The following is a 57,496-nucleotide window of genomic DNA, read 5'->3' as shown; positions in this document are numbered from 1 at the left end:
TAAACAGAATAATATTTGAGCAGAAAAGTGAAGAATCTGGGAATTCCAAAGTTCTGAAACTCAAGCAGTAAACCCACAGTGTCACAGTGATCCAGAGGGAAACAACTGGGCAAAATTCATGCTGAAGTTTGATGACAAATATCATTTAACAGCTGTTTTTTGGGGAAAGTGGAGGTGAGGCCACTTTCCAGGTGTTTGGAATAGGAGAACATCTGTACAATGGACAGGTTAAGGGTGGGGAACCGTGTGCTCCAGAGCTGCACAAGAGTGTGAAGCACAAGGGAGCCATCTGCAGAGCTCCCTCTCTTTTGAGATACTAATTTATTCTGAAGTGGGGCCTTTCCTTGTCCTTTTCTCAGAGGGATGAGGGGGAAAAATAGGAAGCTAATTGCTGATTTCAGAACAATATGTCTGTGTGTCTGCCAGGCTCCAGCCTCTGTCAGGCAGCCACACAGCTGAGACATGGCAGCATTTGGGCTTTTTTTTGGGGGGGGGGGGGGGGGGGGGGGGCAGCATTTTCTCCCCTTATTAACTGGGAAGAACAAACCACCAAAGTCCTGACATGAGATCTTCCTACCCCAAATTCCAGCCTGTGTTTTGGGAGAGGGATAACATCCAGGGCTATAGACTGCCAAAACAGCAGCATAACAAGGATCTTTGTCCCCAGCTCACAGTTTGGGCTGTGGCAGCACCTTGCTGAGGTTGTACCTGTTGGTAAAAGCCCCATGGCTGTGGGAGAGCTGGGCCAGGAACCAGCAGGGATCAAGAGATTGTCCCTCATTGCACCCCTCACCTCCAGGTACTCGGGTGGGACAGGCACACACAGCTGAGCCAACACTAAAGGAAAAGAAGGAAAAAGAGGATTTCACCATTAACACAGGGAAAACAGGGAAAAGGATATTTGCATTTTTCTGACTCTCAGTTTCAGGAGTAAAAACTTTAGTTGTCCCACATGAGAATGGGGAAGAGCCCCAGCATCTCACTGAGGGTAAGGCTGGGAGAAGGGTGTTTGCACTGCACACTCGGAGCTCTCTGACTTTCAGGAACAACTGTGGTGAGTTTTAAAAAGTCACAGGAAATCCAAGAGGAAAAATCCCCCAGCAGTACTGCAAGGACAGAGAAATGGAATGTGGAGCTCTGGTGTCCGTGATGGCATGAGACTGGCAGCACCTCTTTTCAGTCCAAGGGGGGATGCAGTGCAACCCTGGGAACACCAGAGCTTCCTGCACAGCCACAAACCCATGGAGAGTTTCCATTCCACCAGCATCTTGCAAATAGGCATGGAAGCTTAAGCAACAGCCTTAATCTGAGTAAGCTCACACACTAAGAGCAGCAGCGTGGAGGATCCTGCACCGACTGGTTCCTTGGCTGGGCCTCAGGGAAGGACTTGGCTGCAGGGAAGAGCCCGGCACATCTGTGAGGGGGAGGATGGCCAGCCCCACCTTCCCAAACAGCCTTGTGGCCACAGATGGGGATAAACCCATCCTTGGGTCTTTATGTGGCCTCTGTCTGGCTGCAGTGACAGGGCTGGGTTAAAAAGTCTTTAATTCAGCACACCTCAGCTGCATCCCGTGGGGATCCCGCCTTTTCCAGGCATATCCCCCACCAAGAAACATCCCCAAATCCAGCTGTGTGATCCCACCCCTCATGATGTCTCTGCAGAAAAGGTGCTGGTGCTGCACTGGCTTGCTGGCAAAGAGATGGGATTTGGTGGTCCCCTCCTTTTCTTCCCCCTTCCAGGGTTAACCCAATAACTGCAAAAGGCCAAATGAATCCCTGCTGGGGCTCCATGGACTGACTTGGAATTCTATTACACCAAAAAAGCAAATTGGCTGTGAGTGTTCAGGTCTGCAGCAAACCAGCTGTGGTTACAAAGGCAGCTTCCTCTGAGACTTCTGTTTAAACATCAGCATTTGCTCATTTTTAGCTGGGTGAAATATTCCCCTTTTTTCCATTGGAAGAAGCCAGAAGGGATTCAGACTGGAGGAGAGGGCTCGCCAGCACAGAGCTGTCACACAGGATCTCATTACCTACCTGGAAAAATCCAGATTACTATATTGGTGTCTCAGGGAATCATCTGCAGCTTTTTGGTGCTGTTGTTGCTACAAAAGTTTAGTTTATAATTTATTTTATTTTAGTTTCAGAAAAATTCATGCTGTTTATATCAGATATTGTCTATGAAGCAACAGTGCCAAGGAAGTTCAGCAAATGAAAGGGGATTGCTGTGTTCTACTTCTTATTTCACCTCTAATTTTAACACTTTAGAGTGCTTTAGGAAGGAATATATAATATATATATATATATAATTTATTGATGGAGGGAAAAAACAGAGGGACTTTAACAATAGCTCCATGGGGACCAGAACAGTCAGGAAATGAGACTGGATTAAATTAAAACAGAAAATCACAGGACTAAGAGTTAAGAACATCCCTGAGTGTTACGGTGGATGGAGGTGAATGTGTGTACTTCAGTACATTGCAAAATCAGGATTAAAAGCAAGGACTGTGCTTTATGAGCTGGGCCATGGCAGGGAATGACAAACTCGCATGCACAGGAAGGATAAATGTCCTGCCTTGCGTTCCCAAGGTAGCCATTCTTTTATGAAGTGTGATTCACAAAACCAAGGAGGCTGAGGGGATCACAATGCAAAACACATGTCCCAGAAAGTCAGGATGGGAAAGCAAGTAGCAGTTATGGGACCATCTGTGCTGTGGGATGGGCTGTGGCAGAACCAGAACTGGTCCTTCATCCCTCTGTGGGTTGTTGGGCTGGGGCAAACACTTCAGCTGTGGTCTGCTTGGAAAAATCAGTGGGAAGAAACCCATGGCTGCCTGTACAACTCCTTGCACAGAATTAATACAGGAAAAACCTAATAAGAAATCCCAAAGGCACCACTTAGCCAATCTGCATTTCCAGAGAAACAGCTGCATCAGCAGGAAATCTTCATCTCTCTTTTGTGTCCCTCAGGTGGTTGGGAGCTCATGCCAGCACATGGACATGGGGACAGAGACATTCCTCAGACAGGGAGATGTGCCTGCTCCTTCACATCCCTGCCAGCTCAGGGACACAGGGTCACTCCTGATTTCCTATTGAAAAGGAAACGTCACTCCTGGATGCTTTATTGTTTTGTCATTCCCAAGCTCCCAGAGATGTCCAGCACCCTGAGGCTCACACAGAGCCCCATTCAGAGATGTTTTCAGCCCTGAGGGCTGTTTTCCATTCCTTACTTTCAGCAGCTGGAGGCAAGATCTTCACAAGGAGGAACTGATATCTCCGTGGGCTTTTTGTGGGGCATCAGGAAAAGCTCCAAAATCTTCATTAAAACAGTAACAACATCTCAGTGTTGGGAGGAAATACACACACACACACACACACACACACACACACACACACACACAAATATCTGTTAATCCTCTGCCTCTTCCCAGGGGCTGGGGCGTGAATTTGGGCTCCACGCTCACAGTTTGAAGATGCTACATTTCCATTCTTTGTTGGCTGTACATCAGGCACCTGGCGGGAAGGTTTGGAGCTCCCCTGTGCAGATCTCCCTCTTAGGGACATGGTTTAGTGGTGGCCTTGCAAGTGCCGGGGGAATGGTTGGACTTGATGGTCTTAAAGGTCTTTTCCAACCTAAACGATTCCATGATTCTATGATAATCCTATTAGCATTAACATGAGCTATGTGGCTAAATCCCCACATTCTGCACAGAAATTGAATCCCTGAGGGGCTGGCTTAAAATAACAAATACTCAGAAAGGGAGAGATGGGAGCAAAGGAGGGTTTGCCCAGTGATGGTGTCTCCTACGGGAAGTACGTCAGGCAGCGCTCAGGGATTTGGAGCAGCTGTGGGAAGTCATCTGGATTGGGGATGGATCTGGAGGATGTGCAATTGGCTGGGGAAAATGCTGTGCCCTGGGTGGGCAGCACCTCCTTAGTTTCCTTTCCTACGTCTTTCCTCACTGTTGTTTGATAGCAGTGAGAGAGAATAAAAAAAAGGAAAAAAGGAAGGGTCAGCACAAAATTTCCTCCAGATTTTGAAACACAGGATGGGTTTTAAGGGACAGGGTTGCACAGGGCTGTCAGGGGACACATTATGGAGCAAGTGCTGGTGCTGTGGGGAGAGCACAGAAAAACCCTGGTGCAGAGGCACCATAGCAGGGGAGGAACAGCCATGCTCAAAAAGCTGGAAAACAGGCAGAGCTACCACAGCTATCAATGTCGAGGTCCTGTTCACATATCCAATGGAAGGATCTTCCCATGGGATGGAGTGAGGGATGACAAGGGTGTCAGACAATGGGGAAGCTGCTGCAGAGGAGGATGTGGGCCCCATGGCTGTGGGTGGCCACAGCCCTGGGCTCAGCCACAGGCCTATCCCAGTGTCCTGGCTGCTGCAGCCCTTGCAAAAACAGTCGTTAACCCAAATATCCTCATTAGATCCTCAAGTGAGGACTTGTAGTCCACCAAAGTATTCCTGCAGTGTGAAGATTTCTGCTCTTTTGAGATACAAAGGTGCCTGGAGTAAAGGGAACTTTAATTCAGGAGACCCTGGATGATAGTGCTCACTCTTGTCCTCACATTTAATGATCAGTTTATTCCTCAGAAGTGTCAGTGAAGTGAATAGTGGCACAGCCTTGCTCATGTCCCAGCTGAGAAACCCCCCGTGGGTTCACACTCATCCTGGAAACCAACCAAACTTAAACAAAGTGGGTTGTTCATACTGTTTGGACAGAGCCTTGGATCAAAACCCATTTATTCTGCTATTACTATTCATTATTCCCTCCAGTGGTACCCTGGATGTTTGAGCTGGGATCTGCTTAAGCCTGTAAAGCCTGGCTTCTCCTTGTGCCAGAACAGGGAACAAAGTCATAATTCTCCATTCGCAGCCTCCCAGGCTGTTGCCATGGGAATGATGCAATGTTCCCAATTCCTGGGGCTGCTCTCCTGCCAGTTCAGGTAGGAGAAGCCACTTTCCCGAGGGAAGAGTGCCCTGGATTGAGTGCTGTGCTTTGACAATTAGCCAGGGAAGTTCCAGATCACTCCATCAAAGTGACAGCTCCGCACTCACAGGGACCTGGTTTCTGAATTGGAAACGAAACCCTGGGCAAGCCTGGCTCACTGGGGGTACATGGATGTGCTAGACCTGTACTTTGGGGTCCTCAGGTACTGTTTACAGCCTTCCCCAGTATTGCCCATCCCCATCTAGGTCCCATCCCGCTGTCCCCAGCTCCTTGCCCACAGTGACACCCCAAAACAGGTTTCCTGCCCAGGAACCCACATCCAGGGCTCCTTGCAGCCTCAAATCTGTGCCTGAGCTTAGGCAGGATTTAGTGGAGGCTTCTGAAGTACAAAAATCCCCAGGGGGTGCTGAAGATGCATTTGGGTGTGAGGGGCTGGTGTGGTAAAAACTTCCCAAACTTCACCTAAGAGTAGCAACCCTGATAAATCCTCCTTATTCCATCACTGTGGTCAGAAATTGCCCCAGCCCCACCTTATCCCCAAAACCAGGGAGAACTGAGGCACTGGTCTTTTCAGAATGCTGGTACAGGTTCCAGCCAGCCCCCACTCCACAGAAGCACCTTTCTGAGTTTATGGGAGGAAAAGTTTCTAAAAAGTGTAACTTAGTGTAAAGTTCAGTTTGCCCTGTGAGAATCCAGGGCTGTACAAATTTTCAAAGCTAAAATGGGGAACAAGGCAGGTCCTGATGGGAGCCTTGTCAAAAAAAAAAAAAAAACCTGTGGAGATAAAATTAGTTAAAAGTTACTCTCCCCCACTTGTTTTCCTTCCATAAACCCTATAAAACTGAAGCCCTAAACCCTTGGAGATAGCTCCTCCCTTCCTCCTATCCTTGTGACTTCAAAGTATAACCTGAAAATTCCATCAGAGCATGTTTACTCCTATGCCTTGCCCTACATTCAGGTCTGAGTGGATCATCTCTATACCAAATTGCGTCCTTGTGCTGTTCTCTGTCACATTAGAACCTGTGCAGCCCTGGACTGCCCAGATTGGTGCCTCTTCACCCAGCACTGAGGGATGGTAGTGTCCAGGCAAGTCCTGCTTGGTGCACAGGGACTGGATTTGGAGAGCTGACTGGTTCCTTTCTTTAAACCAGCACCCTTGATCCAAGGAGACTGAACACAGGGGACCAAACAGGAGGCTGGTGTGGAAGGAAGCCCCTCAGAGCCCTGCCAAGGCTGGAGCTTGGCTGTGCCTTTGGGAGAGAATTTCCTGGCAAGCCATGCTGCACAGTGGGTTTAAGTCCAGCCCAAACAGCCTTGTTTCCTTCCCAAAATGTCACACGAGGTCTAAAGCCTTCCTAAAATCAGGGTATGTCTCATTTCAGCTTCTTCATCCACACATGCAGTTTCCTCAGCAAAGAGGGAAATTCAAGGGTTTGATGTGATCTCTGTGTGACAAACCCACGCTGGCTCTTTTATCACCTGGTTATCTGCCAGGTGCTTCAGTAGATCTAAAACCTCCCATACTCCAGAAGCTTCCCAGGCATCAAAGCACAGTTGAGCACTAAATAAGCCCCTCGGTCTTCCTCTTAACACTTGGGAAGAGGAGTAGGAGTTGTCCTCCTCTGCGGGACAGGATGTCTGATGGCTCAGAAATTGCTGGATCCTGAAGCCTGTCAGCATCGTCAGCGCCAGATCCAGAGGCACCAGAGGTCTCTCAATTCCCTCTAACCTCCCCAGCCAGCCCCCTGCCCTCCCTCCTGCTCCTCTACGCCTCTGACCCAGCTCTGCACGACAATGGAAACTGGGTTAATAGATGAAAGAGGAATTGCTAAAGCAAATATTTTCTTTCCAAAGCTCTCTTCATTAGCTATAAACACAGGGAACTACTGCGGATAACCAATATGTTTTAGAGGGCTGTGGCTCTGTGGTGAAAGCAGGGACTGGGGACATGGATTTCTGACTTTTTCTTGAAACCAGCATTGCTCCAGCACCTCATCCCTACTCTGTGGCCCATCCCTAGGGCTGGAGAGGGAATTGTGGCATAGCTCCAGCATGGTTCTTTCTTCCCACAAGCAGAGCTGGGGTGGAGGATGTAATTAAATCCTGATAATCATAATTTGGTGGGCAAAGATGTCTTCAGGAACCTTGCAGGGGACATACCACCCTTCAAAAACAGAAAAATCTTGTGGCAGCAGCAGTGGAGCAACAAAATGCAAGAAGCAACAAGCACAAGATGCTCCCCTCACTTTAACATCCACCTGAGAGCAGTGGTGATGTAAAAATTCCCCCAACCTTTGGGAAAAGGGAATAAAAATGTGATTTTAACACCTGAGGGGCATTAAATCCCCAGGAGTTCTCCTGGCGTCTCTTGTCCTGAGCTGGAGCCGGCTCACCAACCCATCTTTGCCGTGATTATAATCCTTAATTTCTGATTTTGCCACCTGCACTATGTTTCATGAAATTTTAAAGCTAATGCTCTGCCAAACTCAAATGGTAGCGGAGCAGATGTTTAAAAGGAGCTGAGGATGAATAAATTATGGGGCTCATGGCTGTACAGTGAAGGAGGGAGAGGGTGGATGGCTCCAAATAGGGAGATAATTGATTTAAATGACATTGTCCATTGGAGTCACCTGGGATCAGCTCCTTGGGCTCAGGCAGAAAAGGTACAGCAATTAAAGATTCTGGTCTGAGCAGCAGTGATTTGCCTCTGTGCAGACTGTGCTCAGCATTTCCTTTTTGGCTGCTCTGTGGCTTTTCTACCTCGTTATCCCATCTCAATATCAGGCAGGGAGAGGAACATGAAGTTGATTTTGGTCCTGGCCTACCTGTAGTTGAGATGAGCCTGTTTGGGTTATCCTGGGGCTCTGGGAGGGAAAGGAATATGTTGAGCCTTTAAAACACATTTTAATTCCACAGAGAAAAGTGTAATAATCATTGATGGTTGGACACCAAATCCAGACCCAGAAGCACCAAACCGCAATTTTTAATCATGAGATGGGTCAAAAATGATGGATTTTTGCTCTTCTCTGCTACAGAGACCCCTGGCAACCTTGGGCAAGTTACTTAACCCTCTAGCATGGCCTAGTCCTTCCGGTGGAGAAGGTGCTCACTTGGCAGGGATAAATAAATTCCCCATGCAAACTCATAGCTGCCATGGAGGTAAGGATTCCCTGGAATCCCAAGATTTTGCTAATCCATGAGCCTTCTGTTCCCAAGGGATGCTGTGACTGGTTCTGCTCTGTGCCCTTCCAAAGACCTGAGTTTTGGGGGCTCAGTGCCATCCCTGCCCTCACAAACCACAGCCCAGGGGTTAGACCTGCCTGAGCTTGCAGCATTTTTTGCATCTCACCAAAACCAGATTTTTTCCAACTCAAACCAGCCCTGTTGGCTGGAATGTGTTGGCTTTTCAATCATCTGCCTGTCTGTGGATCCTGACGGCTTCCTGGCATGAGTTCCATGCCAGAGCACAGCCTCTCTCCAGGTGCACTCTGGCTTGGGAGCAAAGGCAAATCAAGCAAAAAGCAGGAGACAGAGCATTCCTGCCTCTGAGGATGCTCACCTCCAGCCAGACCCGGGACTGGAAGCAGAGGAAGGGGTACCCAGTGTGCTGCCAGCAGCAGTTTTTGGGCACTCAGGGGTGCTCAGGTTCTGACCTGTGTGGAAAGGACACCAGGCAAAAAGGGCTCAATCCTGCCTTTGGCTCCCAGGAGATGCTGCCACAGAGAAATAGAGATGAAGGAGGTTTTCTAAGAACAAAAGCAGCCTGTGGAAGCTGCAGGAAGACTTCCAATTTTCCAAGACATGCTGAGTAAGTGTACAGGAGGGTGGGTGCTCCTGCATGCTGTGACACAGAAACCAGGACCAAGTCCCAGGCAGATAGTGGCTATTCCTGTGGACACAGTGATCCCTTCAAAGGGAGTCTCATCTCAGCAGGGATGTGAGAGCCCTCAGAGCAGGAGATGGTCCCCACAAGATCCCGGAAAAACATTACCAGCCTCAAGTTCCACACACCATCATGGTCCCACGAGGGAGCTCCGCAGAGCTGTGTGTTGGAAATGCTGGCTCTTGGGAACACCAGTCCCAGGTGAGTGTTCAGTGCTGATGTGACGCCAGCTCCTTGGGGAAGTGGGGCCTAAGGGATCTGTGTGGAGGCTCCCAGTGCTGGAAGCTTCAGCTTTGCCCACAGAAAAAAAATCATCCCTGGGGATTTCCTGAGCATGTCTGGTTGGCAGGGATGGGGCCAGGCCATCCCCTCTCTGCAGCTCCCTCTCCTCATGCCAACAGGAGTATCCAGGTGCTAAATTACAGTAGGGACCCCACTAAGCTGCAATAACAACCATTTGTTTTTCTCTTCTGCATTGCATGAACCAGGCAGCTACCATCCTTTCCTTTCCTTTCCTTTCCTTTCCTTTCCTTTCCTTTCCTTTCCTTTCCTTTCCTTTCCTTTCCTTTCCTTTCCTTTCCTTTCCTTTCCTTTCCTTTCCTTTCCTTTCCTTTCCTTTCCTTTCCTTTCCTTTCCTTTCCTTTCCACCAACACTGGGCTTGTTGCCCCTCCAGAGAAGCTCCAAGCTCTGCAGCAAGGCACAGACACAGACTGTTTCCTAATGCCCCTGGCACAGGCTGGCTCACAGGAGGAAGATCAATCCAATACAGCCCCCTTCACCCTGTAAACACCCAGGGCATGTGGATTATTTTCATCTCACCAATAGCTGCAGGAATATCTGCTCACTCTGGCCCCTCTCTTCTGGGAGGCAGCTGCAGCAGAGGGCTGCAAAATCCTCCTTTGGCCAGTCCCAGTTCTGCCACAGACAGCCCCACACAGGAGGGAGCTGTACTTGTGCCCCTCAGCCCACAGAGACCCCTTCAGAAATTCACTGTTCTCTCTCTGCTGTGTCCCATATGGACAGTGCTGGGGACAGAAATGATGTTCCATGGATAAGCTGAACAGGGTGATCAAGTGCTCGTTGTAGAGCCCAGAGAGATCAAGGTGCCTCAGCACCTCTGGGTGACAATGCTGAGTGATCCAAGTGCCACTCTGATCCTCATGCTGCAGGGCACTGTCATTGTCCCTGCTAAAGCTGGGGCTGTGAGCAGAAACAGCAGATCAGAGAATCCCAGAATTATTCAGGTTGGAAAAGATGTCCAAGGTCATCCAGCTCAACCGGTGACTAGACCAGAGCATTGAGTTCCAGGTCCAGTTGTTCCTTGAACACCTCCAGGGATGGTGACTCCATCACTTCCAGGGGTAGCCCATTACAATAGTGGACAAGCCTTTCCATGAAGAAATTCTTCCTGAAAAGTACCTTCCCTCCTATCTGGGGAACAGCAGTGGCCCAGGGCAGGGTGCCCTGCAGCAGTGCTACTTCAGTTTCAGTTTTGGTGGGGACATTGTCTCCTGCCCACTGCGGCAGCTCAGCGCTGGAGCCAGCAGGGTGGTTTGGGGAGAGCTCGTGCTCTCAACCTGCTCAGCCTCTTCAGAGGTTCAGGATCACCCCCCTTCTCCTGGATGCCTTTGGAATGACAGATCCTCAGGCAGACACACACCTCCGGGTCTGCCCGGAGCTCCACGTGCCAAGGGGGAGCCGGCTGCCGTTCCCCCATTGCCGGCTCCCTCCTCCCTCGGGCACTGGGCCGCCTGCCATTTCCCTTTGGCGAGCACGCTGCTCCAGCCTTTTTTCCCCCATTCAGGCTGACAACTGGGCCTCAGCATCAGCTGCTTGTTGCTCAGCATCAGCCTTTCAGCAAACAGCAGGTGCAAGCGAGGCGACCCTGGGCTGCGCTACAGTAATCCCGCAGCCCCCCCGGGCCTCCCTCGCACAATATTGTGCCCTCGGCTCAAGAATGTTTTTGTCTCCCCTTCACAGTTGTGAATTCTTGTATAGATTGAAAAGAAATCTCTTTCTAATCTTCCTGCGGGGCCGTGGCTGGGAGGAGCGGGTGCCTCTCGCTGCGAAGGGAGCGTGGCCGGCACAGCTGTGCGGGAGGAGCGGGCAGCTGCCGGCCAGGACGCAGGGATCGCGTCCTCTCTGCCTGCATCCCTGACATATACATGCCGATACATGTGGCTCCGTGGGCTCTCACTCCAGCCTGGGAAAGAAACCGACTCATCACCCACATGAGCAACACGGAGCTGACACAGCAGCAGGTCCCTGCTCCGGCAGAGGCGTTGAACCGCAGCGAGTGCTGCCCGGAGCCCCGGGGAGGCTGAGGCGAGCGGGAATCTAAACACGCTGGGATTTTGAATAACACATCGTGCTGGGCTGCAGGAGGGAGGCAGAAGCAGGAGTGAGGCTCATAAAAAGGGCTGGAGCATCACCGTAGGGCTTGGCTTCAGCACGCCTCTGTACAGTGAAATCAGGACGCGATGACACTTTCGTTATGTGTCACCCTGTACTGAAATTGCTCAAAGCCCAGCACGGGAGGGGAAACATAATCCTTGCCATAGGTTACCAAAGCCTCCCTTCTGCTCATGGACCAGCTCCACGGGCAAGAAACCACATCCTGTGTCCCACATTTACACGAGCACACAAGCTCCCCACTGCCCTGAAAGCAGGAGGGAGAGGCAGTGGGACAGAGCAGGGGACAGAAGAGAGGAGCTCTCCAGGGAGCTGCTGAGAGGGAGCCGCTGAGAGGGAGCCAGTGATCCCACAGCAATGCAGTAGGCTGGCAATCCCACCTGGCAGCCCCAGTGGGACTCAGGACCTCTTTTTTGGGAGGTAAACCACTGCACCCAGTGGTGGTTTCAGACCTGTGGAGGATCGGGGAGAGCTACTGCCTTGCCTGAGATGCTGTGCAAACACGAGTTCCTCTCCCACATCCTGCACCTCCTGGTGTGGTTTGACCTCGCTTGACAAGGCAAGATTTGCTTTAACCACAGCCCAGCCCCATGACGGGGCTGTGGCTCCCTGGACAAATGGGCTGTAAGCCCAGCTGGCCCCACAGACCCTCTGCAGCAGTTTTACCTCACAAACAGATTTTTAACACCATGTCCCTGATGTGTTCATTAAGCAAACAGCTCCCTCACGCTGTGGGCAGCCCCACACACACAGCCTCTGTTTAAACTCAAGTTCTCTCCAAAACGGGAAGGAGACGTTGTCCCTTCTGCCCTGAGACTCAGGAGGCAGAACACTGGAGATGTCCAAGCCCATCTTCCCCACTGTATTTCCCACTTTTCCCCTGAGTTTCTGGAACAAACACTGTCAGTTCCTCAGCTCAGTGTGAACCTGACTTTTCTACCACAAGCTAATTGCTGAGTCCAACCTGTGCCTGACCCCCACTTTGTCACCCAGCCCAGAGCACTAAATGCCATGTCCATTCCTTGGACACCTCCAGGGATGGGGTCATCAACACCTTCCTGGAAAGCCCCTTTCAGTGCCACTCTTTCTGTAAAGAAATTCTTCTTTATATCCCACCCAAACTTCCCTGGTGCAACTTGTCACTAATTGAATCTCATTCCAAATCCCACACTGCTGAAATAAACTCTCTGCTACCTTGTACTGGGTTTGCATCACCAGGTTTTGGTAGCCACAGGGCTACAGAGGTAGCTTTTGTGAGAAACTTCCAGGAGGTTTTGCCACTGCCAGCAGAGCCCATTCCAGGCAGCTCCAAGACGGACGTGCTGCTGGCCAAGGCTGAGCCAATCGTGAATGGTGGTTACACCTCTAGGATAACATACAGAAGAAGAAAAAAAAAATATTGGGCAGCTAGAATTGGGTCCAGAGAAGAGTAGGGTGAGAATATGTGAGAGGAACAGCCCTGCAGACAGCAAGGTGTGGTGTGGTCAGTGCAGAAGGAGGGGCAGGTGAGAGCTGAGATTCCCCCACAACCTGTGGTACAGAGCATAGTGCAGCAGGTTGTTCCTCTGCAGGGCCATGGGTGTGTAGAGACCCACCTGCAGCCTGTGGAGAAACACACACTGGAGCAGGGGGATGCCTGAGAGGAGGCTCTGAACCTGGAGGAAGCCCGCGTGTCCAGGGACCTACAGACCCATGGAGAGAGGAGCCCACACTGGAGCAGGTTTCCTGGTAGGACTTGTGAACCCATGGGGGATCCACCTTGGAGCAGGCTGAGTCTGAAGGACTTACCCTGTGGAAGAATGTCCCACAATGCAGTAGTTCATGGAGAACTGTTGCCCATGGGATAGACTCACATTGGAGAAGTTCATGGAGAGCTGTCTCCTGTGGGAGGGACCCCGTGCTGGAGCATGGGAAGGATTCCCCTCCCCGAGCAGTAGCAGAAACAACTTGACAAAATGAGTGTAACCACCATTTCCGTCTCCCTGCGCATCTGTGGGGGGAGGAGTTAGAGCATGGAAGGAGGGAAGGGTGGGGGAAAGATGTTTTTAAAGTTTTTTTATGTCTCATTATCCTGCTCTGATTTTGTTAGCAACAAATTCAATTAACATCTGTAATTCAAGTCAGTTTTGTTTGACAGTTTTGGGTGAGGGATCTCTCCCAGTCCTTATCTCTGCCCATGAACCTTTGTTATATTTTTTCTCCCTGTCCAGCTGTGGAGGGCAATGATGGACAGGCCTTGGTGGGTGCCTGGCACCCAGCCAGGGTCAACCCACTGCATACCTTCATGAATAATTCCCCCCACTGCTCTCCATGCCTTCTCTGCTCAGTGGCCAGCCAGCTGCAAACAGGGCAAGGATCCTGAAAAACAGGGAAGATGCAGCACATCCAGCCCTGCCACCAGCTAAAGGCTGTCGAACCAGGACAATTTCCATCACATATCCATAGCAGAAACCATTCAGATGATAACCAGCAGCACAACCCCCTGTTTTCCCTGTTAGCTCTGCTGCTATCCAGAGGAGCTAAAGCACAGCCTGCATGACCTCTGTAAATGTATTTCTTTTAAATGAGAATTATAGGGAAAAGCTATGGTTGGGAACAGAGGGATATGCAGGGAAAGCAACACCGTAGCTGCTGCTGCTGTCAGACTGAATGTGCTTTGGTGGGTACCAGAGCCTGCACCTCCCCTTGGCTGGGCCGCCCCCCGCCAAGAGCACAGGCCACAGCAAAAGCTTATTTTATTAGTACAGTACAAAGATTAACCCTCTTTCCCAAAAAAAAGCTCTCCTATCCCTTTCCTAAGACAGCTGCTGTGGAAGGGAATGAGATTTGAATAACAGAACCCTGCTGAGGATTTATGAATCTGTCCCTGCCCCTGTCCAAAGATTTGTTGGATATTGATTCATTTTACCTTCAACTCCAAGGTGCTGATCAGGCTGGAAAGCGAAGGCATTATTTATTATGTGTATTAAAACCAGACCTCTCCAGTACTGAAGGACAGGTTTAAAAATCTCTGGGTTCCTTCCATCTTAGAAAACCTATTTTTAACAACCCAAATCTTGCACTATCCTGTCATGGCTCTGACACTCCCTAGAAAACTTCCTCTGGCAGGAATTGATGTTAACAGTGATCCAGGAATCATTTTGTGATAAAACATAAATGTCTGGTCACATAACTAAATTCTTACATCTGTGGTCAGCAATGCACCAACTATTTCACATATGAAGTGCACCTCAAGGTTCACTTCCACAGCAGTTTCAGATGCAGTGGAACAAAATATTCCTGACAAAGCACCTCTGTCCACCTTCTATCCAGAGGTTTAGGCCAAAAATTAAACCCTGGGATACTACCTGAGTGACAGCCACCCACTGAGGCTGAATAAATATGAAGGTTTGGAGGAAGGTGCTACCACCACAACTTCAGAAGCTCTTTCTGGCTCTTTTTGAATACATAAACCCTTGGTGACCTACCTGGCAATTCAAGAAAGTGAACTGTCTTCAATCTGTGGCATTTTAAAATTCTGTGTTAATCTACTGTCACCTGGTACAGACAGGAGTCAACTACAACCAAAAAAATACACACAATATTGAAGGTGAGTTTTGTTAACACTGCTGGGAGCTGCCTACGTGGCAACTGTTTAATTAACTGTTCAATCACATTTCCAGCAGCCCCTTTTGATTTGTGATTCACACTGAAAGGCTGGCAGGATGCTGTGTGATTTCCTTTAAAAAGCTGGAGAAGCCCTAATTTGCTGGATACAAGATGCACTGAGATCACTCACAAACACATTGCTCAGATGCCTGGAGTTGGGAGTGTGAGCACATGCTTGGTCAAAACAACAACCTTCAGAGGGAACCAAAACCCAAAGAAGTCAGCCCTTTCTGCCTGTTTCATTCACAGATGCCACAGCTTTGATGTGTTAAATGTCCCCAGAGTGATGGATGGCGACAATTCTGAGAGAATGACCTGGTGGGAGCAGTCAATCAGCGCAGCAAGGACTCGGGCCTGCACCCAAATAACTCCAGAAGCAGACAGAATATGAAAGGAATTCTGTAAATAGGAAAGGAATTCTCCAAAGAAACATACATGGGATTTAAGGAGGTTTTAGGAATAAGCACCTAAAACGCTGCTTGAGCACAGATGATTTTAAGTGTTCATGATAGCAACCCCACAATGTGGTTGGTGTCAAGTTCCCAAAATGGAAGATATTAATCCCACTGGAAGGTCACAGCAGGAAGTTTCACCTTCCAATGGCAATATGCTAAATTCTAACTATTTAATGGCACTCCAGGCTTTTTGGAAAGAACAAAGCTGTTCCCTCATTGTCCATTTTGGTGGGTTTGGGTCGACTTTCTGTGTGCAGGAATGGCTGCACACCCCTTGCCAGCCTGCCTGCTGAGGGGGACAAACCTCTGCCTTGCAAAGCTGAGAATCAGCATTTCATGCACACCATGATCAGGATTATCACAAAAGAGAAAAAACACTTTTCCTTCCATGAACCCTCTGATTAACTTTGTCTAAGCTCAGTCCAGCAGCATCTGCTCCCAGAGCAGACAGAGGGGACTCCACAAGTGACAATGCTGGAATGGTAGGCAGGAAGAAGCCGAGTTGTGCACTCCAGCCTTGCGATCAAGGCCTCGTGGTGGTCACTGTGTTGCCTCTGCACTGGCAGTGTTACTTGAAGGTGGCGTTGAAGGCCCTGCCAATGATGAGCCTGCGCACCTCGCTGGTGCCTGCCCCGATCTCGTAGAGCTTGGCGTCCCGCAGGAAGCGCCCCATGGGGTAGTCATTGATGTAACCGTTCCCACCTGCCACGCAAAAAAAGCCACAAGTCACTCCTTGTCCCCAGTTTCAGAGAAATGCTCTCACACTGTGCTTGGCTCTGCCCAGCTATCAGTGACTCACCCAGGCACTGGATCCCATCCAGGGCCACCTGTGTCGCACACTCTGCTGAGTACAGGATCACTCCGGCACAGTCCTACGGGACAGTCACAATAGGGTAGTCAGGAAAGGTGTCACCTGCCTGTCTCCAGTCCCTGTGCTGCCCTCACACTGTCATCACTCTGCAGACATCTGCTAAGACCCCTGAACTACTTGATCACAAAGCACAGGGACAGGGAGCTCCAGCAGTGTCCCTGTTACTATAGAACATTCACAGCAGGTGTGTAAAGGCCACATGAAGACAGAAGAAGGAAAAGAATAAAAAGTGCACCAGAAAAAGCTGTCTTTCTCACAAAGGCCCATCAATCCCCCAGGAGGTCAACATGAATTGCTTCGGGATGCAGAGCTCTGTGCTCCCACTGTCAAACACTCAACATCCTCCTCTAACAGAGGCATGGTGACAGGTGGAGGTGACAACACCTCAAACAACTGCTACAGCCCTTACAACAGCCAGGACATTTGTCTGGGCTTCCAATAAACACCTACTGATGCTGCTAAATCTCTTGCCTTGTAGAAGCAGGCTTGCTTTTAATTTGTGAGTGAAAAAAGATACTTCAGGTGTAAAAATAAGACCCTTTGGGCTGTGGGGACTCATTGTACAGAAGCTCCCCCCAGCTGAGGCTCTGGGACTGAAGAAATTGCTCCAAGACACACAGCCCAGGTAGGAGTTGAGCTCACCTTGGCGTTGAAGTGGCCCTGGTCACAGGCTTTGGCCACGTTGTAGACGTACTGCCGACATGCCATGAGCCGCGTGTACATATCTGCCATCTTGCCCTGCATGAGCTGCACGGCCCGAAGACAAGGGATGTTAATTAACATGAGAGAAGGGGACCACCCATTCCCCAAAACACCTCAGAGAAACTAGACGTGGGAGGAGACATGGACCCAGCAGATAGGAGGGAGCTGGAGGTTCTGTTAATCACAGATCCTTAGATATCAGTCACAGTCCCTCAAGCACCAACAGCAATCTCAGGGGAGCAGGCTCAGAGGTCTTTCAACTTTTTTACCACATCATAGAATCCCAGGACTCATTGAGTTGGAAGGGACCTTAAAGTTTATCCAGTTCCATCTCCTTGCCATGAGCAGGAACCTTTCACTAGCCCAGGCTGCTCCTTATCACATCATGCAGCCCCAGCATAAACAGCAAGTGACCTTCTCCATGCAAAGCCCCCACCACAACAAATCTCTCAGTCTTCTCAGTTTTAAAGAGAGAAGAGGACAAAAATTCCCAATTCCTTTTCTGCCTGACCTGGAAGTGACCGATTTTCTGTCCAAATGCTTCTCTGACATGCAGGTATGGAATTGCATGGTCAAGAACAGCTTGCATGAGCCTATGAAGAACAGAGGGAAAAGGGAAACAGCAGAACTATTAATTAATAGTGATTTAACTTTGGAAGTATAACCCAAGGCAAAAAAGTTCTCACAGCTAAAGTGATATGCAGCTGTCTTCCTACAGCTCCACTCAAACAAAGCCAAGAATAAAATCCAAAGGTTCCGTATTTGTCCTGGGTGCTCATTTGGGACATCCTATGGGAAGGTCTGATCTTTTAATTCAGGGGACTGAGACTTGAAGAGCTTTCTCACAACCACAGAGAGGATAGCTTGTGTTGCTAGAGCCCCTCAACTCAAGGAGTACCAGCTAATACCATAAAATAAAGCACAGGTGAAAACAAGGAGGGGGAAAAAATACTCCTCCTGCTTTGTGGAAGTTGGTCTTTCCACAAGAGGATTAGCCCAGAGAGACCACTTGGGAGGACAAAACGTGGGGTGCCAATAATTACTGGGGAGCTTAAGGACTGAATAAATGAAGAACAAGCCAGTTTGAAAGTCTCTGGGTAGTGTGTTAGATTCCAAGGAATTGATAACACAAATGAGCTGGTTATTCTCTGAGTAATAATGTAAGGATACACAAACCAGGAACTGGGGACTGAAGCAGATTTGTATCTCTGGGATTTTTTTTTTTAATCAAGAATGATCATTTCCAAAGCATGCACCAGAGGGTCAGTGGATAGTGGCAGGCAGACTTGCAAACATTCCTTCTGGCATTGCTTCTCCCATCCTTTGCCCCCCACTGGGGGCTCCACAAAGATGCTTTCAAATTGGAAAACCACTGCATGAGGAGCTGAGAGCTCAAGGATGAGGTGGAGCACATTTGAGTGAGTGGTGGCTGCTGAGAGAGCCTTAAGTATCTCCAGGAGAGTCCAGTCCAGCAGCTGTGCTGGTTTTGACTGGGACACCCTGTCGCCATAGGATCTCCTTGCACCTTGCTTCCTTCCCACATCTGACCCAGCCTCTCCTCTTCTGCTGCCCCAGTAACCCAGTTCTCCATCCAGGATCCATCCTACCAAGAGCTGCAGGCCCTAAAGGGACCCCCACCAGGCTTGGTGATTACCAAGGACCCTTCTGGCCTTACAACCTATAAAGGATGACAAACCCTTACCCCAGGGGGCCCCCAGAGAGGACAAGCCTCTCCAGGTCCAATCCGCTCATCAGAACGTAGACGCCTTTGCTCAGTGTCCCCAAGACATTCTCAGCTGCAAAGAGCAAAGGAAAAGTGATTTATTTATGTGCAAAACTCAGACAAGTTATGTGCTCACTGAGGGCCTGTGCTCACTGGGGAGAGGAGCAACCTGGGCCAGTGGAAGGTGTCTATGCCCACGGCAGGGGACAAGACTGGATGAGCTTAAGGTTCCTTCCAGCCCAAACCATTCTGTCATTCTATAAAAAGTGACTGAATAGCCTAAACGATTTCCTGGAAAAAAACTGTTTCAGCTTCCAAAGCCAAAGATCAGCAGGAGCATTAATGGCCAGAGTGCCAAGTGTGTTAACTTCCACCACTGCAGTGAGGTGCTACTCCATGTTACCATCTTTCCACGAGAACATGCTGTTCCCTGTGGATGACTTCTGGGACATGATCAGAGCACTGGGGCACCGGCTTTTATGATTTCAGGGTGGAGGGATCCAAGACAGAAATGTTAGATTTCAGCTGAAACTCTTCCACTTTAGCTTTTGAAGGTATATATATGGAGTAGGAAAGCTCCTTGCTCTGCAAATGTGCCATCAGGAATTTTTATGATTCTGGATAAGACATCATCTCCATTTGCACTAGAAAGGCTGGAAATTTTCTATCAACAAAAACTGCCACTGGAATAATGAATACTGCTATTACAGAGGCCTCTGCTGTACTAACAAGGGAACGGATGTCCGTTTTCAGGCCCTGGCCCCAAAAGAACTCAGACATGTTACAAAAGCCTGTTGGAAAGTCTCCAGTGGAAAAAAAACCTTCAGGACAAAACAGCTCACCTCCATACAAGACAGGAGCTCTAACAGAAACAAGTTTCTTGGGAAACCTCAGCAAGGCTTTGGAGAAGCAGCGGTTAAGAACTAGGTCCACGAGGGTGAAAGAGCAGTGACCTGACAAAGGATGTGCTCCCTCCTTGCAATCCAGCAGATTGCATTTTTCCAGCTCCACCAGCTCCCTCAGAGACTGCCAGAGAGCAGATAAGCATCTGCAAAGCCCTCCAGGTCATGGGCTGAACATGTGTGTAATTAGTGATCCAATTTATCTGATCAAGAATAGAGGAAACCACCATGATTTGAACCCAACTCACCGGGGACCTTGCAGTCTTCAAAGATCAATTCACAGGTATTAGACCCTCTCATTCCCAGCTTATCCAGCTTCTGGGCTGTCCTGAAACCCGGCATTCCCTGCAAAGTCAAGGCAGTAAAAGTACACTTCTCATCTTAGTTCCAACAGACTAAAGAAAATCATGAGAGATCTGTGAAATTCCCCTGACCACAGGAACATGCGTAGGGTGCCAGGAGGAAGATAAAGTGACCTAAGAACAAGACCAGGTCTCTAAGTGCAAGTGCAGAGAAAGCAAATGGACAGAGAAACACACATATATAAACCCTGTGCACCCATTTTCTAATGCACATAAACAGCAAATAAATAAATTATTTGGACAGCTGCCAACACAGGCTCTCCTACAGCAAGGGTTGGAAACTCTGCCTGTAACTGAACTATCCCAATAATGAAGTTATGTCCATCAGAAGGTTACTGATCTCAGATTTTATTTTATTAAAGGTTCCTTTCCTGCCTGAAAGGCAGAAAGTAGTTTGTCTTTGAGGAAGAGGCTGGCATTTATGGAAAGAAAACCAGCTGACTTCCAGACAAGGCAGTTAGGATGAAGGATTCTGCTTCAAATCCCTGTGGGAATGACTATACTTACCCTCTCCACAATGAAGGCAGTTATGCCTCGGGAGGCTGGGACAACGTTCATGTCAGTTTTAGCGTAGACGATGAGAACATCCGCATCTGGCCCATTGGTGATCCAGAATTTGTTCCCATTCAAAACAAAGTAATCTCCTGGAAACCAAGAGATTAAATCTGTTAGCTCATGACAGCAACACTGGTATTCCTGCTCCATTTATTCCCAACAGGCTTCCCAGAATCACTTATGTTGGAAAAGACCTCCAAGATTGTTGAGTCCAACTTTTGGCCCATCACCACTTTGTGAACCAGACCAGAGCACTGAGTGCCACGGCCAAATGTTCTTTGAACACCACCAGGGATGGGGCCTCCAGGACCTCCCTGGGCAGCACAGGAAAGGCTTTACCTTTCTTGTCTGCTTTCAGCTTCATGGACACAACATCAGAGCCAGAATTTGGCTCGCTCATGGCTAAGGCTCCAATGTGCTCCCCGCTGATTAGCTGGAAGAAAAGACAAATATTAGCAACAGATGAAGACCAGCAGCATTGTTTTTGTTACCTCTTTAGCCCTCCCACCTGTCTTCCTGCACTGAACCTCCACAGTTGTTGTTCTCTGCAAGAAGTCAAACAAGAGCTGCTGTTCGCAGCACAGCCTGAGCAAGGAGCTCGCCTGAGCTGCGCTGAGGGAACAGAACCAAATCCCAGTGGGATGAAAAGGGTGACTCAGCTGTCTGAGCTAGACAAGCACAGCCCTGCTTGCACAACACATGAGGAAGGTGCCAAGGAACCATGCAGGCAGCCATATGCCTGTCCCCAGCTCCCGCCTGGGCTTTCTGCTGCCCTTTTACACAAACAGGAGTTGGTGAACACAAAAGGCAAATGAAGGGGTGAAACGGGATGGGAAAGTTCTCTGCAATGTTCTCATAGCCCAGTCCCCCCACACTCACCTCACAGCAGCAGATGGACCCTCCTCCTGTGCCTGCTCACACCAGGCTCTGGCAGAGCTGTTGCTTCCGCTTCACTGTTATTTCATCCTGCCCTTTTCTCCTTGCCTTTTTTTTTTCCTCCCTGTGTACTTTTATCCATCTTCTTCTCCTTTTGACCTCTACTTCTTTTTTAAAAAACCAGACTCAATGCTTAAATATGTTCAACCAATTCAAACCATCAGTGCATTGCTACAGAAGTCCCCATGTACTGCTCAAATCTAGTTAAGCACCTTTTTGTGCTCTGTTAGGAGCCAAAACAAGTCAGAACTGAAGTGACTTCACATCTCATTGAAAGGCAGAGAATGAAGCATTAAAAATACACCTGAGGAAGGAGGACAATTTGGGGTTACACATTTGCAGGTTGCACAGTGCTTTGAGGAAGTGACACTGTACTTTGCACATAATTTAAATCAAGTTTTTTGTGCTGATAATTTCACTGATAATCTCAGTAGCTGGGATTCAATGTGCTCGTTGTTTTTACATGCATTTAAAAACTGAAATCTAATTAATATGCTTCTGAGTTACAACATCAATGCCCCAAGTGATGATGTAGTTAATTAACAGCCAAACAAAGCATTTGGGCAGAGAGAAATGGAGAATATAAAATACGAAAGCAGTGACTTTCATTCAGAGATCTCAAAATGATTTGGGAATTTGAAAGAATATTCTCCAGTGCCACCTCAAAGCCCTCCCTTAGTAACACAGCTCCAGAGAGCTGGGCTGTGCTGCCTGCAGACAAGGACTAGGGCATGGGATGAGGTCAACATGGATTAACAGGATAAAAATGGACAAGCTAGAGAAGGGCAAGTTTGGCAAGTTCAGTATTTCCTATTGGTCACTGAAATCTGCTGGTGTTTAAGATGTCATCCTTGCAGCCAGAAACCCAAATGCTTTCCAGCATTGCCCCTCCTCCAGCCACATACCTTGGGCAGGTACTTGTGCTTCTGGGCCTCGTTGCCGTTGCGCACGAGCTGGTTGATGCACAGGTTGGAGTGGGCCCCGTAACTGAGCCCCACGGACGCTGATGCACGAGAGATCTCCTCCATCACCAGCACGTGATCCAGGTATCCCAGGGCAGATCCACCGTATTCCACTAGGAAGAGAGGAAAAAGCTCATGTTACCCACCATGTGCACAAGATCCCAGGGCTGGCCTCAGTCTCCAATGAAATCCAAGACATTTGGAATGCTTCTGGATTTGACTGTTGTCAACCCTGAGCTGGGCACTCCGGGCTTTTCTCATCCTCTCTGAATTTTGTTTTTTTCATCTTAAAGTCACGAGGATATTTTGTCTCCAGCATAATCCACACTTGACTTGTACAGCATAGTTTATATGTAGAATATGCACAAGGACACATCTTGAACATGCTACTGCCATTGCACAGTAATGACTCCTTATCAACCTTAGTATTATCACAAAGATTAAATCACCAAGTTGCAGTGCTCTTAAGGTGAGAACAAAGGAACACAGGCAAGATTTGTAAAATCCATGTATAGCCCCAAAACAAGAGAAAGATCCTCAAACTGCTCAAAAATGTGGCACTAAGGACTTTTCTAAGCCCACAGAACTTTGATGAGTGGCCTATTGAGAAGGAGAATGATCCATGAAAGTAATTTATCACTGACAAGCATGTAGATTTCAAGAGAGGATGAAGTGAGACAGAGCAGCACTGGGAGCCCAGCTAATCACATGGAGTTGAGACTAAAACTAATAGTAAAGATTAAAGTCCCACAGTAGAACAGGGACAGAGAAGGCACGTAAAAAGAGAAGGCTGAGAAATGCGTAACGGCCTTGAGGAGCCAACAGCCTATATAAATATATACAAATGTATCTCTAAACACATTTATATACACATGTACTCTAAAGACATTTATGTACACACAAATACAGTCACCTCCCAACCTAAAAGCTTGGTTCTCCAGGTAGGAAGTGAGTGGTTATACTGCTAAGAGAAGCACTACAACAGGACATGAATGCTGAGAAGCAGCTGGGGAGATAAGCTGGGAGCACTTACTTGTCATCAATGTGGAGGCTGCAAGCAAGAGCAAGAAGGGTAAGAGTAAATCTGTGCATGCTCAGAGTGACCAAAGGGCACAGCTCTAGGGGGCTGCTGTCCCAAATTCCTCAAATTAACACCACAGCCACTGGCATCACATGCAGCCTTTCCTCCCATGTCCCTCATTTTGACTCCTGCCTTTATCTGTAGGGCCCCTTATCCTCTAAAATCTTCTTTCTCTACCACAAAACTAAGTTTAGGGGTTTGATATCAGTATCCTAAAAGATGGGCTTAACAATTTCTCATGTATACCAAAACAAGAGGGGTTTTTATTAATTCTTATATATTGGCTGGGTTTGGTGCTTTTGCCTCAAGAAAGGTGAGGTAACTGTGCAATCCTGCACAAATCCAGGATTGCTTTGCACCACAAGAGGAACAGGAAAACAATCCTGCCAGACAACTGGTGTGATTTCCAATGATGTTGCTCTTTCAAAGCTACTCTTTGTATATGACATGCCTGTATTATCATTCCATGATATGATATTCCATACATATTTACATTTCTTCACTTTGCACTTTATAAAACAAATGGAAAATTACAAACACCACGGTTATCTTAGTTTTAAGAAAAAAACAAACAGCACTGCTATTCAAAATGTTCCTTTAATAAACTTGATGCACCAGTGCCCAAACATGCCATTTAATTGTGTGTATCCTCCTAAGATTCCACAGGATCTTCACACCCAAAATCCCAGTCTCCTCCAACGAAACCACTGTCAATAAAGAAACATGCAATTCCACAATCCAAAATAAAGTGAAAAACCCTGGGCGTAGGAGAGTTTGAGAGGTAAACCTTTGAGAAAATCAAGAAGGACAGGACTTGTGAGGGGATGCCTTATTTATAGTGTGGGAAATTGCTGTAAGCCTCAGGCACAACATCAAAGAAGAAAGAAGGTAAGAGTGAGGAAAAACAGGAGCAGCACTAAATGGGGAAGAAGAGAGAGAGAGAGAGAAAGCAGAAATGCAGAGTCTTTCAGCACTGAAAGTGAGGCATTATTCCAATGCATTGCTATTCAGCTGGATTCTGCAGAGCCTTTGCCCAGTCACATCTAGAAAACACACTTTTCCATGGGGGAAGAAAGGCCCCATCAGCTGCTTTTCTCCACTAAGGGCTTCTCCTCATTACCCTGCCTTGGTGCATTCAGCACGTTCACACTTATCTGTAACACTCATCACAACACTTTTCAATAACCTGAGCAAGGCTGAATAAGATTTCCCCTGATTTTTTCCAACTGGTTGGCTGTGGTCAGCTCCCCATTAGTTATCACAGCTTTTCAGGGCACTACTTTAGACCCTTTAACTTCTCCCATTACAGATGGACGTTTGTTCTGGGATACTTTAATCTCTAGCTCGCCTTCTTCAAAATTGCCTCAAGTTAGAAAGGCACAAATAAGTTTGAGCTACATATGTTACCTCTGGAGAAACTGTTTCAGAGCAGCATTTTTAAATTGTGAAAGACATTCTGTCTATCGATGAAAAAGGATTCAAAGTCAGAGAAGAAGAAAAACAGTTGGAAAAGAGTTTTTAAAAACACAAATATAGGACAAAATGGATGCCACATCACAGAAAAGGCTGTTGTGAACTGGAAAGTGAGACTTTAAGTAATCTCTCTTTCATTTGAGGAATCACCTACCAGAAGGTAAAAGATCAGAAGAGACTTACCTGGGGCTGTGATCCCCAGAACTCCAAGTTCTCCAAGTTTCTTCCAAAAGTCCTACAAACACAGAACAAGCAATCAGCCCAAACTGGCAGTCTGGGCACCAGCTTAACAAGTTTCCCCAGGTAGTTCACTGGACACATCTGTTTATCTGCCAGATATCATGAGAATGAGGCAAATACATCCCTAATACCTGTTCCTCCCACAGTGCAGCTCCATCCTCAGAACTGAGAAACCACACAGATTTAAGGACGCTAGTTATGCTACAAACAGGAGGAGTTTGTGGAACTCAGTGAAAATTCACATGCCTAAACTTAATTCTGGAAGGACACTGCCTAAGATTAAACTCTTTGTCCACTCTAAGGAAAATCTTTGTGTAATGGTATAAACTATTCATAACCAAAAGCCTGGAAATATGAAGCGTTACTATGAGTTGGCACTTTAAAACTCTTCCAGTAAAATAGGAGCTGGCAACTAAAGCCAAGGAAGCCTCCTTGGGGGAGATTAAAATAAATGGGAATGTACAGCCATGACAGAATGCAGTAGCAAAGGAGGATGTCACCAGGGAGGTCCACATGTGTCCTGGTGGGGCCATGTCCCTGCTGCTCCTTTCCTCTGCTATGTGATGGACACATAAGTGAGTGCTTCTCACGTGGCCTTGGTGTCCAGCAATAATTATCAGGGAATATCTCCAGAGACTTCAAAACGTATCATACAATAGCTCCAGATGACATCTGGAATGCCAGGCTAAATTTATACACTTCACTTCAAAGCTGCACAAAGATCCCTGGAAATGTCAACATCAGAGCTCTGGGAAATCCTGGCAGATGTTTAGAGCTTTTTGAGTCTTGTGGAGCTTATAAAAACCAATAGTCAGATCTCTCATTTCCATCAATCAAAGCACCCCGTGGCACAGAATTTGTTTGGTTTATTAGAAAGGCAAGTTTCAGCTCAACAGTCAAACGCCACATTTCAGCTTTTGCACACAATATCTTCACAGCAAATCTGAGAGGAAATTCACATCCAAGAAAAGGAATGAGCCAGGAGTATACAAAGCACATGTTGGGGAAAGAGCCAGAACAGACAGGCAGAAATCCCATAATAAGAATCCAAACGAGACCATTATCAATCTTTATTATGACTATTATTGCTGGGTTCTGCCCCAGGTTGCTGAAAGTTGGTAACAAATGATAAAACAGGAAATAAAAAAAAAAAAAAAGGTTTTCCCTGTGGCTTTTAAGTTTGAAAAGTTAATGCACATGTTCCTGTGGTGTGGCTTGGGATTGTCTGGACTAATGCAGAGATCAAAGCCCAGAGAGGCTTTCAGAACCATACATGAAATACTTGCCCGCATGCCTTTGAATTCATTTTCCTGGTCAATCTGCTGGGCCTTTGGAGCCAAATGCTCTTGGCAGAACTTTGTCATGGTCTGTCTAAGCTGGGAAAAAAGGGGAGGAAAAACACATCCGTTATCATTAAAAAAAAACCAAAAAAACCAAAACATCAGTTACATCTCAGCAATATATTTCCATCTTCTATCCCTGGATCCTGTCAACATTCCCTCACCAGGCCACTCCAGCATTCCAAACCCAGAAGCACAAGACCATGAGGAAATACATGATTCAGGTTACTGGCCAAAATATGACATAAAAGGGTCATTTCTTTAGTCTTGTAAAAAGGAGCTGATGTACTTCAGTCCCTCTCAGCATTTAACATTAATTGTACCCTGACATGAGAGAATGTTCCTGAACTCCTGCCTCCACTGGGGTTCCAGGCATATTTTTGGGCAGGGAACTTTGGAAGCTGATGAACTGATTTTATAATGTGCTAACTCCATGCAGTAGCTGCTTACAGCATCATCTAATTATGTGCAGATGCCTATAATAAGCAGGGACACAAAATGTGTTTGCGCATCAAACTGGAACTACATTATCTACCTTACTACCTTCTACAGTGGGGAAATTTGATAGAGCCAGGAATGTTCATTGATCCAAGTGTTAAAAAGCCAAAATATTTTTTTCTAAATTTTAAACACAGAACACTTACATACATGCATGCTACAGAGTCTATATGCATGCTAACAAAATACATACAGCATCTTAAATGTTTTTAACAGAAAATTAAAAAAACTTGGTCTGGATCTCATGGTAGAGTTTAATAAGTTTTAGTATTTATTTTTCTTTTTGGTTCTTTATTCCAAAATATTAATTCTGGTGAAGCAACAGCTTTAGAGACTGAAACCCTGAGCTGTTAAACCAGAACCTCTATAAGGGTCAGAAGCAACAAACCAGAATACGCCCATGCTTGTCTGTCTTAGCCCCAAAACCTAAGCATCCTCCTTTTTACAACTGAAAAGGTATGTTAAATTTCCACAGTGACAGAGACCCTGGGTTCCAGTACTATCAAACAAGCTTTCTCCCCATTGCTAGATTTATAAACTTAAAAAGAATCCCAAAAGACATTAGATATCTTGCCACTGTGACAAAGCTGACTGCATTACATTTCAGCAAAGAACTTAAATTAAAACAAGCTTAAAACCATAATAAAAAAACACAACTTCATCAATTAGAGATTGAGGATGGACTCAGACAAGCAGCCCTGATACTCTAAGCCAGTTCATAACAGTTAGATTGCTTTTAATTCACAGTTTCACTAATATTACTGAAGATTATTTCTGATTATCTCTTCTCTTTAGCTTTTCCATCAGACAGATAGGAACAAGAGGAATATTTTACACCTTCTTTTACATCTTCTGAATAAGAAGTACAAAGAAACATCAGTTCAAGCTGGTAAAGCTATAAACATGAACACAAATGTGTCAAGGAATAATTCTGTAGCAAGAAAGAAGAACAAGTACATTTATTTTACACATCCATGTGCTTGCACCATCAGAATTATCTGGAAAGTGAGGCTGTAGCTGCAGTGTTTCACTGGCAAGAACCTGTGTGGAGCAGCCCTGGGAAGACACTGCCCTTCACCCCAAGCCCAAGGGGCAGAAGGGAATACATCTGGAATGGTCAGCACTTGGCTGCTGTTGCACACAGAAGAACATAGCAAAGCTAAGGATCGTAGAATCACAGAATATTCCAAGCTGGAAGGGACCCACAAGGATCATCAGTTTGCTGGAAATGATGTAACCTTCCTAACTAATTTTTCATTAGCTTCTTTAATTAATTATAAGCATGCTCACTTGTAGTCAGCACTCGTTAAGTTTCTTTTTGACAGACATTTATTGATACTTTGATCGTTAAATCACTGAAACCTTAAGTCTGGTAAAACTAATCCTGAGAAGCTCCAATAAATGAAGCCTGAGGGAGCTGAAGATTGGACACCTGGGATCTTAAATTTACGGCCTTTCAAAGTCGTGTTGGAGTGACCGGAAGACACAGAGGAGATTGCAGCTTTCTAGGCTTCAAACTCCCCATTGGAGAAAAAGTTATAAAAGGACTAAAGAAAGTGGGCCAGATTAGCACGAAGAGCAAGAAATCAATAACAAATAGAGGACAGAATACTAATTAATAAAGAGAATGATGCAGCCTAGAAAAAAAAAACATAATTTCTTTGTTTGCTAAAAATGTATAAGTGAAAAAGTTTTGTGTCTTGGGTTGGTGTGGAGGCCATAACTTTATCAGCCACACAAACACCTCTTGGTCAAGAACAAAGTAATGCCTTACCCACTAACACTAAAGACAGCGTTAGTCTTATTTTCCCCAGCGTTTTTGGAGGTTTTCAGTAACAAGTCCAACTCCCAGCCCTGCACAGGAAACCCCAAGAAGCTCACCCTGTGCCTGAGAGCGTTGTCCAAATGCTCCTTGAGCTCCGGCAGCCTCGGGGCCACGACCATTCCCTGGGAAGCTGTGCCAGCGCCCGACCACCCTCTGGAGGAAGATCCTTTTCCCAAGACCCAGCCTAAACCTCCCCTGACCCAGCTCTTGCCCTTCCCTGGGCTCCTAACACTGGCCACCAGAACAGAGATGCGTCGCCCCTTACAGGAAAGCCATAACCTGCACTGAGTTCCAAGAACGATCCTAAATCTTTAAACGCCCCATTGGGCAGAACGAACTGGGAGAACAAACACTTCCTTTGGAAGGATGCGACGCGACCCCACCAAAGCGTTCCTGTGGCGATCCCGTTTCTGACGGTCATCGCCGATCCAACAGGCCCGAGGCTGACGCGGGGGCCGCTCGCTCCCGCAGCGCGGGCCGGGCCGCTCCCCCGCCGAGCGCTCGGGGATTGGGCGGCCCGCCCCGGCCGCGACCAATGGGGGCCGGCCCGCCCCGCCACACCCCCCGCGGGCGGCGCGGCCCGGCCCGCCCCGGCCGTTACCTGGCGCTGCTCGGCGCTCAGCCCGTTCACCGTGTCGTCCACCGCCAGCCCCGCTCCGCCGCGCCGCGGCACCGCCAGCGCCCGCCACCGCCGCGCCGCGCCCGCCGCTCGCCCCAGCACCGCCGCCATGGTCGCTCCCCGACGCGGCCCCGCGCGCAGGCGCGGCCCGGCCCCGGAGCGCCCTCCCCGCCCCGCCCCGCCCCAGCGCCCGCCTCCCGGCGCGGCCGCGACTGAGCCCCGCGTCCTTGCAGCGCCTTTAATAAACTGAACGGCAGAAACCGGAACAGAGCGGCGAGCGCCCGACACAATCAGCGGCCATCGCTGCTGCCTCAGCCCACCCTCCGTCGCTGCCCCGCCGGGGAGTTTGGATCGCCAAACGCAGGAACTAGGCTTGGCAGATAGGGACCGCTGAACTAGGGGTGAAACGGCAAAAATCCCAGTCCATCCTCGTGCTTCACATTGCCAGGAGCTTCTCCAGCCCTTCCAGCATGGCTGTCCATTCCTTAATTTGAGCTTGGAAGTAGGAGTGCTTCTCCAGGGCACGCTGGTTCTCCTCTTGTGCTGATTTCCACTTGGCCATCGCTGTCTGTGGAGAAGTCAGTGGTGTGCACTGGTCACTGAGTGACCAGAGTAAGGAACGCAAAAGCCAAGTCCTAAAGCATCTGAGCTCTTCCTCCCAAACTAAGATAAGTTTGACATTTCTTTTACTTTGGTTTTCTGGAAAATTTAAATTTATTTATGACCGAAATTTAGGAAGTATCCTATAAGTTATATTTTAGCTCCTGGGCTTCTTATCAAGAACTACAGAACTGTAATTACTATTTTAGGTCATTAAGTATATAGGTAATCATAGAAGCCACTTGCACTTGCACACTTCTCAGTTCCCCCAGAGATTACCCAGAGTCACTGCTCTGCAACAATTTCCAATTGAAATCAAAGTATCTGACTTCCAGAATAACAACCAGGTGGTGGATCCCTCTATTTAAAAGAGGAACAACAGTTTATTCAACATGTGTATTTATGTTAAAAGATGAATACTGCAGGTTTTCATCTAGTTCACACGGAGAAGGATTGGGAGGAGCGAAATAACCTCCCTGAGGGCCTGGTTCGAGTCAGTCTTACCTCAAGCATCTCCTTCTCTTTTTCAACTGTGTGACAAAATACCATCAACTCTTCTGTAACCTTCTTAGTCAGCATCTGAAGAGTCAAAAGGAAAATTACTTTTGATATGATGCAAATAAATGTGAGTCTCAGCTGTTTCAGCATCAGGAGAGAAGGGTAGACCCCTCAAAGCCCATTGAAAGCTTTTCTTACTGTTGTTTTCTCCCGGCAAGCGCGAGTCTCTTTTTCCTCCTCTATGTTGCTATCTGTAAGTAATTCAGGGGGTGCATTAGTGAATCCCTAATACACACGTTACTCTGAGAACAAACAGCTTTCCAAAGTAACTTTCTACAGCAAGAAATACTAAGTCAGTTTATCCGGTAGGCCAGGGCCTACTACAGGAAACAGCTCTTTCTCTGAAGCCACAAAAAACTCCCCCAAACCCTGGAATTCCAGCAGTATTCCCTAAAAAAGGAACTACAGTCCAAATTTCTTATGAATAATCAGAACGGAAGAAAAAAAAAAGGCAAACCAAAATATTCTGAAGGAGTATCAGGATGAAAGCAAAGTGCAAACTCCTTACCAGGACTGATGTTTCTGCTTTCCAAAATAGTCATGCAAGTCTCCTGAATTTTCTTGAGCTTCTCAACTTCATGGACAAGCCTCTCGTTCTCCTTCTTTAACTCCCTTAACTTAATAGTGCCCTGCCATAAACACAGGTTGTATGTGAGGCAAGTTTCCAAGGAGATTTTCTTCTCCTTAGTAATACTAACAACTTCACAAGTGCTGCACTTGGCACCAAGAATCAGACCTTGCATTCTGACTCTACCACCACAGCAAATTAGGATGTTTCAGGTCCTTGCTCCTGCTTCTTGACAGGATTAATACATTTATTACATCCACATATCAGAGCAATTATTAGAAAAATTTGATCATGGAGGAATTCCTTTTAGGCAACTCTATCTTATCTTGTGCTCCCTCTCATTTATATAAATAATGCATATAAACACTGTGAAGAAAAGGTTGTCTTATGTTTTTAAGCCACAGCACTATTCCCTACACAATCCACATACTACCAGGCAATTGGATAAAGCTGATCAACCTCCCAAGTTGAATGCAATTCTCCAAGAGGATCAATAAAGATGTGGATTAGGGTGATCTGCCTGATCATGTCAGAAGCTTTGGGAACATTTCATAGGAAGTCTCAGAGGCTCTTAAGAAAATCAAGCTGTTAGATAAGAGGAATGATCATCCCACAGATTGAGAACTGGAAAATAAAGTGAGATTTTACAGATGTAAGTTACCAGGAGGGCCTCCTGTGCATGACACAGGTGGTACTAAGCACATCCTAGAGTTATCTCTGAGAGCCAGGGAATAATCAGTCAAGTGCTAATTCTGCATCTAAACCTGATTCCACAAAATCAGGTCTGTTTGAAACAGAAGTCCTTGAACAGTCCCAGCTCTCTCAGCCTTTCCTCCATCTCTTGTGGCCCTTCCTTGGACTCTGTCCAGTACACCCATATCTCTTTTGTACCAGGAGCCCAGAAACAGACAAAATATTCCCAGTTTGGCCTCCCCAGAGCTGAGGAGATGGGAAAACAACTTGCAGAAGAATACAAAGACATTCTGATGAAGACAAGAAAACGAGTAAGACAATCCTTAACATGGACCAGAATACAGAAATTACTCAACAATTTATTTATTTTTCTCTCCTATCCTTACCTCTCCTCTTGCTAATTGTTGTTTGAGTGTTTCCACCAACTGATTCTTGTTTTTCAGCTCTGCTTCTAGTTGGAATCTGCTGACAGGGCTGCAGAGTTAAAGAGCAAAGACTCAGGGGAAAAAACACCAGTGTTGCACACCTCCTAATTTCACAAATATGCCCTTTTTTAAGCGTTTGATTTTGTTTCTGACCAACAGATGTAACTAGCAAACTTGGCAGGAAAGCTGCACATGGGTGAGAGCTCATCATGACCCTCCACAGGGGAACACCACAGCACAAGGGTGACTAACAGAAATGGGAAGGAAATACCGTCTTGCCACTGTCTTCTTTGAAACTGGCTCCACTTTCTTGACAGACTTAGACAACCTTAAAAGAGAGATAAAATACAATTACCAGAAGACTAAAATCTTCTTGCAGATCACCAAACCTGTTAGTTTGACAAAATGAGCAAACTGAGCCATCTTTAGGACATGTGCCAGATAAATCCATCGATATTTTGCTCTGATTTACCCTTGGTTTGCAGCCTTGAAGACACTGTCTGCTGGAACATTTGAGGCAAAGTTAAGATTGGGAACTCCACTGAACTCTGGGCCTGATGTTTTGCTGACACATTTTCTCTTTGAAGGAAAGGCAGTTGGCAATTCTGCGAGAAAAAGACAACTGTGAAAACACCACAGCCTAGAAGTAACCTCCCTTAATGTCTCTTAAGCATTTAATTTGAGATAGAGCAGATACATCTGACTAGAATGGAGACTTTAAGGTAGAAGTCACTAAGAGCAGTCCTAAAGTTTACCCAGAGTAAAGGGTCCAGAGTAAGCCACAAATAGGTCAGAGGTAGACAGTGTTAAAATACAACTACCGGGCTAGCACTAATGAGAGTTTAAAATTATAATATACAATAAAGAAAGTCTCCACATCAAGCAGACATCGTGCCACAAGGTTGTTGTTCAATACTGGAAGCAAAACAAACACAGCCCACACGAAACTCTGTTAAGAGACCTCCATATTTTACTATGAGTGAATAGATACGAAAATAATAATTTATGTAGAGTTTGTTTCTCTTAAATCACAACTGTTTGAATCTATAAAGCTTTGTTTACTCAGTGTTTTTAGGAAGCGTCTTTTTGTCCATCAAGTTAAGTACTTTTCAAATGACATATCCATAAGCATATTCACATTAGAGCAACGCGGAATTTCCATCGATACAGCCCAGCTCCCATGTTTTTAACGCTAATCCTGCGTGCCTCCCACTTATACTACAAAGTGCTGTAAAGAGCACTAAAAGATTCAGAAAAGTATTAGACTGCGAATGAAGCATCTTTCATATCAGTGGGCCGCTGCCTTCAGCCGGTGGAGGATACATACAGCAGGCTGAGCGTTAACCTAAGCCCTTAATAGGGACAAAACAGTGGAATAAAGCTTCTAATCAGATTTTGGAACAGCCACCACGTAGCCAGGCAGGGATGGAGGCCGTGCCCCCCGGATGTCCCTCCGTGTCCCGCACTCACCTGCGGACGGCTCGGGGCGGTGGAACCGGCCGTGCACAGGGATGCGGGAGAGCCGTCCCTCCATGGCGGCCGCGCTCCCCTCAGGCGTTCAAACCGGGCCGCGCCGGGACGGTTGGGCGGGTCTGCGCATGCGCGGCGGCGCGGCGCAGGCAGCGAGAGCGCGGGGCGGGCGCGAGCGGGGATTGAGGGCGTGGGCGCTCGTGCCCCGTCCGTGAGGGAAGGCGTTGGCCGCCATGACGGGGGAGCCCGCGGCGGGCGAGGCTCCTACACTCAGGGTAAGGCGGAGCGCAGTCCTCTCCCTCTCCCTCTCCCTCTCCCTCTGGTTTGGGCACTCGAAGCCCGAAGATCAAAGGGTGTGTGGCCGTCTGTGCGGAGTTGTAGGAGTCAAAAGCTGTGAGGGTGCCGGTGCTGCTGATGTGTGAGGTACTAAAATTGCCCTCTAATGCCGCAAGGTGAAATGAAGCATCTGTAAAAAATGTTTTCTGACTGAAAGACATTTTTGGAATGTTTGCTAATGTGGTTTTCTTAATGGGTGGGTAATCTGTCCCAACAGCTCCTTGAGGAGGATGCTGCAGTTCCAGCCTGAGGGTGACTTTGGCTGCCTAAACACCCACCTGAACATTCACTATCACAATTTCAGAATAGAACCCTGAAACTGAAACGTGGAAAATACAGAACCACGCAACTGACATGTTTGACACGTTTCAAACTCTGGTATTGGCTTTAAAAGCCCATGTCCCTAATGGATATCAGGGAGTTGCTGTCTGGCTCCCACAGTGCAGGGACAACTCATGGATGTTGGGAGAATAAGTATTTTAAAGATGTATACTTTCCTTTGAAAAATATATTAGGCACTTGAAAGATTAATTACCACAGTGCTCTTGGTGAAAATGAAGCATCACACAGATTTTAGGAAAAGTTATAAGCATTTATTGTATGTCAACTTGTAGAGAGAATGTTTGATTTTTCAACAAATAAGGGCAAATAAATGTTTGTTTTCCTGTTTGTTTCTGGTAGAGGGGGAAAAGACCCTAAAATTCCAGATTCACCAGATATGTGAATTTTAAAAAGTGACATGTTTGAGGGGAATGCCTTGTGTGGAAACACACTGTAAAGAGGACACAACAAGGCACCTGAGTCCAGGGAGGACAAGGACTCTTTTCTCAAGGGGGAAATTCACACTGAAAAATCTTTGGCAGTATTGGAATTTGTTCAGATAAAGCAAACTGAACATCAGTAACAAACTGTTACTGGTAATAGATTTGGGCTGGATTCTGCAGCCTCTTCCATGGTCAGGAAGAGGTTGTGTCAACTCAGGAGCCTTGACAGGACTTTTCATAATATCTGAGTTATTTTGATGGGGTCTGTGGATCTGGGCTTTGCATAAAGTAGAAAATGAAATACTTTATGTTTTTATTATTCACAATACACTTCACTTAATACCTAGATTTTCAGTAATTCAGTTTTGGAAATTTTTGATTTTTTTTTTTTATTATTTATTTATTTATTTATTTATTTTTACATGAGCTCTCTTTCTCTGCCATTAAATACCTGGAGAGCTTCACCTCATTATTTCTCTCAAGCAAACAAAACCTAATCACCTTGTAGGAAATGACAAACCAGGTTTACTCAGTAAGTCCTGTGAACAGCTGTGAACATGGCACCAGACACTGGAAGTCAAAGGGCTTGGTAGTCCATCACGATGGCTCTCACATCCTCTCACTGGCATCAGATCTGCTGATCCCTGTGAAAACACACGTTTTGCACAGCTGAAATACTAAGAAATAGTCTCAGTCTCAGCTCTAGGAGAGGTGGGAGGAAAAAAATGATATTTACAGCTCTAAGGACATTCAGGCTTCCCCTTTCCCTAGCAGCATCTTTGCTTTCTGCAAGGTCTCAGCTGTTGTAACCGGAACTTTGTGCACTAGATCGTTTGATCCAAACATCAGGCATGTCTGGCTGGCTGTTGGGCAGCACGACCGGCCCTTCGTTCCCCAATCCAAACCGATTTTTCCATGAAGAGCTGTTCTGCTGCGATGCAGCTGGAGAGACATCAAAGACAGTCTCCCTCAGGTCCAGCCGCAGGGTATCTCTCTTCCCGTTCAGGTAACCTCGCTCCGTGTTCCCGTAGGAGTCAGACAGCTCTAAGGCATCGGGACAGGAACTGGCTGATTCAGCGAGCTTCAGGCCTTGCTCAAAATCACTGATCGATGTCTCACTGGAGATGTTGAGCATATCAAAAGAGCTGCCAAGAGAACAAAGGCATCTGTGAATTTTGTAGATGTCAGCAGCAGGGAGGGGGCTGTGGTCTGAGGTATAATCTGACTGCTGCTGGGCAGTGTCACTGGAGCACTGGGATTTATTGAGCTGCCCTTCTTTCATGCCAGCTGGCTGGATGTGGTCCAGCCCAGACCCATCCCATGCTTTCAGACCATACTTTCGACAGCGACAATCTCGGCAGAGTCTCTCCCTGTGAATTTCTGTTTCTGAGGTGCTGTGCTTGTAAGGAGAGGAAGTTTGCAAGGCGGGACACTGGCACAGGCTGACCTGCTGGTCTCCGAGGGTGTTCTGCAGACTCTGTCTCTGTCTTTCCAGGGAGGGGTGCGTTCCCACTCGAGGGCTTCTGTTGTCTTCAACTTGTATGTCTTCAGAGAGCACAGAGGGCCGGTTGGACAGCTTGCTTGTGGAAGTGCTGTTGTCAAAACTGTCGCTGAGTTTCCTGGACAAGGGTTGGAGCTCGTATTGCTCGTTTGCAGTGTTGGACTCTTGGACCTTCCGCAACCGGTTTTGCTTCTCGCTGCCCCCACAGGCAAAGTTTCCATTCGGCCCCGAGTCGTCAGAGTAGTCTTTCATGGTGTGGGCACAAGGCCAAAGGATCTGCCCGCAATTCTTCTCCGGGCCAAAGAAGCAGCAGAGCGACTGGAAGAAGAGGCTGGCAAACCCACAGCTGATACAATTGATCATCATGATGAATATGCCCAGCTTCCTGTACGCCAGGACCGTGGCAGGCAACATAATGACCCCTGCAGAGAAGAGAGTGGATGCTGCCATGGCTGTGGCACAGCTCATCTGTTTCAGGGAAAAGGCCACTCGGCTCAGGCGGTCAGAATGGGGGCACAGGTGGTAGGAGATGCAGTAGTTGACAGTGAAGTCAACAGAGAGACCTACTGCAGCTGAAATGAAGAGAGACTCCACTGCATTGAGCTGCCACTCCAAGAGGACCAAAAGGCCAATGGTTACCAGGACAGTACCAGCAATGGCAGTAACGGAGAAAACGCTAAGGAGAACGTTCCAGGTTGTGAGCAGCAGCACCACGAAGGAGATGGCTATGGAGAGCCCCATGACCACCATGGTTTCTGTGCTGAGACTGTGCTGGAGGTTGTACAGCTCTAGTTTACTGGTAAACCATCCATTCTGAAGCCCCACAGGGGCAGTTTCCATTTCCTCTGTTATCCAGAGGCTGATTTCATCATAGAATTGTTTGGCTTTGCTGTAGTTGAAGGTATAGTAATAAATAGTTTGAAACTGTAGCACTAAAGCAGCAACATTTCCCTCCCCATCAAACCTGAGGCCCAGGTCATATGTTTCTGCCCCTTCCCTGCCCTCTTCCAGGAGCATCATTTTGATGCAGTGCAGGAAGACTTCGCTTCTGTAAGGGAATGAGAACTGGTTACAGCAAAGGTTGAAACTGTGGTCTTGCTGGGAACACTGGCGACTGTCCATCCACCTGAGGAATTCCTCCATGAAGCAAACAGTAGATTTCTGTTCTGCATCAGGGTAATAGAAAGTTTTGTTCTTCACTTTTTGGCAGAATTCGAGGAGCCACTTCTGGGCATCAGGGTTTTGGATGGTGAAGGTGGTGTCTGTCACTAGGGTGCCATTGCTTTTTGGATTGAAATGGTCCCCATTATCCACGGGCAGAATGCCCCAGACTATGGTGACGGGCATACGCTGCCCTTCTCCGTGCTCCAGCCTCTCAAACATGAACTGGTGGCAGTACTCGGAATCATACCTCTCAAAAGGGTGGCTCAGCCTGAACACTTGGACGGACGATGTCTCCAGAGTCGGGAGTTTGAGTTTGGGGTTGGAACAGGAAATGTAGGCACCTCCTATGGCTAAGGCAGCAAACCAGCAGATCCAGATGTACCGAAACTTGATGACCCCACAAGGCAGAAGCTTTTCAAAGAGCAGCTTGGAGGTTTCAGACAGCGTGTTCTGGAGAGCCCGGAGGACATAATGGACAGAGAGAGCAACTCTCTTGTGGCTGCTGTTGTTCCAGTAGGCTTCTGGCTTGTAAACGCAGGTCGTTGCGATGTAGCGCTCGTACAGCACGGCCGAAGAGGGCAACCAGGTCATCATGAAAACCAGGTTCACCAGCACTGAGGTGCCCATGTAGACAGCAAAGCAGCGGATGGCTGTGATGTTGCTGATGTAGCTGGCGTAGAAGGCAGCGCCGGTTGTGAAGCACGAGGCCACCATGAGATAGGCAAAATGGTGCATGGTTTGACTTACCCACTGAGCAAGCCCAGCGGAAGGGTTCTGGCTCTTGCTGAGGTTCCACAGGTCGAAGAAGACAAAACTGTGGTTGGCACAAATGCTGCTGAGAATGATGACTGCGGTCAGGTTTACAAAAGGGAAATAGGTGAATCTGAAGGCCACCTTGTACAAGAAGTAGGAGATCATCAAAGAACTGACAACAGCGAGCAGGACCATCAAGGTAATAAACACTGAGCGTAAATAAAAAGCAATGCTTAGAAAAATAGCTAATATTGCCAGGACTGGATACTTAGTATCCAGTAAAAGGTAGTGCTGGAATAGTTTCTGTTTAAGGCCCAAGTCCATTCCAGTGATAGACGTATAGTTATCAAACAGATCCCAAGTTTCAAGGTTGTCTAAGTAGATCCCCATCATAGATGCACCTTTTCTTGTAGGCAGGAAAAGCAGGCTGTATTTGAGAGAGGGCACTTGGTACTCCATCGTCTGGGGACTGAGAAAGTCCCTGTCAACCAAGAAGTGAAGCAGCTGGTAGATGGCATTGAAGCGGGTACATTTTTCTGGGACTTGGGCACACTGAGAGTGTTTCTGTCTGACAGCCTCGGGACCTATGCAGGACGGAGTGAGGACACCTCGGTGGTAGTCTGGAGCACAGGCACGGAGCAGGGCCAGGGTGTGGGAGATGTCTCCTTGGGTTATCTCCAGACACGAAGACCTGTTGTACAGGACAGCAATGTAATTCCCCAGAGACCAGCTCGGGCAGCATTCGTTGGTTTCAGTGCGCTGACAGAGGTCTCTAAAATGCACATGTGAGCGTATCTGAAAGACATGAGGGGGCATCAGGTCAGACCCTCTATTGCAGCCCCAGTGTTCCTTCCTTGCTGCAGTAATCCTCTCCTCTCCTCCCCTTCCCTTTCCCCAAGGTGTACCACCCAACCCTGACCATCCTCCTAGTGACAAACCCCAAACACCAAAGCTGTGGAAAGTTGCCAGCCTTCTGCAAAAATTAAACCCTGTCTATTATTTATATTTTACAACTGCAGATTTGAAAATTTGGTTCCTGTGGCAAATGCAGTTCATCCAATTTGACTTCTCACTTGTAAAACTTGCCACTAGTCTCCAAGCTGGTAGCTCCATTTCCATAATTATGTTCTGTTGCCCAAAATCCTCAGCAGCTTCTGATGGACACCTTTAGCTTCTAGACCAGCTCCTGTTCAGTCTCAATTTATTCTTGCTCAATTTGCAACTGGCAGGTGGGATCATTCCTATATTGCCAAATAGGTGAAATGTTTTGGATTCCTCCAGGTCAAATCTGTTGCGTAGCTTACATTGTTTTTTGTCTGGCATCCTCTCAGCAAGACATCAAAGATTGCAGCAGACAGAAAAGAGACAGCCTGTACATGTGTTCCTCCTGCCATCACTGACCTTGTCTTGTTCCATTTGACACATAGACTGAATTGCTTGCAAGTTCCATAAGCTCCCAGCAGTTGTGGACATAAATACCAGCTGGGAATAGCTCTTTTCTGTAATAAATAATAAGAAAAAAAAATCATAAAAAGATTAGGTAATGAAGATGAATCAGCCAGGCTGTATGGAGTAGACTCTCTCTTCACAGAAAAAAAGAAATATATATCTCTGTCCATAGGGTTGCTCTGGAGGGCTCCCTGGAGGGAAGCAGGACACAAGACAGTAGTGAGCATGTGCCTTGTGTGACCTCACCCCTGCCCCTTGAAATTGGTCAGCAGCATCAGGGCATTTTCAAAATCAAATGTCAGCTTGCCTTTTGTGGCTGCTGGCATCTGGTTCTGCATCTCTGGAACAAAGGAGGAGCTTGAGCTCAGCCAAAAGCCCCCAAGGACCTGTGGGTTTGGTGTGTGACTTGTTTCAGAGGTGGATAGAAGGCAAGGAAGAGAATAAAAATATCTGCATGCTGATCCTCTTCTTTCTACTTACTAGTGCCCATTTGGGGACAGATTTGGGGGGTGTTGGGAGTTTTCTGTTTTTCCCCTCCAGATTTTAGATCATTTACATTTTTCAAGAAGAAAAGAAGGAACAGAGAGGGAGAGGGAGCAGACAGCAAGCAGGGCATATGCTGTTTTTTCAGAGTATTCACTTTTGATATGGGTAAATTATGAAAACGTTAGTCCTTTAATGTATGCTTTCAAGGTGTATTTCTAAGGGGGAAACAAGAAATATGGCAGAGAGTTAAGGAGGAGAAACAACTCTTCAGAATTTCTGAACCAGCCTTTTCTGACCACTGAGGTATGAAGTGCTGGGAAGGCACTGTCAGAGTTCTCACAGGTGGAGTTGTACTCACTGCTTGCTTAGAGCAAATTCAGAGTATTCCCTGTGTCCTGAACTCTGACAGTTCTGTCACTCGAGTTCTGGCAATATTTACTGCCCCATCAAGATTTCAGTCACCTGGGGGACCACAGAAGAATCCATCTGCTCCATAGATGGTTTCCACCATTCTCCGAGTCCTCGCTGTGTTTTCTCCCTGAGCAGCCTTCTGTCCTCTACCAATGCCAAGGTCATCATAGCTAGAAGGCAGATTATTATTAATAACTATTATTATTAACAAGAGAGTGTCTGGCTGGGAGTTACAATCACTGACAATGGTGCCACAAACAGCAGTAGGGAGCCCAAACCCATTGCAGGCACACAGACTTCAAACTCTCCAATGCCTCGGTTGTTTTTAAGCATAGGGTGTATGGAATTTTTATAGATTTTTTTGAATATTGAATATTTGACTTTAGAACAAACCCAAACCATCCTCAAACCCCCAAACCAAGCTGAAATACCTTTTCTTCTTGGCATAGGGAGAAAGGGAAAGGGTCTTCTTGTAGCCTGTATGGCTCTTGATATTCCTCCACACAATGAGCTTCCTGCCAATGTCAGTGTCACGTGGCTCGAAACCCTGCACCAAGGAAAAGGGCACCAGGGTCACAGCTCCACTTCAGCTCAGCTGTCCTTAGGCCTCCTCCAACACATGGAAACTCTATGAGACTATTACTGCATCTTGGAGGGATACCTGAATTGAACTTTCCGTGGAAATACTGCATCCCAGAGATAAGAGAAAAAATATTAGCCTTTTCCCTTTCCCTTTCCCCTTTCCCCTTTCCCCTTTCCCTTTCCATCCACAATGGCTACAATTATCTCTCCCTGATCTCCTAAGAATTTCTCCTCCTTTTCAAGCGTAGTAGTCCCTTACAGAAATTACATTAATTTTCCTTTTTTTGTATTCTTCTTTCTCCTAGTGTATTCTTATTTTCTAAAGATTCCTCCATGAACCAGAGGTAGGGATGATTTTAGGGAATGTGGCATTCCACATGGGAAACATTCCACGTGCATAGTGCTTAGAACAGGGCTCTCCAAATCAAAAGCTTCATGCAGACTGTTGGAGGCAAAGCCAGCTCCTCTATCCAGTCTGCCAAACCTAGCTGTTCACTGTAGGCAATCCCAACCTTCTAGCCTTGGAAGGGGAGCAAAGGGAGCAATCCCAGTTTGTGTTGGCAGTGTGTCCACACTGGAGTGAAGGCACTGGTGGGAGCGCACAGCACGGCTGAGGGATGGGCTGGTGGCTGCCACTGGCACGGGCTGTGTTCTTCCTGTGTTTTAAGGACTGGCACATTCTGCTCTTCTTGGAGGGATGATACCACTGGTTGGGTGTGGATTTTCCTTCCGTTCCTACTGATACCTCAGCTGTAGGGACTCACCATGAGGGGTTCTGAAAAGTCAGGCAGATTCCCAACCAGCAGCCCAGTCACGGTGCAGATCGCCGCCGCCACGGAGCACAGCGCCAGCACGGCCAGAGGCCACTCTGCGATCAGCTGCGAGTAACTGCAGTCAACAGGAGGAGAAAAAATGCAGCTGGTAAGAAGCTTCTGCTCTCAGCACAAAACCTGCTGTTGAGCCAATGAGGTGTGAGTAACAGGAAGGGAAAAATCAGGGTCTCTGGTTTGCACAGTTATTTATTGTGAAGCTTGGAGGCTCTAGTGCAGCTATTAATGAACATATTACACCTCTAACTGGATATTTGTAGACAGCTCTAATTAACTCGGGTAATTACATTTTGCCTTCCTGCATTTTCCAGCTTTTTCAGTCAGAAATAATAAAAACCCAACTCTTGTGTCCTCTAGCAAAATGAAGCTTTAAACATTTAAGTTCAAAGATTTCATTTAGAAAGAGCTTCTTAATTTCCCCCATGTTGTGCAACGTCAGCTGACGGCTACAACAGTTTAGGGTACAGATTTCCAAACTGGATCCTGAAAAATCTTTGGGTTTATTCTGAAGAGTCCCTGAAGATAACTGACCCGAGCAAGCCAACTGTTATTGGTCTAAATTTGTGTATTTAGACACTGCTCTAAATTCATATTAATTCACTAGAACACGTACAAGTTTAATGATGTACCACAACATTTTGATGATATCAGAACCCTTTCAGGGAAGCAGCTTACTCTGGCCAAAATATTATTTACCAGTTACTTTTGTTCTTAAAGAGCTGGTGTAACATTTTCTATCCAAAGTCTTGTTTTTCCTTTGGGACAAGCTGTCTCCTATATAGGATGATCTATGAAAGTTACTGTCCCACATTTTTTACCAGTGCAGGTTTTACTGTGTCAAGATTTTTGTCTTCCTCAGAAATATCAATTGAGATATAAGATAGCAGAATGGGCTCCTGCTCTGGCTTGGCAGGTTAGTTCTTTTGTGTTCTGATATACTTCTGAAATATAAAAAATTCTTTGTTCAAAAATAGTTGACAAGTATTTGTGAAGGGAAGCGAAATACTTACGGATTTTATTTGAGGTGGAACGTTTCTCCTTGCCCACTCTTTTGCCCCTTTTGCCTGGGACTCCACCACAGCTATTTCATCATTAGAACTCACTACAAGCACTTCAAACACCTTTTCACATGTCTTTGGATTTTTTTTAATTTTGGCTTTTTTTTTTTTTCAATTTACAATTGCCTTATCAAGTTTGTTTTCATAGACAAAGTCTTTACTATGAAAATGAACAAAACTGCTCTTTACTCATTAGAGTACCTAATTTCTGAAGGCTGTTTTGGGTATTTCTGTGTCCAATAACCAGAAAAAAAAATCAGCTGAAGTCACTGATGATGGAAGGTGCTTATCCAAACCATCCAGAAGCAATAGTTTACAAAAGTCAGATTTTAAACAGAAGTAGAAAGCAATTCAGTTATTTTAATTTTGATCAATGTATTCAAAATTTTCTGTCTTTTTAAAAGATGAGTTTATTTCATGGATGGCCTCTTTTCCTTATTGTTCCTCTGATAGGTCAAGCTGGATTCATCTTACATATACATATACATATATATATACACATACACACACAGAGACACATATAGAATTATTATATATATAAAGCTACTGTATAGGTTAGAGCCAGGCACCTGCCCAAGAGCAGCTACTGAGACAGTGTTAGTATTCATTAATGCAGGTTAAGTTGATCTCACAAACAAATGAAGATTTTTCCAAGGAGTGGAAAGTCCCAGGAGTGCTGACCTCGCCTCTGGAGCTGGGCCTGCTGGGATGTCACCAGCAGTAGCTCTCTGCTTCTCCCAATAGCAGGACAGGAGAGCACTGATCACAGGGTACAAGAACAGGAAGCTTTGGCTGTTAAACATACCTTTTTGGCATCCTGAAAGCTTTGTCATGTCTGCGGACAGAAGGGAAAAAAGATGTGTTAATTTATTATTTTCCTGGGAAGCCCAGTGCTGGGCTGATCCCTGAGCAGGTTAACCCTTGCAGGGCTGTAAGCACCAAGGTGAGCCAGTACAGACACAGACAGAGAGTGAATTAGTTTAATGAACAATAGAGCCTTTTCCTCTCCTATTTTAACCAAACAGGATAGGAAGCCGTGTAGTCACTCTTCATTTTGCCCCTCTCAGAAGACCCTGGAGTGTACTGGACATTAGCAATGCAGCTCCTATAGAAATCCCACTGCACATCTCAATCATTAAAATCTATCTGGTTTAAGTCCTTTTCCTGAACTTCTTAAAATGTTTCTTGACAAAACCAAACCTCTTTATGAAATCTCATGGGTTGGGCTAGCAACAACTGTAGATAGTTTTTATTTCCTGTTTAGCTCAGTGAGGATTTTCCCAAAAAGGTGACTCTCATTTGTTTCCTGGGTCCCTCCAAAGACAGTGTCTTTTCAGGCTGTAAGAGCAGAAAGCCAGTGGAGCTGCTAAAAATATTTATCTGGATTTTCTTCACAGAGGAGCATTTGTCACTCCTACTTGGAGGGCTCTGAAGGGGGAAATAAAGAAGCCTTCCCCAGGGGATCCAAAGTTTGTTAATGAATCCCTGAGGACAAGCCTTCTACCCGGATTCTGTCAGAAAAGCTGCATCTTAGAGGGTCAGATATCTACAGAACCTTTTGTTCTGCTCTGTCTCTCTGCACTGAAACATCCCCTTGAAACATGCCCCACTCTGGCACAGCCTTGGCTTGGTCACAGCTTCCAGAGAACGGCTCCCACCTTCTTCCACAGCTGTGCCAAGCTCTGCTCAGCCAGTGCTCCCTCCTCCTCTCACCCTCCTACACTCCTGCTTAAAATGGGAGAAGGTCCTGCTGCACTCCAATATCTGTGTTGGGCAGATGCCCCCCCCCCCCCCTCCATGCAGCACCCAACGGGGGGCCTTGAGGCAGTTCATCCTTCCTAGCCTTGTTATGAGTGGGAGAAATGGAAAAGCAGTGGAGGAGAGCTCCCTATGGCAGAGTCACTCCGGGTGGCTCACGTAATAAATGATTCTGTGTTTTGCTCATCACACGAATGCTCTGTAGATTCTGGACAGAGAGGAAGAGAGCAAAAGCCTCCCCAGATTATCAAAGTGAGGTCTCTCTCCAGCAGTACACTGCCCATCCTGTGCTAATTCCCTCACAATAGCTCTTCAAGCAGATTTGCTTGGATTAAAAACCTCATTCTGGCATTATTATGTTATCACTTTTCTGACTGCTGGTGCTGCACACTCTGCCAGGGATTTACAATTCAGCTGTGCTTCCTGCTTAAATAACCTGTTACAGAGGATGCGGTTGGCAATTTTTTGTTGATAGCATATGATTGATAAAGGATCCAGAAAAAGGATCCAGGAAAATTATTCAGAAAAAGGCACACTTGGGAGAAAGGATGGTGTTGGCTGGAAGGAGCAGAGGTTGTAGCTCAGGCTGTTGTTACCCAGGCACTGCACACAAATGCATTCTGTCATGGACAACAATGAATTCACACACTGATTGCTGCCCAACCTGGAAAGCCAAATAATGTTCCCCCTTTTTGTATCTCTCACTGCTCAGCTGTAGCCAGCGCTTACCGTCTGCTGCCACTCCCTTCCAGCACTGGCTGAAGCTTCTGTGGGGGGCAGGAAAAGAATGAACTCTGTTCCCTTCACTGAGAACTCTGCCAAGATAAAGGACTGCAGCTGGGTGGCTTGAAGTGCAAAGGGAGAAAATACAAACGTAAAGGAAGATGGGCAGGTGAATGACCTAGGAGTGGCTGAGTCACCTTGGCTTTAGCTAGCCACTCCCTTGAGAAGGAAATCCCATCTCTCCCTGGCATGGGAATGGCAACTCTCTGTCCACACAGGTAGAGAGCAAACTGGATCCTTCTGTGTGTTTTGGAACAGCTGCTGCCCCGAGCTGAAGAGCAAACCCATGTTTTATCCATCCATCCCAGCTGAGACCCTGTTCATGCCCCCACCAAGTCTGGAAGATGCTCTTTTGAGCCATCCTCCACATGCCTCTTACCTGACTGTGACAACATGGTGTTGCACCGGCTGCTGCTTCCCGGGGGACCACTGCTTCCAGGGCGTTTCTGAGGCCTCGTGGTGGGAAACTGGTGCAAGATCACCACTGGAAAGGTGGGAACACAGCACAGGCTTCTCTCCGTGCCCAGGGAGCGAGGGCAGGCCGTAGCTGCCTCGGGACTCCTCCTGGTTGCAGGGGTCATATGGATGGTGCTGCTGTGAGTCCTGTGAGCTTGATGGCACCTGGCCATTGGACTGGGTGGAGACTGGCCCAAGTGTGTGGCTGGAGGAGGGCAAGTTGTCTTCCCCCAGCCCAGGGGATGCGGGAATGGGGCAGTGATGGACTGGGCAGATCTTTTCCCAGGAAGTGCCGCTGTAGCTGAGTTCAGCGTTCCCGATCTCTGGCATGGCAAGGCAGGTCTGGCAAGGTCCTGCATTTTGTTTTTCCCTATGAGAGAAATGAAGGGAAAGATAAAATGGAAGAGGTTGAAAGGCTGCACTGGGGAGTTGTATCCCAAGAGCTGGAGATGCTCACAGACCTCCCACATAATACAAATGTCAAACCTCACCCACTGTATCCTGTACCAGAAGTCAGCCTAAGGGCTGAACTGGATTATGCTTTTTATAAAGACATCCATGACTCATTCAGGAATCCCAAGTGATGGAGAATCCTGTAATCCATCCTTTGTGTGTGTTTTGCTCCAAAAGTTTGAAAAACTGGGTAATATCCCACCCAAAAATTCTCCAGGATATTTCACTGTGGAGGAGGGGAGTCCTAACTCGGGACCCAGAGAGATTACAGAGGCCTGGACAAACAGAAACCAAAGGAATCTGCATGTGAAGAAGTCACTCAATTATCTGCACTCCTTGGGAGGATTAATTAGTGTGATTGCTCTGCAGGAGGATTGGCACTGCTCCATGTTGTATCAGCAGGAGAGTGAGTCATCCCTGGCACTTACACAGCTGAGCAGCGAACCTGAGGGCTATTACATCTCACAGGGCCTTCAGCCTCCAGCCTGGCACATTCCTTAATGGATCCCATGTCCTGCATGCTCCACTGGGCTCTTCAGGAACTTTTTAGACACATATCTCCCAAGGATGACAGGAACAAATTTTATTGGTCTTACCTTGTAGGAAGGGGATGGACTGGGATCTCTATAGATCCTTTGGAACTTGACTGTCCTCTGGCTGCTGAATTTACTTAGACAAAACATTTGCAGACCTCAGTTCCCAAGTAATGAGGTGTCTGCAGGATACACTTTCTTCTCTCCAAGGAATTGAAAACATTATTTCATTCCTGTAGTTCTTGATTTATGGAGCCTGAGAGGTTTTGCTAGCTTAGAGAAAGTTTGAATAATACTTTGAGGGACTTCTTACTCTGTGTAACACCAAAAACCCCTTTACACAGAATGGGCTGACCCCAAAAATGCTTTAGGAGTTGCTGTCCCAAGAGATGCAAACACCAGCAGTTTCTGGTCCTTGTTCAGAGCACGTGCCATGGTCTCTTACAGCTGAATTATGTGTCTTGCTGCAGTGCCTGGCGTCCAGGATTAAAAAGGACGAACAGTTCAGGCCAGCCAGAATCATAAAGTGTCTCAAGTCATCAAAGAATTATGAGTGTTGGAGCAAGACTGCAGTGAGATGAACTTTAGCCTGAGGCACCTGGTGTGATGTGGGGAAAAATGAAGTTAAAAACTTGAGGAAAGGATGTTTTTTATATTTTGTTGAGTCCCTCTCATTTATTTTTCTCACAGCCATTGAAAAAGGGCAGAATTTTAGTGATTACCCATCTCTGGAATTGCACCCAAACTTCACTGGCATGAGATGATCAAAGACAAAAGAATGTGGAGAATACTATTAGCTCAGCATTGCTTGAAAATTGCTATTTTTTCCAGAAATCAGGACATATTGGCCTTGGCAGTCTGTGCTGTGTACTTTCCAACATCAGCTGAGTTTATCAACACTGATAAATTGCATTTCATGATTGTACAAAATGGGCTTATTTCATTAAAATTATTACAGCAGAGTCGTGTTGGTGGTAGCAGTTATACATGTGGACACTCATGGCACAGGCAGCACACTTAGCTTCACTTGCACACTGTACCAGTCCAGGGACCAGTAACAGAGGAATCTTGACTGATTAAGCTCCATCCAATGCTACATTTAGTTTCTAAACCTAAAGAAAGCTGCAGCAGTTACAGACACAGCACATTCCTGGGTTCCTGACTTCAGAAGCCATAATTGATGTGCAGATGCAAAGTAGCTGGAAAAAAGTCAGTGTCTGTTCTGAAGCAGGTGCCAGAAAACCAGCAGACAGGTGTGTGCACACACCTTATCTCACCTCAGTGAGATAACGCTGAGATAAGGTTGTTTCCAGCAGTTCCATTGCTCCTTTGCCTCTGAGCTGCAAGGCAAGGTACTGGTAAGACTTGAGCTGGTTCAGTGCAGCAAGAGGGAGAGCAGCTAGCAAAGCAGGAGCTCCTGAACTGTGACAATGATATCCCAGTCACCCACAGAACTTGTCAAATAATATCAACAATAGGCTTGAAGTACTTGCTGTCCTGTCCCAGGTGGATTAGTGACAGGATTACCTGGCCTTTCAAGCATGTGATTTGTGTTAGAGCTCTGTATAAAGGTAGTTCACAACAGGAGACTCCACACTTGTCATATACAAGATTACAAATGCAATGCCAGCAAAGCTTCTCAGGAGATGCAATCTGAGCTCTTGTCTGAGCTCTTACAGCCTCATCAGAGCTGTCTCTGCACAGGGAGGGGTTCAGGTGCAGCACAGGGCTGCAGACAAACCAGGGAAAGATAAGGGTCTGTGGCAGTCAACACATAAAATTACATCTTTAATTAGTCGTTGCACTTCTCTACTAATTACAGAGGCAGCCTGATGGGAGGATGCTAAACCACCACATCCCCTACAGTACTGGTGAGCCACAGGGGCAGATTTGTTTGGGACAGTTGACCTAGAGGGTCCCTCAAGCCACGCTCTCAGTCTTGAAGTGTAAAATCATCCCACTCCTCCCATGTGTCCAGTGACTTGTTTGTAGTTTGTAGTTTTGTACTTCAGGGGATTTTCATCAGCGAACTGAAGTCATGGTAGTGTTATGCTTTGAGAAGATCTAGATCATTTCTGACTTCCTTTTTGTTGCCTCTAAGTTACTTTTTTTTCCCTTGACCTTGATCCCGTTATTTTCCCTAGTTTTTGCACACTTTAAATAGGTGATGCTCTCCTACAGTGCATAATAATTTATTAAGACGCTGCCGCACTGACACCTTGTGTTTTGGTGTTCTGATCTTTTTTTTTCTTTTTTTTTCAAAGGAAAAATAAAATTCTTATCCCTTTAAACTACTGTATCTGCACAGTAATTTGGGACCAGAGGTTTTTCATTATTTAACTAGCCTGTCTGCCTCATCTGAGGGTGTGTATGTGACACTGGACAGAACAAATATATTTTGAACATGGTCAGGGAGAGGCAGAAGACCATGCAATGAAAAATTCTTCCTCCAAAAATCCCTGGGCTGCAAAACCTCCCAGTGAGGAAAGCAGATGCCAAACTCTTGGATATTGCAGATTGCCTCCGGGTTTTCTGCACACACGTTGGTAACGTTGAGTCTAATATTTCACACAAAATCACACTCTGCTTGTTTACCATCTTAGCTGTGAAATGCTGTCAAGTTCTGCTGTTCCCCCATGTGTCATTTCCTAACTCAGTCCTTGGCTGCTCAGTGACTTCAAATTCCGGAATAACTTTGACAAGTTTGGATCATTCACTTGTGACTTCTCTCCATTATCTCTTTCTCAGACTAAACAATTACAGCTCTGTAAATTGCCCTCCGGATATGAAGTTCCCTTATGCTCATCCCTCTCCAACTCCATGATGATGTGACCTTGGCTGTCCAAAATCTCCAGGGAAACCTGGAGCTTGCAAATAATGATCAGTTCAGATAATCACTGCTGGCAGCTCAGCAGAGTTCAAGTCTGCACTTGCTGCTCTTCCAATTAGCTGTAGTGCTGGTGAGCTTAACCTTTGCTCTGCTGAGGTCTGCACCAGACACGTAGGCTGCTCCTTCTTTGCCTGTAACCATGTTGCCATTACTTTTCTGGGCCCTCAGGACCCTGAACAATACTAGAAAAATGTTTCTGGGGATTTCTGATGTCTGTTTGCTGTCAAGCATGAGGAGAAGAGGGCAGAGCACCACACTGGACCCTGCTTGCCACGCTGACACTGACCAAGACTTTTATTTTTAACATTCATTCCCACTTTGGGCTGTGTTAAATATTTGATATCTTTGGGATTAAATGGGCAGAAATGGTGTCTCGGCTGCAGAAAAGCCTACCGGGGCAGCTGACAGCCACCATTTTCTCTTTCAGGCTCAGCTGGATACAACCAAAGAGATGCTGGGAAAGGAGAAAAGAAGGGGTCTAAGGGAAGGGATGGACTAGGGTTAACTGCTCCCATTACCCACAGCAGTGAGCTGTGTTGTTCTCTTTGTTTGCTTCCCCATCTCTTTCCCTGAGATGTCTAGACAGAAACATAATCCAATTTATGGACCTGCCCGAGCCACTCTGAGTGCAGCAGTGCTTCTCTGAGCCAAGTACCAGGGCACAAACACCCTACCTTGTGTGGGCCACCCAGCAAAAGGATTGGAGCTTCTTCCCACAAGGAAACAGGAAAGAGAAGGTCAGGATTTCTAAGGAGGCAGCTTTCTGCCATTCCAGGTCTGCAGGGATGTGGAGCAGTGGTGGGATACAGGGTCTGTGGCAGGAACCAAGGACTGTATGCTGTCAGTCCACACCCCTGGCAGGGATCATCTCCTTCTTCCGGAGACCAGCATCCTTCTGCCCCACAGAGAATGGCTGCAGAACCTGGCTTTAGGCTTTACCTGCTCATTTGGCCCCAGCAGGGTGGTTTACTGGAAACATGCCGTGTTGGCTTCTTGCTCCCAGCAGGATGGGTTTCGTTCTGCAGCACACAGAGCAGAGCTGGGATGGAAGAAGCTTTGCGGGCAGGGAAATCGTAGCATACGGTCACCTTCCTTTTCCTAAGCCACTCCAGTTTTTGGCATTCCCTGGTCTTGCTGTTCCCCCCAAGCCATGCAGCAGGACAGCACATGTTCTGAGAGGGTAATGGGCCAAAAATATTCAGCCTTTTGCAGGAGTGGCTCTTTTCTCTGTCTGCCTAATTCCACCCTCATCTCCAAACCCATTTCTATAAGCGCTGCTTTTTTTTTTTTTAATAGATCATTTCCCCCTTTGCATACTAAAGAGAGTATCAAGAAAGAAGCACTTTGCATATGAAAGATGGGAAACACCTTCTGAGTGAATGGAGCTGTCTGATGCCTGACTCAAGCTACAACTTCTCCTGTTGCCAGAGGAATCTCAAAGAGGAATAAAAACAAGGAGAAAAATGGCAGAAGTCTATCTTGCCTACAACCAGAGCCCTTTTTCATCAAGAACCTTTGCTCAATTAGACATTAAGTGCCACAAAATTTCATTCATTTAAAAAAATAAGTTAGTTTGATTATCTTTCCTCTTTTTTTCTTCCTCTAGCAAAGTTTTCTTTTCGTATCAGCTGTACAAGTGTTCCCAAATGAAAAAGAAATATTCTTTCTGGATTAAATCCATGTGCTATAGGTCAGCTTCCATCTAGACTAATAGCTTTTTCCTGGAGAGCTGTAAATGTCTTTTTAAGAATGTGCTTTTATAATGGAATTTAAATCTCTCTTTGAACATACCACCAGCAAAACTGCAGTGGAGCTCTTGAGAAAAAGAGCTTTATTCCTTGTATTTTCTAAGGAGATAAGAATGCCCTTTCTGTGGGATTAGGGGAGGGTTCATTGCCTTTCACTGTCACCTTGTTATCTAGCTCCCTGTCTCCCTGACAGGGAGAGACAGGCACTCCTGAGCACTCCATCTCCTCCTTCGGCTGCGGCAAATCCTTGTGCACTGAACAGTTCCTGCAGAGTTCTTTTGTTTTGCTTTTTCACTCTAGCAGCAGGATCGTGCATACCCTTGAGAAGACCTACAGTCTTTTTGTTAGTGAGACTCCCGAGTATGTTAAATCATCATGAAAAATTAATGAGACTGCAAAACTCTGCTTCCCACGTAGTCTGCCAGGAAAAGTTTAGTTTTATAATCTTTTCCATTGACTCATGCAAGCAGCCTTACCTTTATACCAGGCAGCTGCTGCTGCTGCCGTGGGTACAGGTGTGTGTGCTGGGATAGAGCCAGACATGGAGGGCTCAAGGTTCCCACCCAGCCTTCAGTGCCAGAACAGTTCTGTCTGCACTGGGAAAATCGTGTTTGCTAAGCTTTGTTTTGAAGAAAAAAAAAATAAATAAAAAAGGAGTGAAATGGAAAGGGAAAGGAAAAGAAAATCCCCATCTTGGTGTCCCAGGTTGAAAGAGGCCAGGAAGAAGATGGTGTTTCCTGACATCTGTGTTTTTCTGCTGATCAGGTGAGCATTGATGATGGAGAGAGTGGAGAGGGTGGAGACCACAGAGCGAAGACTGAGTGAGCAGCATGGTGAAGTTCGAAATACCCCTGCCAGGTGGCTTTACTCTCTGTAACTTACTTCTTGCAGGTTGCAGCATTCAAGACTGAATGGCCAAGGAGTACTCAGACAAGCAAAGAAAATGGCTCCAGCGACAGCTCGACCCCCATTGAATGCACGAGGTCTAAACCAGTGCTGGACTGTGTGAGAGTCGCTGAAGACTGAGATCCACAGGCACGACAGCCTCTGCCCAAGGACATCAGAGCTGTCTGATGAATAGTGAGTGCCCTGTCAGTGCCGCTGGGCGGGTGGGGCTCTCTCAGCATGAATATCCTGTACCAGACAGAAATGGAACCCTTGGGCTTTCAGAAAGGATTTGTGTTCTGCTGACCTCGGGGTGTGCTCTGGTCAAGCAAAATCTCAAGATCTTAGGTCTGTTGCCCGGGTCTAACAAATGCCAATGTGCTTGTGAATATGGGATAGCTGCTTGCCCATGATTATGGGCTTGTTGATGTTTCCAGAAAATGTTGATGACTCTGGCTGCTAAGCTGGTTTAAGACACCAGGTAAGGGAGCATATGGCACAGGGGGATGAGGGATGTGGGGGTTTATGGAGGAGATCTTTGGTCTGAAACACATTTGCCCACAGCTGAGTGCAGTAAGTCTGTGCCTGAAACACACTGAGCTTCCCAACAATAGCTCTCCCGTTGCTGCAGAAGGGAGAGCACACCATGTTGCAGGATCGAAACCTGCCCGGGAGGCCAAATCAGGAAGCCCCCCCCCCCCCCCCCGGCACGACTGGCTCTGCATGGTGTTCCTAACCCCACGGCAGGAGCAGCCAGGGCCCCGGTTGGGCAGCGCACATCGCCAGAGCCCGAATCGCGGGTGGGCAGCTGGGCAGGCAGCGAGGGACTCTGTCTGCACACCCGGTGCCAGGACGGGACACACCTCGGCGGGACTGGGGGCCCTGGTCCCAGGAAAACCCGGTGACACCGACCACTTCCACACACGGAGCCGGGGGTGGCGGCAGGGCGGTGGTTCCCACCCGCCAGGGCACCGGCTTCGCGCCCCTGTCCCGATCCCACAGCTCCTACCTGGGCGAGGCGGGGTCGCGACCACGGCGCGTCCCCTCGGGCCCCGGCTCCCGGGGCGGCGGGGAGGGCGCGGTTTCCATGACCGGCGGCGGCGGGCGCTGTCCGTGCCCGCGGTGCTGAACGCTCCGAAGAGGCGGCGGCGGGAGTGACCCGGCTCTGCCCGGCTCGGCTGGACTCGGCGCGAGGCGGCTCTGCCCGATTCGGCACCGCCCGGCCCGGCCCGGCCCGGCCCGGCCCGGTTCGGCTCGGCTCGGCTCGGCTCTTCCCGATTCGGTGTAGCACGGCACGGCGCGGTGCGGCGCGGCTCAACTCGGCTCTGCCCGGCTGGGCTCTGCGCGGCTCGGCGCGGCGCTTGCGCGGCCGCGGAGGCGGGCCCGGCGTGGGGGCGCAGCCGCCGGCACCAGGAGAGCGGCGGGGGGAACTGTGAGCCCCGGGGCCAGCCTGGCTGTCGGGGATGGGGCTGAGCCTGTGGGTGCGGAACAGGAGTTCGGGGCACCGGGCATCCTTTGGGTGGCAAGTCCCTCATCCCCGCATTCGTGCTTCTGCTTGGCCCGGGCTGGGAATACTCCCAGAAGCACCCCTCGCCTTATGTAGCAGGTGCAGGGCAGCGTTTTGGATTGTTGGCTTTTAGAAGCGTTAAACAGGTAAATGATTTCTTTTTTTAATAGATGATAGGTTTGAAAAAACTGAGTTGAAAGCATGGAGAATACAGGGATGTCCGGCACATCCACCTCCTCACAGGATCCTTCTGTCCTTGTCTATCCGTACCATGATATTGTTCTGAGCTGGGTAGTAGCTACATGTGTCTCCTTGTGCATGGGGATAGCTTCCCACAGAGCTGGTTGAAGGTGGCTGCTCCTTCTGTAGCTGCTCTCATGCTAGTGACCATGCCAATGACTCGTGTAAGAAGGGCTTGGGGCTTTCTCATGGCTGTGTGTATCACCATGGGAGTGACAGCTACCTTCTCTGCCTTGTCATCATCCTTTGTGTGGCTGTGAGGATGGCTGTGACCTTCTTCTTCCGTGGCCATGCCTGTGGACCTCACAGTGGCAGTGACCTTCTTTCTCATGAGGGTGGCATCCTTTTTGCTTCACACATACAGAACAGCTGAAGCAAAAAGGGAAAGTATTAGAGTGGAGAGTATCCTATAACTCCCACTAATCCTCTAGCTGCTTAGAGTAAGCCCTTCCTGCCTTAATGACTTAAATGCCCGAGGCAGTTTAAAGAACAAAAAGCTTTTCCTAATGCCAAGGAGGGTGACTGTCCCCCACCTAAGGCTGACACCTCTCCAAACCCAGCAGGAGGGAGTTTTGAGGACAGGCTGTGGGCAGCGCTGCTGGCCCAGCATGATGCTCTCTGCTGGGCTGGGCCGCAGGGGACCAGCCTGCTGCTCTGAGCCTTAGCCACACAAATGTCACTTGCCTGGTAGGATCAGATCTACTGCAAGGAGCAGCTCCAGAGCAGCTTGTATTGTGTGGCCCAGCAGGAAAGAGTGAAACCTGGTATCTGCTTGAAAGATTCGCTAGCATTAATATGGTGACAAGGACATGGGTGATATTTCATTTTCATTTTTCCCAATGCTAAATAATAATTCTTGCAACAGTAATGATAATAATAGAGCCATGGGAGCTGCAAGGATGGTGGGAATCAGATGGATTACAAATATCCCACTGCTTCTAACAGACAGACACAGCTTTAGTTTGGCTCAGCCCAAGGTGTGAACTCCTTGTCTGGTGAGTGGGGGTGATCATGCTTCCTCGCTCCCACAACTTGGCAGGTTTCCTCCGTACTGCTGCAAGGTATTCAACACATGGATTAATTATTTTTCATTGCCCTTAGCCAGGGGCTACAGCAGGGCTTGTGCTCCCAGCTGGCTGCAAAGCACTGCCCGAGGCAGGCAGCATCCCTCCTGGGGCTGCTGCTGTACGGCCAGGGCTGGGAGGGACTGGGAATCCAGGAGTCCCTTACTTCAAAACCTGCTTGGCTCTTGCCCCTGCAGTGCAGCAGAGGAGGAGCTGCCTCTCCCATCAGCCAGAAGCTGATACTCTCCTTAATGTGGTGTCATTTGGAATATTGCCACTCTGTGACCTCCCTGTGCTTGGCCAGTTTGAGACTGGTGGGGCAGATCTCAGTGTCATTCTAGGGGAGGCACGTGCTTATCCCAAGATTTCCTCTCCTTATAGAAACAACCTAAGGGTGAGCAGGAAGGACAAGTAAATGGGGTTCCCAAACTGTTTTAGGAACATAAATGCTTCCCACAAGACAATTCCATCAAGATGAGAACATCCTTCATCCAGAGCAACTCTTTCTTTCACAGTGCCTAGCAAACCACGATGGGTGAGTCAGCAGGACGGAGGCCAAGTGGTCCAGAGCAGTCTCTTTGGATTGGGATGCATCCCTGCCTCTCTTTCTGCAGGCAATGCTACCCTGCATCTCAGGAAAATCATGCTCAAAGCTGACAGCTTGCAGTGGTGACACCACCATGATGTTTTGCACAGTGCAAAAACACTCATGTCACTAGTTTCATGGACACTCAAGCCCTTGAAGTCATGTGGCCAAAGCAAGGCTAGGGATCGTTGCACAGCTGCCTTGTATTGCAGCAGACTGCTGGTTTCCAGGCAATGTGCAATGGCTCATGGGTCTGCAGCCAGCTTATGAACCCTGGTTTGTCACTGCTCACTGGAGCAATGAAACAGCCGGGGTATTTCTGCTGCCCGAAGCCAGTGACAATGTCCCAGACACCTCCCATGCAGAAGTCCTGGCTGCTCCTGCTGCATAAACCTTCCATTGTCTCGGCCACTGGAATTGCTTCCTTAGCCAGAGAACAGCTCTCTGGCAGGGGTAGCGCTGCATTAGCCAACTGCAGAGCTTATTTAACAGGTGAATGTAGCTGCCCACCTTCTGAAACTTCAGGAGGGGTTAATTTACAGATATAAAGTGCTTTAGTCATGGTTTCAGTGCCAGGACCTGAGCCAGAGCTGTTTTTCTGAAAGTTTACATTTTATACCAAAGCCGTTGGTGCTGGGTGCCTGAACATAAAGGCCCAGATGGATGCTGGGTCTCCTCTACACAGCCAATTTGATTTGCTGCTGTCCCAGCAGCATGACACAAGCAATGTCATTGTGCACAGAAGGATGTGTTGTCTCTGTAGATGTTTACACTCCACAGAGCGCACCTTTTTCCTCCTTCCTACTGGTCCATGATGGCCTTTTTCTTGTTTGTAGGTGCAGCAAAACTCTGAGTTTTTAGGAATATAACTACCTAAAAGAATTAGATTTAGCATCTATTTGTTCAGTGCCATTTTGACCATTCTGTAGAGGGACGGGCTTGGAGGAGCCATCACCTTCCAAAATTTGTGCAGTTGTCTGTGTTGATAAGAAACATCCTGGGCAGTACACACCATTTTAAGGCATGAGGTTGAAAGGAGCTCAGGAATCAGGCTCTCAAGCCATTTTTGATCGTCAGACATTATTTCTGCCCAGGGTGTGTGCTGGAGCATGGCCCACACACTGCACAGAAAGGAGAGATCCATGCAGGGCCCTTCTCTCTTTCTCAGATTTCTGCAAGGCTCCTGCAGTGCTGGAAACCTCTGAATAGCTGTTGACCCAATACCAGGGCTGAGAAGGTTGCAGGCATATGGCACTTGTGTTTCTGGGCACCAGTACATTGCAAACTGAAGCAAATAAGAGATGTGCTGAATTTGCAGTGTGTTAGAAGGGGTGGGAGGCCCATGGAGACCCAATTCCGCTTTGTCTTGGCAGGGGAAGTCTCACTGTAGCAATATTGTCCCATTTCCCCCAGTGCTGTGTGCTGGGAGCACAGCCACAGTCGCTCTGAAGCTGCCCATATGTTCACACCATTTCCAAGCGTGACTGACAGTGAGCCAG

General features: G+C 47.4%; 3 protein-coding genes across 4 annotated transcripts; all 3 read right to left on the bottom strand.

Annotated features, from left to right (window-relative positions):
• Positions 1 to 14,971: 14,971 nt before the first annotated feature.
• On the bottom strand, positions 14,972 to 29,872 carry IVD (isovaleryl-CoA dehydrogenase). Of its 2 annotated transcripts, XM_062494468.1 has the most exons (13): positions 29,708 to 29,872; positions 29,429 to 29,535; positions 26,451 to 26,540; positions 25,108 to 25,159; positions 22,314 to 22,483; positions 20,812 to 20,905; positions 20,425 to 20,561; positions 19,804 to 19,900; positions 18,633 to 18,726; positions 17,442 to 17,523; positions 16,871 to 16,975; positions 16,157 to 16,229; positions 14,972 to 16,059 (listed from the first exon to the last, which is right to left on the bottom strand). In XM_062494468.1, exons 1-13 carry the CDS (start codon positions 29,745 to 29,747, stop codon positions 15,926 to 15,928), a joined length of 1,275 nt encoding a protein of 424 aa, XP_062350452.1. In that variant the 5' UTR covers positions 29,748 to 29,872; the 3' UTR covers positions 14,972 to 15,925. The 2 variants fall into 2 exon arrangements, with proteins under 2 accessions (XP_062350452.1, XP_062350453.1); XM_062494469.1 differs by lacking the exon at positions 29,708 to 29,872 and having other exon boundaries at positions 29,429 to 29,552.
• LOC134044941 (uncharacterized) lies at positions 29,685 to 33,824 on the bottom strand. The gene is made up of 8 exons (XM_062494471.1): positions 33,761 to 33,824; positions 32,763 to 32,895; positions 32,562 to 32,618; positions 32,252 to 32,339; positions 31,113 to 31,233; positions 30,743 to 30,795; positions 30,551 to 30,625; positions 29,685 to 30,014 (listed from the first exon to the last, which is right to left on the bottom strand). The coding sequence occupies exons 1-8, from the start codon at positions 33,822 to 33,824 to the stop codon at positions 29,883 to 29,885; spliced, it is 723 nt and encodes a 240-aa protein (XP_062350455.1). The 3' UTR covers positions 29,685 to 29,882.
• An 895-nt stretch (positions 33,825 to 34,719) lies between these two features.
• DISP2 (dispatched RND transporter family member 2) lies at positions 34,720 to 53,689 on the bottom strand. The gene is made up of 8 exons (XM_062495116.1): positions 53,610 to 53,689; positions 46,015 to 46,461; positions 43,900 to 43,929; positions 41,971 to 42,094; positions 41,056 to 41,171; positions 40,676 to 40,794; positions 39,680 to 39,777; positions 34,720 to 39,073 (listed from the first exon to the last, which is right to left on the bottom strand). Exons 1-8 carry the CDS (start codon positions 53,687 to 53,689, stop codon positions 35,657 to 35,659), a joined length of 4,431 nt encoding a protein of 1,476 aa, XP_062351100.1. The 3' UTR covers positions 34,720 to 35,656.
• Between the last annotated feature and the right edge of the window lie 3,807 nt (positions 53,690 to 57,496).

The sequence above is a fragment of the Cinclus cinclus genome, chromosome 6, assembly GCF_963662255.1.
Source record: "Cinclus cinclus chromosome 6, bCinCin1.1, whole genome shotgun sequence".
Taxonomy (NCBI): Eukaryota; Metazoa; Chordata; class Aves; order Passeriformes; family Cinclidae; genus Cinclus; species Cinclus cinclus.
The sequence above is the reverse complement of the archived record's forward strand: the minus strand, read 5'-3'. Positions and strand labels throughout refer to the sequence as shown.

Bases quoted from the DNA above. Each gene is read 5' to 3' on its own strand.
- IVD (XM_062494468.1), bottom strand. From the start codon at position 29,747: ATGGCCGCTGATTGTGTCGGGCGCTCGCCGCTCTGTTCCG. The intron at 20,906-22,313 runs GTATGTGGCTGG...CTTTTCTTCCAG, and splicing joins AGCACAAGTACCTGCCCAAG to CTAATCAGCGGGGAGCACAT. The intron at 20,562-20,811 runs GTAAAGCCTTTC...CTTGGTTTCCAG, and splicing joins GCTGAAAGCAGACAAGAAAG to GAGATTACTTTGTTTTGAAT.
- LOC134044941 (XM_062494471.1), bottom strand. From the start codon at position 33,824: ATGGAGGGACGGCTCTCCCGCATCCCTGTGCACGGCCGGTTCCACCGC. The intron at 30,796-31,112 runs GTAAGGAGTTTG...AATTACTTACAG, and splicing joins AAGCAGAAACATCAGTCCTG to ATAGCAACATAGAGGAGGAA. The intron at 30,015-30,550 runs GTAAGACTGACT...ACTTCTCCACAG, and splicing joins AAGAGAAGGAGATGCTTGAG to ACAGCGATGGCCAAGTGGAA.
- DISP2 (XM_062495116.1), bottom strand. From the start codon at position 53,689: ATGGAAACCGCGCCCTCCCCGCCGCCCCGGGAGCCGGGGCCCGAGGGG. The intron at 41,172-41,970 runs GTGAGTCCCTAC...TCCTTGGTGCAG, and splicing joins ACTTTTCAGAACCCCTCATG to GGTTTCGAGCCACGTGACAC. The intron at 39,074-39,679 runs GTCAGTGATGGC...CATGTCTTTCAG, and splicing joins GTCAAATGGAACAAGACAAG to ATACGCTCACATGTGCATTT.